Source organism: Vitis riparia, chromosome 13, assembly GCF_004353265.1.
Source record: "Vitis riparia cultivar Riparia Gloire de Montpellier isolate 1030 chromosome 13, EGFV_Vit.rip_1.0, whole genome shotgun sequence".
In the NCBI taxonomy this organism is placed as follows: Eukaryota; Viridiplantae; Streptophyta; class Magnoliopsida; order Vitales; family Vitaceae; genus Vitis; species Vitis riparia.
Genome location: NC_048443.1, coordinates 22,680,323 through 22,752,411, shown reverse-complemented (window position 1 = coordinate 22,752,411; position 72,089 = coordinate 22,680,323). Strand labels below are relative to the sequence as shown.

Here is a 72,089-nt window from a genome sequence, read left to right as displayed (position 1 = left end):
ATAATTTTAAGAAAAAATGGTGCTTCAAATAATAATATTTTGCATATTTCTCCTTTGGTTAAATTTTATCTTTATTTAAAACATTCAACAAATATAAGAGATAATTGTTTGGGAATAATGGTTGATCAAACGATCTATTCTCTCAATAGTTATTTTTAAAACTAGGACTTCATCATCTTACATACAAGTAGCAAAAAAAGAGGATCAAATTGACTATTTATGTTGAACCATAGGTTAAAAATAATACTAGGTTAGTTCAAAAGTCAAAAGATAATAAGAGAATGAGAGAGAAAACTTGACCATTTGTAATATATTTAAATTTATTGTCTTTTAAGGTAAAATATAGAATGAAAGTCAATATTTCTTTGTTCATTTAATTTCAAAATGACTACTTTTTTATTAACTATGTTATGTAACCTTCCTTATTATTTAATGAATAAAGTTACTGTCAACCTAAAAAAGGAGAAATATGTATTAGTTTCTTAACATGAATAAGTTTTCATGTAAAAATATAGTTACGAATAATTTTACTTCATTCAAATGTTAAACTTGAAAATAATATTAGGTTAATTGAAAAGTCAAAGATAACAAAGAGAGAGAATGAGAAAATAAGATTGCATGTAAATTATTTCCTTTTTGTTTACTTAATAAGGTTACAACCAACCTAAAAAAAAGAATGATAATGAAGCATGATTATGAATCTAGACCAACATAGATTAAGTATGATCATACTAGTACGCAAAACCTCTTCTTGAAGTTGTTATTAACTAGTTGACATGACAAAGCTAGTTACAATGTGTTACTTCATGCTCTTCTTACTTATTTCTTTCTTAGGTTTATCTTATTAACATGTGATTTAATATTCTCACTCATCAAATAATTTTAATATCTTTTAACATCAGATATTCTCATTAAAAACCTCATAAAGAAGGCGATGTGATCAAGTAGATTTTATCATTTTGTTTTTCCGGAAGGTTTGTACTTATTTTCAACAACAAATAAAAATGACATTCTAAAAATTATTCATTGCCTTGAGTGGAGTGAAAATCAATAAGTACCTAAAGAATATTCATTGTATACACACACACACACACACACATATTTTAAGTTTTTTTCAAATTAATATTTTTTATTCTTTTCAATTTTATTTCTTCATTTTCACAATAGATATTATCCTCAAGTTTGGATCCACACAACTCGTACATTATTTTCCAATTATGTATTTCCTTGCATTAATGGTATTGGTAAACGCAACAAATGACCACAAAGTGAAACATTCTACCTAATTGAATTTAGCTTGCATTGAGTTATTGTCACATAACCCTACAAGTGTACAATGTCTTTTCTATTATAATTTCTAGTAATATTGGTCACCCACCTACTATATCATTCATTATCCTACATCTAAGTGACTTTATTATTTACCAACCATATTGAACATGGTTAATTTTTATTCACATAAATAAATTATTTGGACTTTGCAATTAAGTATATGTAGACCCTTCTTTTCGACCAAGGGGCATTTGTTTTTTATTTACTTTTATTGATTGAATTTTATGGGATTTTTGTCACCACTTTCTTGCCACTCGGAAGCTTAGTTCTTTTTGGGGCAAGATGGTGAAATACCATCTCTATAGAGGGGAGTGGGGGACGACTTCCACAGGTGAGCGGGCTGCATGGAACGTGTGGCCAAGAACACTGCTACCTCAGCATGGCCAAGAAAACATGATCACCTCCTTCTTCATTGTGAAAAAACAAGAGAAGTGTGGATGTTGCTCATTTCTTTGTTTGGAGTGTCTTGGGTGTTTTCCTTTTCGATAAAGGAAACCCTCTTAGGGTGGAAGGGTTCTTTTGTGGGTAAAAATAGGAAGACGGTGTGACAAGTGAGACCATTATGTTTGTTTTGGGCCATTTGAAAGGCAAAGAATAAAATTGCCTTTGAAGATAGTGTGTTGTCCATCCAAACGTTGAAAGCTTCTTTTACGTATTTACTATGCTCGAAGACCAAATTGTGGATAAAAGGTGGTCCTTCAACCTTAATAGATTTTATAGATTGGGTGGGTTCGCAGTGAGGGAGAAGGTTTTGCCTTTTCCTTGTTGTTTTTGGGTTCAACTGTAAAGGGGTGAGTGTCTCTATATTGTACTTCTTTGGGTCACTATTTTAGCGCCTCTTCGTAATGCAATTCTTTTGCTTATTTATCAAAAAAAAAAAAAAAATAAAGGCCTTAATGAACATTAAAATGGTTGGGGAAACTCTAATTCAAGAGCATATGATGAAAGTCCTAACATACCCAAATTAGGCGAGTATATGCTAGGAGATGAAATTTAACCAAACAAATATCCAGAATTTTTAAAATCTAACTAACATGAGAATTTAACCAAACATAACATCCAATGAATTTTTGAAAGGCAATTAACATGAAAATTTAACCAAACAAATATCTACAATTTTTAAAATCTAGCTAACATGAGAATTTTAACCAAATATAACATCCAATAAATTTTTCAAAACCTAGCTAACATTTAAATTTAATCAAACATGCATTCAATGAATTTTTAAAATCTAACTCACATGTGAATTTAACCAAATATAACATCCAATGAATTTTAAAAATATATTAACATGAAAATTTAACCAAACAAATATCCAGAAAATTTAAAATCTAACTAAGAGACTAATGAATGCAAGTATGAGATAGCATTATACAAGGGGATTGAGTTATATAATATTAGATTGAAAAAAACTATTTCCATCATTACTTGCATGGGAGCTTTAACTTTAGGAGGAACGATGCCATATGATGCCTATGTGACATCTACCCACCCCTTCCCCTACCGATATAGACTTCTTACAATTTGGCTAGCTTCGTGGAAAAGTTTTCTTACTTTTTTTCACATTGACAAAATTGAAGGCTACAATCAATCAAAAAATCAAAAAATAAAACCCCCTTAATAATAGAATTAAAATTTTAATTAATACGATGAAGAAGCTTCCGTAGTCTCCCATCTTACAAAAAGTTAAAATAGAAGGACATTTACACTCATCTAACTAGAAAAACATAGTATTAATTATATCCCACCAACAACAATTTTCACCAACACAAAAATTGAAAAGCTCAAATTCTAGGATCTCATGTAATTGCCATTGTCACCACCAAAAGCCTTTGACAATCCTTGACTATCTTCGACAAAGGAAGGTTATGAGTATTTGGCATCATACCATGAAGTAGTTTTGTTGTCCCTTGCAATGTGTTTTTTATGAATGTTAGCACCTAAAAACCATAGTCTTTACCATAATTGAATCAAAATCAACCATAGATTTAGGGTTTTTGTGGTATGGAAAGAAAAAGATGGTTCATCTCAACAACTAGGTATTGGTAGTAGCCAAGTATATGGAAGCTTCGATGCTAACAAGCTCGGTGTATTTATCGTCTTTTAGAAAACAAGTAATAAAGCCTAGAGGGGATTGGAGGTTAGTCTTAGAAGTCAGTGATATGGTATTAGTGGATGAAAAAATGGGGACAAAAAAAAATGGAGAAAAGGAATAAGACCATGAACCCAAAAAAAAAAAACAAAAAAACAAAAATATGAACAATAAAAAGGAAAAACAAGATGAACAAAAGAATGATGAGTTTGACTCTTCAAAAAGGAAAAAGAAAAAAAAAACTGATTGAGAATGAAAAGAAAAAAAAAAGTGAGGATGATGGCAAAGAAAGGAAATGAAAAACAAAAAAAGAAACCCATAAATATGATATAAAAAAAATGAGATTATCATAAAAAAAAGGAAAGCAAAAGGTAAAACAAAGGGAATTATTGTTGATGGATTATTATTATTTAAAAAAAAGAAAAAGAAAATACATGGTTTTGTGTTCAAGGACATAAGGACATTTTTTATATTTTAACTTTCTGTTAATGATAAATAAGAGTTTGCAAATAGTTATTGGGAGTGGGAGATGTCCTATAATTTCCTAATATAATATTTCTAGTATTATTTTAATTTATATTGTATCCTATTTTGAATTCTAGATGATGTTTAAAAAAAGAGTGATAAAAAAAAAAGAAGGGAAATAAAAAAAATGTGAAGACGACGATAAAAAAGGAAAACAAAAACAAAAAAGAAACCCATAAAATATGGGAAAAAGAAAAAAAAATGGATTATCATAAAATAAAAAAGAAAAAAGAAAAGAAAAAAGGCAACAGGTAAAACAGAGGGAATTATTGTTGATTAATTATTTAGAAAAAAAAAAAGACATGGTTTTGTGTTTAATAATATAAGGACATTTTTTATATTATAACTTTCTGTTCATGATAAATAAGAGTTTGCAAATAGCGGTTAGGAGTGGGAGATGTCCTATAATTTACCTAATATTATATTTCTAGTATTATTTTCATTTATATCAAATCCTATTTTGAAATCTAGATGATGCATATGAGAAAATTTATAAAAGAATCAAGAAAATTAGCTATCTTTAGATCCTTGAATTTTTAAACTATCATTCTTTTTTTTTTCTTTTTTACTTTTTTAATAAATCCAAATCATAAGAAATATTTAAAAAATAACTATATTATGAACATTTAAAATGCAATACGTTATAAAATTTTAAATAAATAAATTTTAAATAAGTAATTAAATATAGGGAGATTGTATTCTAACCTATGAAATGTAAAAACCAGAAATAGTGTTTTGAGATTCTTATAAATAGGCTAACCTAGGAGCTTTGGTGTATAACATTTATCATTGAAGTTGTTACTAAGTGATAGAGATGGCAAAACCATTTGCAATATGCTTCTTCTTGCTTTTCTTGCTTGCTTTTGTCTCAAGTCGATCTATCTCATCATTTAGAGTAATATTTTACAAACTTTTTTTAGATTATTTGTGTTGCTAATATAGATGGAGATATAACTAATATGTCCTTGATTTTATAAAAAAAAATTATATCATATGTCATTTTATTTTTTATATAATTTTTCTTTAGTTTGGTTGAAAAACTCATCAGCTTGCATAAATAGTGCAAATGATTATTTAGATGTTGCTTCATATTATTATTTTCTCCTATTTATTCAAGGATGCTTATTTGTTGAATGTTTCAAAATAATATATTTTTTATTTTTATTGGTGATTGAAATTGAACAACAAAGTTAATTGACATAATAATATTTGTTAATCGCAATTTTTTATCTTCTCATTTCACATTAATGAACAAAGTTAATATCATAACAAAATAATTTTGTCATTTATTTTGAAATAATAACTATAAATAATTTTATTCAACTTTGTGTGAAATTTTAAGTCAAAATTAGGAGTATAATTCAATGATTAGAGATATCAAAGAGTAATTGAGCAAAAGAAAATTAAACAAGTTCTAAGATATTGATTTATAGTAGTGTGAAATGTAGTTTCCTATTATTTGAAATCACATAGAGTTACAATAAACCAAAAAAGAGAAACAATAATGGAACCTTTGACGGTATCATACCAACATGCTTTCCTAGAAATAGACTTATAAATATAGATTAATTTGGACAATTCTAGAATACAAAAATTGTTATTGACTTCTTTAGATGACAATCATAGTTATTTACCATGTGCCACTTTATACTCTTCTCACTTGCTTCCTCCTAATGTTTGCCTTTCTTTTAAAAAGTTAGTTTTGAATGAAATTAAGCTCATAATATAATTTTAATCTCTTACAACATATGATTCTTATATCTTAACCTTTGAAATTTGTATGAGAGAATAATTTTATCATGTTATTTTGTAGTAGGTTCAAGTATTTTTTTCTTCAACAATAAATAGAAAAATATAAAATTCTCATAATCAAAATTATTAACCATTGATTATAGCCTACATTCTTCATATTGAGATTTGGATTCCCACAGCTTGCTTATTCTCTTCTAATTTGGTAAAGAGTAATAATTGTGTCCATAATTTTTTATTTTTTATTTTTATCTTAAGTTTTAATCCTTCATTATATGTTGTTTATGAATAAAATTTGCAGTTGAAGCAAAGGTGTGCACAAATACAATTCCCTGTGTTACCTTTGAACAATACACCAGTGATTGCAAAGCAAGACATTCCACCTTGCTGAATTCTGCATGTCTTAAGAGTACTACTACCAGATGATCCTATAACTGTACAATGTCTTTGCTATTACAATTTTTAATATGCTAGTCATCCACCTACTAGTTCTTCCATTATCCTACATCTAAATAAGTACTTTTACTACTATGTCCAACCATGTTAAACATGGTTAGTTCTTCTATTAGTATGAATAAATTATTTGGACATTGTAATTAAGTATCTAAATAAGTACTTTTACATATTTAAGGTAAGATTAATTCAACTCATAATGTCTTAAATTTTACAAAATTTAGAACATTTTCTACTAAAAAAAAATGTTACTTTTGCATTCATTTCAATTGTAAACACCAAAAATATGTATAATGCTTTTTAATTTCTTAAACAACTATACATTCTTTTCTAATTTATTATTAATAATAGTCAATTGTATATATCCTATATCTATGTGGTTTCTTCATAATTTATCATTTGTGATTGACATTTGCAATTAAGGCAAAGGTGTATATAAATGCATTTCCTTGTATTAACTTAGGCAAATGTTATAGCGATTGTAAAGAAAAATATCCTACTTGGTTAAATTCAACTTGCTTAGGATACCACAACATAATCCTACAAATGTACAATGTCTTTGCTATTATAATTGCTAGTAATACCAGTCACCACACTCTATATCAAGCATTATCCTACATCTAAGTGGCTCTATATTATATATGTCCAACCATGTTAAAAAAGGTTAATTTTCATTCACACAAATAAATTATTTGGACATTGCAATTAAGTACCATATTTATTTTCTATAACTATTTTGTTGTATTTTAATATAAGATTGAGCCAATTTAACCCATAAAGTAGTTGCATATAAGAGAACTAACCATACTCACAACTATGTGAGTTGGTCCATAGGATATGGTATAAGCTCTTCAGATCGTCAATTAATTCATAAGCAAAACTAAAAGAAAAAAACACTAAAAGTTAGATCATTTTCTATCTTGTAATCTTATTATTAGTTTATGAAAAATTATTATATTTTACAATTTTCATACTATTATGTATGAATCATTATTTTACTCAAAAGTTGAAGAATACATAACAAACATAAGTTATGTAATGAGTTCTTCTATACATTATGAAGAATTTAATTAATACCTCTCTTTAGTTCAACATGGTTTTAGGGTAGTTTTTGAGTCCAATAAAGTTGTAATTACCAAGAATGAGAATTTTATTGGTAAAGGTTATTTAAGTGATTTTAATTTGAATGTAATGAATACTCCTTTAGTTAAATATGAATTCCCTTCTTTTTCAATTGCAAATACAAACTCTCTCATATGTGGCATGGTAGATTAGGAGATGTTAATTTGAAAACAATTAAATGAATGGTGAATTTAGATCTTATTCCAAAGTTTAAAATTAATGCTAAGATAAGGTGTTGCATACATGACTTCTATTATCACTTCAAACTTTGTTGATATGGCGCGAAGGGTGGAAGAAGTGAGAAAGAGACTAGTGAATACAAGTATGAGGGAGGTAATGCAAAACATAGCATTATACAAGGGAGTTGAGTTATACAATATTAGATCGAAAAAGACTATTTTCATTGTTACTAGTATGAAAGCTTTAATTTTGTTAATTAGGAGGAACGGTACCATATGATTCCTAGGTGTCATCTACCCACCCTCTCCTCTACCGAAATAGATTTCGTATACTTTAGCCTTGTGAAAAAGGTTTCTTACTCTTTTCATATTGACAAAAAGTGATGACCGGTGAACATGGTAATTATAATAAAATGAATCAATTTATTCTCATAATCTTTTTTACCAATCGCCATATATAGAAGTGCTTCTAGGGCTGATAGTTCAAATAATATCATCTTATTAGATGAATGGCCACATGGCCTCTACATTGTAGATTGCTTTTAGGATCTTATGCACATCGGGGCAATATGTATGTATATTGTGTGTGTGTGTATATATAGAAAGAGAGAGATAGAGTTACATATGCATACACAAACATAAATGCATGTTTTACTTATTTAAAGAATTAAGCGTTATATAAATTTTAGGTATTTATAAATAGTATATGAGAATTATACGAACACCCTCTAACGTAAAACATCATTACACTACTAGTACCTCAATTTAATGAAATCATACTAATACTCTTTTAACCAATATTCTCCATGTAAGATGACCATGTCATTGACTAATGTTGATCAAAGTTAAGAATTGGTTGTTAGATGCTTATCAACATTAAATATTGATCATTGATTGAATTTACTTGACTCATAATGTCGTGGCTGGAAAATTCATTAGAAAACCTAAAATGCCCTCAAATATTATCTTACGCCATCTTGCCATAACATATGACTAACCCTAATTATTATTATTTTTTAAATTTCATTTATATGAAAAATGAATTTGTGATTTTGTTAAATAAATTAGTCCTAGATATCACTAAATTATTATTAATCAAATTATGAAAATAATATTAATATATAACATGGAAAAAAATAAATTCCTATTAAATTTTAATTAAATATATAAAAATTAGTTAACCTCAAATTATAAATAACTAGAATTACTTAATAATAATGAGTGATAAAATGATTTTCTAATTGAAATTTGTTATTCATTATTGATTAATCTCACATTATAAGTAACTCAAATTAGCATACAATATTAAATAATAAAATTTTCAATTATGGAAAAAAAATATAATTTTTAATCAATTTTTATAAATAAAAAACTAATTAAATTATCTTATAATATTAAATAATAAAATTCCCAAATATGGAAAAATTATAATTTTTTATAAATTTTTTAAAAATAGAAATATCCATAATTATACTTGGATTATCATAATTATATTCAAATCACCACAATTATTCTCAAATGATCATTATCTAAAAATATAAAATAATATTAAGTAATCAAAATATTTTGTTGTAATTAATTAAATTAAATCTAGGATCTTGTGTAATTGTATGTTGTGACCACCAAAGGCCATTGATGATCCTTGACTATCTTTGACAAAGGAAGGTTAAGAGTATTTGACTTCACATCACGAGGTATTTTTGTTGTCTCTTGCAATGTTTTTCAACCAATTTTAGCACTTTAAATACCAAACCTGCCACAAATCAATGAAAACCATAGCCTTTATCATAATTGAACCAAACTCAACCCTAGATTTAGGGCTTCTGTAAAATGGAAGGAAAATGATGGGTCACATCAACAACTAGGCATTGACAATAGCTAAGTACATGGGAGCTTCGATGCTAACAAGGTTGGTGTAGTTACCGTCTTTTAGAAAATGGGCAACAAAGCCTAGAAGGAACTGGAGGCTACTCTTATAAGTCAATGTATAGCCTTAATGGATGAAAAAAATGGGAAAAAAAAATTAAAAAGAAAAAAAAAGGAAGAAGAAGATGAATAGTACAAAGGAATAAAAACATGAAATCAAAAAACATAAAGACAAGAAAAAAATGAATAATGAGAAAGAAAAACAAGATGAACAAAAAAATGATGACCTTTGACAATTAAAAAAAAAAACAAGCAAACAACTTGTAGGAAAGGAACACGAGTCCTCATAACTATAGCTTTGATTCATGCCATAGTGTCCACCTTCACACCATCGCATTGTTAGGCTTCATAGGCTACTTTTACTACCATCCAGAGAGATAACTCGTCGACCATAGATCATCAGAAAGGAACACCACCATGCTTGACCTTCTACCCTACTCTAATACCACTTGTCACGAGCCTAGAGTTCCAATGCAGTGGCATAGCCCATGCAACAACCCCATGGACAAGAATCAAAGAGACTTAGCCTGCATGTCATGCATTTCAAAACATGGAAAAATAAAATAAAATAGAGAAGATAAAAGATTTATGTGGTTTAGGGTAATTATTTACATCCATGAGAAATAGAGACTAAATTTATTAATAAACTTCAAAAATACACAATTCAAACTTTCTCAGCATTTCTCTACCAAAATCTAATATATCTTTTTCCTGTCTTTCTTTACTCTTTGCTTACCTTTTTCTCTCTCATAAAGTCCTATTTAAAACCATATATTTATAGAATTTTGTGAGCTAACCCTAAACCAATAGTTTCTTAATCTTAATCAAACTTAAAAAGGTAATTTACCAACACACAAACTTTATAAATTTAAAGTCTCCTAAAAATAAAATACAAATAATTAGAGTCAAATACAAACAACACAACAATGTATGGTAAACGCACCATTTATTTCTTAATATTTAAGATTCTAAAGAAATATCATATGATTACAAATGGCTAGGACTTTAATAACAAAACATTTTCCCATTCCCTTAACCTTTGCTTCATTTCCTATACTCATCCTTTTGTTTTCTTCTTTTCATATTTGTTACAATCTCTCACTCTTCATTTTTTCCTCAATCCCTATGCACTACTCTTTTTAATCTATAAAATTTGTAATGGATATGCAATACAACCATATCAAGAACTCAAATCTAACTTCATTTTTTTTCTATGGAATTTATTTTCTAAAAAACGGTTTTCATGTTATTTGGCAATGGTAGGAAGTTTTAGGCCTTGTTGTGATCCATGCAACGATTTAATGGCGAAAAATAAGAAAAGTGAGAAAGAAGAACACGCAGATTTAACGTGGTTCGGCTAATTGCCTACGTCCACAGGAATAGGGAAAGAGAATTTTCACTATGTATCAAATTAGGGTTACATAAAAGGGTATTTATACTAACCCTTAGGAATGAAATTCCAAAAATACCCCTGAATCATAACACCCCCCACACCCCCCCAACCTTTCGTTCACCCACAACAATCTCCAATATGAGCCACATACTACAACAATCTCCACCTTGGCGAATATTCACTCCCCCCTTAGGAGACAAGAAACATAGTTTATAACTCCACCTAGGACAATAGGTTGGGGTATCTCCCATCTAGCAACTGAAGACATTAATCAAGTTTAAGCAATGCTTGAACTTTTCTGTGGTAACAGGCTTTGTCAACATGTCTGCTACGTTCTCAGAGGTGTGAACCTTCTCAAGTAATAGTTCACCAGAAGAAACCAATTCCCTGATCTTGTGAAACCTCACATCTATGTGTTTGGTCCTTGCATGATACACCTAGTTCTTTCCCATATAAATGGCACTCTGACTGTCACAATATAATTGAACTCCACTTTGTTGAATACCCAACTCCTTAACCAAACCTATAAGCCATAATGATTCCTTTGCAGTCTCAGCTATTGCCATATATTCTAACTCAGTAGTAGATAGTGCAACTAAAGACTGTATCATAGACTTCCAACAAATAGGTCTCCCACCAAGAGTGAATATATAACCTATGGTAAACCTCCTATCATCCAAGTCTCTTGCGTAGTTTGCATCAACATATCCTCTAACTGAAGGATCACTCTGTTGTTTGCTGAACTTGATGTCATAGTCTGTAGTACCCCTTAAGTATCTAAAAATCCACTTGACTGCATCTCAATGCATTCTTCCCTGATTTGATAGAAACTTGCTCACCCCACTAACAGTATGCGCCAAATCTGGTCTCGTACAAACCATAGCATACATCAAGCATCCCACTGCACTTGCATATGGAACCTTTGACATGTCTTTCACTTCATCATCTGTCTTTGGACATTGATTAGTAGACAACCTAAAATGATTTGCCAATGGTGTACTTACTGGTTTTGCATCATCCATGTTGAACCTCTCCAATATTCTCTTAACATAGCTATACTGAGATAACCATAATCTCCTTGAAGTTTTATCCCTGTGAATCTCCATTCCAAGAATCTTCTTGGCTGCACCTAAGTCCTTCATGTCAACTCCTTACTCAACAAGGACTTTAGCTTATTAACCTCAACCATTCTATTTGCAGCAATTAACATGTCATCCACATAGAGTAATAGAAAAATAAATGATGAATCATCATCTAGGCTCTTTACATAAACACAGCAATCATACTTACATCTCTTGTAGCCAATCCTGATCATGTAGGAGTCAAAACGCTTGTACCACTGCCTTGGAGACTGCTTCAACCCATAAAGTGATTTCCTCAATTTATAAACCAAGTGTTCTTGTCTAGGTTGAATAAACCCTTCTAGTTGTACCATATAGACCAACTCCTCCAAATCACCATGAAGAAAAGCTGTCTTTACATCCATTTGCTCCAATTGCATGTCAAAATGTGCTACCAAACCCAACACTGACAGATGCAAGTGTGTTTAACCATGGAAGAGAAGATATCATCATAGTCAACTCATTTCCTCTGTGAGTAACCTTTTTCTACTAAACGAGTTTTGAACTTTTCACCATCTTTTTCTGAAATTGCTTATTTCTTCTTGTACACCCATTTGCATCCTATTGCTCTCTTTCCATCTAGAAGCTCCACCAAATCCCATGTTTGGTTCTTATGCACAAATTGAATCTTCTCCACCATAGTACCCATCCATCTACTTTTCTATTGACTGTGTATTGCCTTTTGAAAAGTAGTAGGATCCTCGCTACTAGTAATCAATGCATAAGAAACCAAATCTTCAAAACCATACCTGATAGGTGACTTAATAGTGCGTCTAGGTCTATCCATGGCTATACTGTGATGCTGCTGATCTTCTAAACTAGACTTCCCTGCATTCCGAGCATGATCCTCTATATCATGAGTCTCTAATTCCACATGTATTAGCTGCTCATTACTACTGCAACTTTCTAGTTCCTGTTTCTCTCCTTTCTAAGTACACTGTAACATGGGTTTCTCATCAAAAACCACATCTCTACTGATCACCACCTTGTGTGCCTTTGGATCCCAGAGCTTGAAGCACTTCACCCTTTTTTGATACCCTAGAAAGATACACTGTCTAGACTTCGCATCAAGCTTTGATCTCTCCTCATTAGGAATGTGCACATAGGCTAGGCACCTAAATACTCTCAAACTAGAGTAATCTACCGGACTGCCTGTCCATACCTCCTTTGCTACTTTCCCATCTAATGCTACTCTGGGTGACCTGTTGATCAAGTAAAATGCCATGTTGACTGCTTCTGCCCAAAATTTCTTTTCAAGGCTTACATTCAATCTGAGACATCGAGCTCTTTTAGCTATTGTTATGTTCATCATTTCTGCTACACCATTCTGTTGTTGTGTCTTGCGTACTGTGAAGTGTCTCTTAATCTCATGTTACTCACACAATTCCGTGAACTTTGAATCTGTATACTCAATACCATTTTCTGACCTGAGACATTTTATCTTTCTCTTTGTCTGGTTTTCTACTTCAGCTTTCCACAACTTAAATTTGGCAAATGTTTCTGCCTTGTGCCGCATGAAGTATACCCAAACCTTTCATGAGTAATCGTCAATAAAACTCACAAAATACATACTTACTCCCAAATATGCTACCCTCATTGGTCCCTAAACGTTTGTATGAACATAGTTAAGAACCTCTTATGTCTTGTGTGTGGTTGTCTTGAACTGCACTTTATTCTGTTTTCCAAAAACACAATACTTGCATAAATCAAGTTTACATGTTTTGATGCCCTTCAACAGATTTCTCTTATGAAGCTCCATCATCCCACGCTCACCCATATGCCCTAACCGCATATGCCACAAAACTGTACTATCTAACTCATACTCTGCGGTTGCAACTCCACCTACAATTGTGTCCAACAGTTTATAAATATTTCCTGCTAGTTTCTGCCCTTTCATCACTATCATAGCACATTTGCTCACCTTCATTACTCCACTTATAGACTTGTAACTAAACCCGTTATAGTCTAAAGTCCCCAAAAAAATCAAATTCTTTTTTAAATCAGGTACATGTCTAACATCACACAACGTTCTAACAACACCATCAAACATTTTAATTCTGATATTCCCTATTCCAGCAACTTTACATGAAACGTCATTACCCATCAGAACAGAACCAGAATTTACTAACATGTATGTGTTAAACCAATTTTTATTGGGTGTCATATGATAAGAGCATGCTGAGTCCAGGATCCAAGAATCTGTAAGATGATCTAAACTGGATAAAACTGACAACATATCACCATCACCACTCTCTGAGTCTTCTTTTGCCACTATATTCGCAAACTTTGATGAACCCTATTTATTTTCTAATATTGAGCCCCATTTTTTTTTCTCTAAACAATCTCGTTTCATGTGTCCCTTTTTTCCGCACTTGTAACATTGTATGTTATTTCTCTTTCTAGATTTAGATCGAGATTTATTATTACTCGATTCACTCCGAAACTTGTTTATCTCACGTTCCCGATTACTTTTTGCCACAAGCCCTTCACCATGAGAACTCTCATCATTGGCTTCTTCCTTTGATTAAATCCTAAAAGAACACTCGTGATCTCCTCCAAATCAAGAGTTTCTTTCCCCCACATCAGAATTGTAACCAATTTTCATACCTAGAAGAAGCAGAAAGGGAATTCAGAAACATCAATGCCTTGTCTTTGTCTTCAAACTTCACATCAATTTGCTTCAAATCACTAATGATCTGATTGAACACATTGATATTTTGGCTTAGATCTGAACTCTCTACCATCTTAAGACCATACAGTTTCTGCTTAAGATACAACTTGTTCGTCAACGACTTGGACATATACTGACTTTCCAATTTCAACCAGATTGTCGTTGATGACTCCTCATCCATGACATGGTACATCACGTCATCAACCAAACAAAGCCTGATCGTTTCCACAGCCTTCGCTTCCAAATCCTTCCAATCCACGTCGTCCATTCCTTCTGGTTGTTTTCCGTATAATGCCTTCACCATACCTTGCTGCACTAATAGATCTTTAACCCTCCTTTGCCATAGGCCAAAATTCCCAGATCCATCGAACTTGACCACGTTGAACTTCGCAGAAAAAATCCCAGGCATCAATCCCAACCTGACTCTAATACCAATTGTTGTGATCCGTGCAACGATTTAATGGCGAAAAATAAGAAAAGCGAGAAAGAACAACACGCAGATTTAACGTGGTTTGGCTAATTGCCTACGTCCACAAGAACAGGGAAAGAGGATTTTCACTATGTATCAAATTAGGGTTACATAAAAGGGTATTTATACTAACCCTTAGGAATGAAATTCCAAAAATACCCTTGAACAATACCATGGGGAGCGTTGCTCCCCACACCCCCCCAACCTATCGTTCACCCACAACAATCTCCAATATGAGCCACATACTACAACATGCCTAAAGATAGTAGAGTGTTTGAGATCAAGGTTTTCATGTAACACTTCATTCTTTGTTGTGAGAGTTATGAGCAAGAAAAGCCACAATATGTATAAATTTATTAGATCACCTCAAATTTCAAATTGGCTTTCATGCTAGATCAAAAGTGAGGCTATTCACATGGTTGGTAAGAGACATCCAAGTCTTAGTAAAACCTTCCCAATGGTGCCCACAATGGTTGTTCTGCATTAGCTTATACATATGGATCTATTAATTTTTGCTAGGGTGTTGGGTATAAAAGGTTTGCATATTTTTTAGATTCCTTTTGTGTAACTTATGGGTTGGTTATTGAGCTTGGTGAGGCTTATATAAAATTAATATTAAATAATAATATATTGGGTTTGCATGGGCTTATATATAATGGCTTGCATTTGATGAGCTTATATGTAAATTGCTAGATTGGTGGATATTGATAAGGGCATTGTTAGGAAAAAAATTGACAAACAACTAGTACTTTTATTAGTATAAATAAAGAAATAAAAATTACGTATTCAAAAATAAATTGTAAAAAGTCTTTAAACATTTTTTTAATATGAGAGAGATTTCATTTTTTTTACCACACCAAACATTGATAAAAAAAAAATTCAATTTAAAAATAATTTAAATTAATATTAGGATGAAATAGGTGTTCTTCATTTAATTTGTTATTTAGCAAAACAAACATTAGCATAGTATAATATATCTATAGTATATTTCATTATCTATTGCATATAATATCAAGGATATTACATAACATAACAACAATATTTTAGAATCTTATCATAAATTTAAAAAGAGCAATTAGTGAGTTTTACCTTGAAATACTCAAACACGAAGGTCACATTTGTTTAGATTATTTTCAACTTTTATTTTCAAAGAACATAACTTGGATATAAAAACATGCTTGAACAATGTTTTTCCATTTTCATAAACTGCATTCAAAAAAAGGAAAGAAAATGAAAATAGTGATTTGAGATTTCCAAATTTTAATTAAAAAAAAAAAAAAAAGTGAAAGTTAAAACTCCAATTTCATTTATCACAATCACATTATATCATAGAAGTCTTTTTTTTTTTTTAATATTTATAGAAAGTGACTTTTAAATCTTTTTGTGGTGAAAAATGAACTTTTGCCTTCTTTTTTTTTTTTCTTTTTTTTTTGCAGAATATGATCATTGACCAAAAATACTTTTCACCATAATTTTTTTCATAGAAAAAAGTGATCTTCAACAATGATTTTTTTTTTTTTTGTCAAGGGAAAAGGCAATCTTCTGCCATGATTCTCAATTTTTTCTTAGAAAAATCAACCTTTTGTTAATAACTTATATTATAGCAAAAAGTGATATGATGCTAATTAAAATTTTATTTTATGGTCAAAAGTAACATGTAGCCACAAGTTTTATTTTGTGATAAAACTTTATCTTTTTGCTAACTTCATTTTTTATGATTAAAAATAATGATAGACTTAATGCAACCAGGTCATTACAAATAATTTTTGTAGTCAAAATTCTTTTACTATAAAATGTTTTCTTTTAGTCACAAATTAATCCATGGAAAAACACTTGGTATAAATTATAGTGTCTCCAAGTGACATAGTTAACATCAGAAGAAGGCACATTGTTGAAATCTTCAAGATTAAATTTTAAATTAACATATAATCATTCAAAAACCTACAAGGATTTCAAATTTGAATTTCAATTAGTGTGAAAGGCACAAATGTAATTATATATACAGAAGAGTTCTCTTATTATTCAGAGGATAATAGAAAACTAACAAAAAAAAGATAAAGTTTAACGTGATCTTTAACAACCTCAAACATCCTTTACAATTCTAACTTATCTTCACAACCTTATTAAAAAAAATCAAAATACAAAGCAAGTGTCTTCCTCCTACTCTCAAAGCATACAATAAAATTGAGATTAGACCTAGGTAATTGGCTCTCAACATGTACCTTGATTCAAAATAGCATGATATCAACCTTGCATCAAGGCCAAAATGTACACAATAAAGTTGAGATTAAGCTTTGTTGGTCTGGATTACACCTCTATTTAAGAATATGCATGAGATTGCCACCCTTAAATTAAGAGAAATGGGAATAATCAAAAGAAAGAACTACAATATATATATATATATATATATATATATATATATATATATATATATATATAAACTATAAGCATTAATATCAATTTTAAGTTAATATAAATTTAATTCTATCTACTATTTTATTGTTCTTTGAGTTTGTAAAACATCATATTTGCATATACAATATTATAATCATGCGTAAGATTAATCCAACATGATAATTCCATGTTATTTCTATATTGATTCTAATCCAGAAAATTGTAATGAGATCAACAACAATATGTGATTTTCTTTCAACAAAAATTTTTAATTGTGCATGGTGATAATTTGCAGATCATATGTAAAACATATATAAAACTTTAACTTCTCTACGTAAATATATATATATATATATACATATATTTAAATAAGAAATTGTAGAATAACAATTTCTCTAAATAAATATATTTTTTTATATAAATATACAATGGTTTCTTAACATGAATAAGTTTTCCTGTCAAAATATATTCCCAAATAATTTTATGTCATTCTTATATTGAACCATGGGTTAAAAATAGTACTAGGTCAATTGAAAAGTCAAAGATAATTAATACAGAGAGAGTGAGAAAACTTGACCACTTCTAACATATTCATCTATATCTTTTTAAGGTGAAATATGTAATGAAACCTACTATTTCTTTATCATTTGATTTCAAATTGACTACTTTTAATTCACTATATTACGTAACCTTTCCCATTATCTAGTGGATAAAGTTACCACCAACCTAAAAAAGGAAAAATATAGATTGATCTCTTAATATGAATAACTTTTTATGTAAAAATATAGTTACTCTTGATCTTTTATGATTGGGATGTTGAACCTGTAAATAGCATTACGTTAATTGAAAAGTCAAAAATAAGAAAATGAGAGATAATGAGAAAATTTGACCACTTGTAACAAATTCATTTATGGTTTTTTAAGGTAAAAAATGTAACTTTCCCTTTCGTTTATTAGATGAAGTTACAACCAACCTAAAGAAAAGAATTATAACAAAAGCATGCTTCTTGGAAGATAGGGTTATAAATTTAGACCAACATAAACTAAGTAGGATCATACTAGTACACAAAACCTCTTCTTGAAGTTCCTATTAACTTATTAACATGGCAAAACTATTTACAATGTGTTACTTCATGCTCTTCTTACTCATTTCTTCCTTAGGTTTATATTATTGACACATGATCATTTAATGTTCTTACTCATCAAATTAACAATTTTATTCTTTAACATAGACGTTCTCAATTAAAAACTCAATAAGAAAGGTGATGTGATCAAATATATTTTTTTAAGAGGTTTATGACTATTTACAATGACAAATAAAATGATATTTTAAAAATCATTCACCATTTTCAATGGAATGAACCAATAACTAGTTTGGAGAAAATGTTACTTTGGCATTCATTTCAATTGCTAAAATAAAAAATAATTTTTTAATTTCTTAAATTAATATTTTTTAAATCTTTTAATTTTATTTTTCCTTTTCAAAATAAATATTGTTCTCAAATTTGAATCGGCATATACTCAAACATTCTATCTAGTTTTGTTAATAACAATAGTTATTTGTCTATATTTTATATCTATGTGGTTTATGTATAATATATTCTTTCTAATTGACATTTGCAGCTGATGCAAAGGTGTGCACAGATACATTTCCTTGCACTACCTTGGGCAAATGCATGAATGATTGCAAAGGGAAACATTCTACTTGGTTAAATTCAACTTGCCTTGGGATAACACCACATAATCCTACAAGTCTACAATGTCTTTGCTACTACAATTGCTAGTAATACTAGCCACAACCTACTATATAAGTCATTATCCTACATCTGAGTCGCTTTATTATTTATGTCCAACCATGTTAAAAATGGTTATTTTTAATTTATAAAAAATAAACTATTTAGACATTGCAATTCAGTACCATATTCCATTTCCATATTTAGCTATTTTGTTGTATTTCAATATATGATTAACATAATTTTAACCTATAAAGCAGTTGCTTATAAGAAATCAAATTAATCATAGTCATAATATGAGTAAGAAAATCATGAAAGAGATGGATCATTTCAATTAATCCATGCATATTATACCTTAATTAGTGACCTACAAAATGAGCATATTAATCTACCTAAAACCTTTTTTGTTGAGTATCTCATTGATACTTTACCTAAGCCTTGGAAAGAATAAAAGTAGTATTAAGTATAAAAGGCAATCCATATCTCTAGAAGACGTTATAGTTGTCTATATTAGGATTTAAAAGTAAAACAAAATTTGAGACAAGGTTGAGACCCACTACTTCTTACCTTGAACATTAATCACCCATAGAGATAGTTTGATTACAAAGAATCCAAAAGCTTGTGCAATGATCTCAAAATAGTCGACATATACCCTACCCCCTGACACCCACAAGGAAATGGATAGGAAAAGGTTCCTAACAAAGTGTTATTAATTTACATTAAGAAAAGATTGGATAAGGCAAAAGGAAACTAAGAGCAACAATTGCCAATCTCCCTTGGGCATATAAAACAACTAATGAGAAGCCACCAAAAAAACCCCATTCACCGTCAAATACCAAACCAAAGCCATTATTCCCACTAAAATCAACATGCATGCCAGCACTTAGAAAAAACATGACCTTGTAAGCATGGTATTGGAATTGGATATGCTTGAAGAAAAATGAAAGATGTTCACCATGAGAACAATTGATTATCAACAACATGTAGCATCCTCTTGCAACAAGAAAGTCTATGATGGGCATGTTAAAAAGGAGAACTAGTGTTGATAAAAGTTTTTGAAAACATCAAGAACCCATAAAACTGAAACTACAATCAAACTAGGAAAAGTAGTGCACATAGAGTATCTAGATACTCTCTAGTTTCTTGTCTTCCTCATACTCCCAAAGCATACAATAAAATTGAGATTAGACCTAGCTCATTGGCTCTAAACATGTACTTTGATTCGAAAGGGCATGATTATCAACCTTGAATCAAAGCCAAAAAGTACACAATAAAGTTGAAATCAAGCTTAATTGGTCATTGATTACACCTCAATTCAAGAAAATGTGATTGCCACCCTTGAATTAAGAGAAATGGGAATAATCGAATGAAAGAACTACAACTTCTTTAATTTAAAAAAAAAAATATCATATAAAACTATATGCATTCATATCAATTTAAGTTAATATAAATTTAATTCTATTTGCTATTTTATTATTATTATTTTTTTTTAGTTTGTAAGACATCATATTTGTATGTACAAAATTATAATCATATGTAAGATTAATCCTACATGATATTTCCATGTTATATCTATATTGTTTCTAATCTAGAAAACTATAATGAGATCAACAACAATATGTGATTTTCTTTCAACAAAAACTATTAATTATTCATGGTGGTAATTTGCAAATCATGTGTAAAACTTGCACAGAACTTTAACTTATCAACAAGTATATGTAAATAAGAAATTATAGAATGAAAATTTCTCTAAATAAATATATTTTTTTATATAAATGTAGAATGGTTTCTTAACATGAATAACTTTTGCTGTCAAAACATATTCCCAAATAAGTTTATGTCATTCTCATATTGAACCATGGATTAAAAATAGAACTAGGTTAGTTGAAAAGTCAAAGATAATTAATATAGGAAGAGTGAGAAAAGTTGACCACTTGTGACATGTTCATTTATAGCTTTTTAAGGTGAAATAAGTAATGAAACCTACTTTTCCTTTATCCATTTAATTTCAAATTGACTACTTTTTAATTTACCTTTCCTATTATCTAGTGGATGAAGTTACCACCAACCTAAAAAATGGCAAAAATATAGATTGGTTTCTTAATATGAATAAGTTTTCATGTAAAAATATAGTTACTATAGATTTTTTATGATTGGCAAGTTGAACTTGTATTAGGTTAATTGCTAAGTCAAAGATAAGAAAAAAAATAATGAGAAAATTTGACCTCTTGTAACATATTCATTTATGGCTTTTTAAGGTAAAAAATGTAACTTTCTCATTTGTTTATTGGATGAAGTTACAACCAACCTAAAAAAAAGAATTATAACGGAAGTATGCTTCTTAGAAGATAGGCTTATAAATATAGACCAATATAAACTAAGTAGGATCATACTATTACAAAAAACTTCTTGAAGTTCCATTAACTTATTAACATGGCGAAGCTATTTACAATGTGTTACTTCATGCTGTTCTTACTCATTTCTTCCTCAGGTTTGTATTATTGACACATGATTTAATGTTCCTACTCATCAAATTAATAATTTTATTCTTTAACATAGATGTTCACATTTAGAAACTCAATAAGAAAGGCGATGTGATCAAATAGATTTTACCATTTTCATTTTTGAAGAGGTTTATAATTGTTTACAATGACAAATAAAATGATATTTTGAAAATCATTCATTGTATTCAATGGAATGAAAAACCAATAACTAGTTTAGAAAAAATGTTACTTTGTCATTCATTTCGATTGCAAGCATAAATTTTTTTTTTTTTAATTTCTTAAATTAATATTTTTTTAAATCTTTTTAATTTTATTTTTTCCTTTTCAAAATAAATATTGTTCTCAAATTTGAATCGGCATATACTCAAACATTCTATCTAGTTTTGTTAATAATAATAGTTATTTGTCTATATTTTATATTTATGTGGTTTCTGTATAATATATTCTTTCTAATTGACATTTGCAGCTGATGCAAAGGTGTGCACAGATACATTTCCTTGCACTACCTTGGGCAAATGCACGAATGATTGCAAAGGGAAACATTCTACCTGGTTAAATTCAACTTGCCTTGGGATACCACCACACAATCCTACAAGTCTACAATGTCTTTGCTACTACAATTGCTAGTAACACTAGCCACAACCTATTATATAAGTCATTATCCTACATCTGAGTCGCTTTATTATTTATGTCCAACCATGTTAAAAATAGTTATTTTAATTTATAAAAAATAAATTATTTAGACATTGCAATTCATACCATATTCCATTTCCATATCTACCTATTTTGTTGTATTTCAATATATGATTAACATAATTTTAACCTATAAAGCAGTTGCTTATAAGAAATCAAATTAATCATACTCATAATATGAGTAAGACATTCATGATAGAGATGTATCATTTTAATTAATCCATGCATATTATACCTTAATTAGTGACCTACAAAATGAGCATATTAAGCTACCTAAAACCTTTATTGTTGAGTATCTCATTGATACTTTACCTAAGCCTTGGAAAGAACAAAAATAGTTTTAAGTATAAAATGCAGTCCATATCTCTAGAAGACGTGATAGTCGTCTATATTTGGATTGAAAAGTAAAACAAAATTTGAGACAAGGTTGAGACCCACTACTCCTTACCTTGAACATTAATCACCGATAGAGATAGTTTGATTACAAAGAATTCAAAAGCTTGTGCAATGATCTCAAAATAGTCGACATATACTCTACCTCATGACACCCACAAGGAAATGGATAGGAAAAGGTTCCTAACAAAGTGTTATTAATTTACATTAAGAAAAGATTGGATAAGGCAAAAGAAAACTAAGAGCAACAATTGCCAATCTCCCTTGGGCATATAAAACAACTAATTAGAAGCCACCAAAAAAACCCCATTCATCGTCAAATACCAAACCAAAGCCATTATTCCCACTAAAATCAACATGCATGACAGAAACATGACCTTGTAAGAATGGTATTGGAATTGGATATGCTTGAAGAAAAATGAAAGGTGTTCGCCATGAGAACAATTGATTATCAACAACATGTAGCATCCTTTTGCAATAAGAAAGTCTATGATGGGCACTTTAAAAAAGGAGAACTGGTATTGATAAAGTTTATGAAAATATCAAGAACCCATAAAAATGAAACTACAATCAAACAAGGAAAAGTTTTACACATAGAGTATCTAGATACTCTCTAGTTTCTAGTCTTCCTCGTACTCTCAAAGCATACAATAACATTGAGATTAGACCTAGCTAATTGGCTCTCAACATGTACATTGATTCAAAAGGGCATGATTATCAACCTTGAATCAAGGCCAAAATGTACACAATAAAGTTGAAATCAAGCTTAGTTGGTCATTGATTACACCTTAATTCAAGAAAATGTGATTGCCACCCTTGAATTAAGATAAATGGGAATAATTGAATGAAAGAACTACAACTTCTTTAATTTAAAAAAAAAATATCATATAAAACTATATGCATTCATATCAATTTAAGTTAATATAAACTTAATTCTATTTGCTATTTTATTATTTTTTGAGTTTGTAAGACATCATATTTGTATGTACAAAATTATAATCATACGTAAGATTAATCCTACATGATATTTCCATGTTATATCTATATTGTTTCTAATCTAGAAAACTATAATGAGATCAACAACAATATGTGATTTTCTTTCAACAAAAACTATTAATTATTCATGGTGGTAATTTGCAAATCATGTGTAAAACTTATATAAAACTTTAACTTCTCAACAAGTATATGTAAATAAGAAATTATAGAATGAAAATTTCTCTAAATAAATATATTTTTTATATAAATATAGAATGGTTTCTTAACATGAATAACTTTTTCTGTCAAAACATATTCCCAAATAAGTTTATGTCATTCTCATATTGAACCATGGGTTAAAAATAGAACTAGGTTAGTTGAAAAGTCAAAGATAATTAATATAGGGAGAGTGAGAAAAGTTGACCACTTGTGACATGTTCATTTATAGCTTTTTAAGGTGAAATAAGTAATGAAACCTACTATTCCTTTATCCATTTAATTTCAAATTGACTACTTTTTAATTTACATTTCCTATTATCTAGTGGATAAAGTTACCATCAACCTAAAAAATGGCAAAAATATAGATTGGTTTCTTAATATGAATAAGTTTTCATGTAAAAATATAGTTACTATAGATTTCTTATGATTGGGATGTTGAACTTGTATTAGGTTAATTGCCAAGTCAAAGAGAAGAAAAAAAAATTAATGAGAAAATTTGACCTCTTGTAACATATTTATTTATGGTTTTTTAAGGTAAAAAATGTAACTTTCTCATTTGTTTATTGGATGAAGTTACAACCAACCTAAAGAAAAGAATTATAACGGAAGTGTGCTTCTTGGAAGATAGGCTTATAAATATAGACCAACATAGACTAAGTAGGATCATACTAGTACACAAAACTTCTTCTTGAAGTTCCATTAACTTATTAACATGGCGAAGCTATTTACAATGTGTTACTTCATGTTGTTCTTACTCATTTCTTCCTCAGGTTTGTATTATTGACACATGATTTAATGTTCCTACTCATCAAATTAATAATTTTATTCTTTAACATAGATGTTCTCATTTAGAAACTCAATAAGAAAGGCGATGTGATCAAATAGATTTTACCATTTTCATTTTTGAAGAGGTTTATGATTGTTTACAATGACAAATAAAATTATATTTTGAAAATCATTCATTGTTTTAAATGGAATGAAAAACCAATAACTAGTTTAGAAAAAATGTTACTTTGTCATTCATTTTGATTGCAAGCATAAAAAATATTTTTTTTAATTTCTTAAATTATTTTTTTAATATTTTTAATTTTATTTTTTCCTTTTCAAAATAAATATTGTTCTCAAATTTGAATCGGCATATACTCAAACATTCTATCTAGTTTTATTAATAATAATAGTTATTTGTCTAAATTTTATATCTATGTGGTTACTTTATAATATATTCTTTCTAATTGACATTTGCAGCTGATGCAAAGGTGTGCACAGATACATTTCCTTGCACTACCTTGGGCAAATGCACGAATGATTGCAAAGGGAAACATTCTACCTGGTTAAATTCAACTTGCCTTGGGATACCACCACATAATCCTACAAGTCTACAATGTCTTTGCTACTACAATTGCTAGTAACACTAGCCACAACCTATTATATAAGTCATTATCCTACATCTGAGTCGCTTTATTATTTATGTCCAACTATGTTAAAAATGGTTATTTTTAATTTATAAAAAATAAATTATTTAGACATTGCAATTCAGTACCATATTCCATTTCCATATCTACCTATTTTGTTGTATTTCAATATATGATTAACATAATTTTAACCTATAAAGCAGTTGCTTATAAGAAATCAAATTAATCATACTCATAATATGAGTAAGACATTCATGATAGAGATGTATCATTTCAATTAATCCATGCATATTATACCTTAATTAGTGACCTACAAAATGAGCATATTAAGCTACCTAAAATCTTTGTTGTTGAGTATCTCATTGATACTTTACCTAAGCCTTGGAAAGAATAAAAATAGTATTAAGTATAAAAGGCAATCCATATCTCTAGAAGATGTGATAGTCGTCTATATTAGGATTGAAAAGTAAAACAAAATTTGAGACAAGGTTGAGACCCACTACTCCTTACCTTGAACATTAATAACTGATAAAGATAGTTTGATTACAAAGAATTCAAAAGCTTGTGCAATGATCTCAAAATAGTCGACATATACTCTACCCCATGACACCCACAAGGAAATGGATAGGAAAAGGTTCCTAACAAAGTGTTGTTAATTTACATTAAGAAAAGATTGGATAAGGCAAAAGGAAACTAAAAGCAACAATTGCCAATCTCCCTTGGGCATATAAAACAACTAATGAGAAGCCACCAAAAAAACCCCATTCATCGTCAAGTACCAAACCAAAGCCATTATTCCCACTAAAATCAACATGCATGCCAGCACTTAGAAAAAAACATGACCTTGTAAGCATGGTATTGGAATTGGATATGCTTGAAGAAAAATGAAAGGTGTTCACCATGAGAACAATTGATTATCAACAACATGTAGCATCCTCTTGCAACAAGAAAGTCTATGATGGGCACTTTAAAAAATGAGAACTGGTATTGATAACAGTTTTTGAAAACATCAAGAACCCATAAAAATGAAACTACAATCAAACTAGGAAGAGTCATAGCACATTTTAATTGTGTAAATACAAAGAGCATATCACGTAAAGCATCTAGATGGAACAAAAATACCTCAACCTTGGCATGCAACTTACACAAGTGTTATTAATAAAGTATCAAAATTAGGAATGCTATATCGACACCCTCAAGGGTCTTCACCTAAGTGTGAAATATATTATTAATAAAGTATCACAATTGGGATGGCTATATTTACACCCTCAAGGGTTTTCACCTAAGTGTGAAATAGTATCTAGTCAAGTCTCTCCTTGAACAACCTAATCTAAATAACTTGTAGTAGCCCACACCCTCAAACCAAGTCACCTAAAGGTAAAATATTATCTATATTGAATCTTTCTCTAGTTTAATCCAAATAGCCCCTATTGGCTCAAACCTTCAAAGGCATTCACCTAGGTCAAGCCTCTCCTTAAATGACCTAATCCAAGTGGCCCCTAGTGGCCTTAAAAATTCAAGGGAATTTGTTTAAGTGTCAAATACCCTCCACATTAAGCCTCTTCATAGATAACCTAATCCAAAAAATCCCTAGTGTCTTTAACCCTTGATGATATTCCCCTAAAATCAAAATATCATCTAAATCAAGTCTTTTTCCTAAGATGGCCTAATCCAAGCTGCTCTTAGTAGCTTTAACCTTGAAGGTCACATCCTTAAACCCTTAGGAACATGCTTAGTATTAGTCAATGTCCTCACAACACCATCAAGCATCTTCACCATTATGGTACCAATCCTATTGATTTCAGAGCTTGAATTGTTGCCAATCAAACGGTACTAGCATCATATTCCTTATAGGTATCCAACCACTTCTTATATGGATCCAGATGAAAGGAACACCTAAAATCTAAGAGTTAGTGAAATTTTGATAAACTATAATAGAAAGAACATCACCCTTCTTATCAAACTCTTTATCAACAATATTAGTAAAAGTTGAAGTCTCTTAAGATTCTAGATTTTTCCTTGCATCTAGCTGGTTTGTCAATTCTTCATAGTATCATATGCTATATCCCTTTTTTGTGGTAGCAATAACACTTCATATTCCTCCAAAAGTGTGATTGGGAATGATCATCTCTCCTATCACAATACCTCCCTCACAATTGTTTTAACCATGACCTGATTCAAATTCCATCACAAGAGTTTGTCAAGTATTAGATTAACAACTTAGTTACTTAATATTTTTTTTGTATATAAAAAACCAATTGACATCTCATCCACTGTTAACATTGTCTTTCCAACTAAAAGCATAGTCATCACTATTTCATATGATTTTGGTAGGGATGCCAATAAAATAATGGTTCGATCTTCCTCATTAATCTTAACCTCTACACTTAATAATTAAGTGATGCACTTACAAAATTTATTTATATGATCACTAACATCTATTCTTTCATCCATCTTCAATTCAAAAGTTGTTTCTTCAAATATGATCTATTTGTTAAGGATTTTGACATATAAATTTTTTCTATCTCTTCCCATAAATCAAAAGAATATTTCTCATTCAAAACACTATACTTTATTTCAAGAGCTAGACTTAATAAAATAGTACTTATGTTCTTGCTTCTAATTTTTCTCATTCCTTATTTGGCATATCCCTAGTTTCTTGCCTTGTAACGCTTTGAGAAGTCCTAGTTGCACTTCTATCAAAGAGCTCAATATCATATATTATATTTGACATCATCTTCAAAATTATTTTTCTTATAGCCTTAATACCTTGACTCTAATACCACTTGCAAGGAAAATCACAATACTTAAACACAATAAGAAAACCAAAATAAAATAGAGAAGACAAAAGATTTATGTGGTTAAGGGTAATTATTTACTTCCATTATTAATAAACTTCAAAAATACACAATTCAAACTTTCTCAGCCTTTCTCTAACAAAATCCAATGTACATTTTGCCTATCTCCCTTCACTCTTTGCTAACCTTTTTTTTCTCTCACAAAGTCCTATTTAAAACCACATATTTATAGAATTTTATGGCTAACCCTAAACCAATAGTTTCCTAATCTTAATCAAACGTAAAAAGGTAATTTACCAACACAAAAACTTTATAAATATAGTCTCCTAAAACTAAAATGTAAATAATTTAAGTCAAATGCCAAAAACATAATAATTTATGGTAAGCACACCATTTATTTCTTAATATTTAATATTCTAAAAAAATATTGTATGATTACAAATGGCTAGGACTTTAATAGCGAAACATTTTCAGTTCCCTCAACCATTTCTTCATTTCCTATACTCATCCCTTTATTTTTCTTCTTTTCATATTTGTTGCAATCTCTCCCTCTTCATTTGTTACATAATTTTAAGAAAAAGTGGTGCTTCAAATAATAATATTTTGCATATTTCTACTTTGGTTAAATTTTATCTTTATTTAAAACATTCGACAAATATAAGAAATAATTGTTTGGGAATAATGGTTGATGAAACGATCTATTCTCTCAATAGTTATTTTTAAAACTAGGACTTCATCATCTTACATACAAGTAGCAAAAAAAGAGGATCAAATTGACTACTTATGTTGAACCATAGGTTAAAAATAATACTAGATTAATTCAAAAGTCAAAAGATAATAAGAAAATGAAAGAGAAAACTTGACCATTTGTAATATATTCATTTATTGTCTTTTAAGGTAAAATATAGAATGAAAGTCAATATTTCTTTGTTCATTTAATTTCAAAATGACTACTTTTTTATTAACTATGTTATGTAACCTTCCTTATTATTTAATGAATAAAGTTACTGTCAACCTAAAAAATGAGAAATATGGATTAGTTTCTTAACATGAATAAGTTTTCATGTAAAAATATAGTTATGAATAATTTTACTTCATTCAAATGTTAAACTTGAAAATAATATTAGGTTAATTGAAAAGTCAAAGATAACAAAGAGAGAGAATGAGAAATAAGATTACATGTAAATTATTTCCCTTTTCTTTACTTAATAAGGTTACATCTAGTTTTTCAAATAATTTTAATCTCACTATGGTTTTCGAATAATTTTAAGTCTTTTTTTTTCTTTCCTTCTTTCCTTAGGGTTTAAGGTCACCAAAAATCCATTTTTTTCGATTTTCTCAATTTTTAATAAATATTAATGAATTTTCATAATTCTGAAACAATGGACTTTGTGGGATTAATTCATACAAAATCAATTGGGCTTTGGTGGGGGCCCAACATCCATGATATTTTCTTTAAAAATGATTTGAGTGAAGTGCATAATTGACATTGATAGTATCTTGTTCTGTTTTGTGACACATGTGATATATTTTGTATTCATTATTATGCACTAACCCCGTTTCATGATAGCGCATTATTACATGTTACTAAGGTACGATCTCACTCCCACTTTGCTTATTCACATGCATGATTCGTTTTATTATTTGATCATTTCATCGGTATCCATTAATTTCCTTATCAATTGTCACACTTGTCTCACCTTATTTGGTTGAGACCCATTTTTAAGGACTTAGAGAGTTGTTACGATTTTTCACCGTACCTTCCCAATAAGTAACCTAACCCCTAGACCCGACTTTGATTTTCCATATACTGTCTTTTCCAAGTGAAGAGTCATATTTAAGATTTTCTTTCTTATTTTGTTTTCCCTTTTAAAATAAAACAAAAATAAATGGAACTCCAAGTCTTTTTCAAAAAATCATATTTTTCAATAATTAAAAAACGAGTTTTGTCGTCGAGTGAGAATGCACATGAAAAACACAGGTCCATAGTATCACATTCTTTTACTATGACTATTTTTTTTGTATTTCAATATTTGAGCTAATTTTACTTATAAAGCAATTGCAAATAAATGAGCTAACCATGCATACCCACAACATGAATAAGATATTCACGAATCACGACTACATGGAATGGTCCATAGATATGGTATAAGGGTTTAGGATCATTAATTTCATACACAAATCTTGATATTTAAAAAAAATAAAAATAAAATAAAAAGTTAGATCATTTTCAATCTAACAATCTTGTTAGTTTATGAAAAAAATAATTATCTGTAATAATTTTCATACGATTAAGTATGAATCATTATTTTACCCACAAACTAAAGAATTGAATAATGTGTAACATTAGTTGTGTGTTCTCAAAGAAGTTAAATTTATTCATTTCATACCATTGCATATGAATGAAAGATTTTCCCATAAGATGAAAATTTCAATATTTATTTTAGAAAAATACTCAAAAATAATGAATGAATCCCTACTATGTCTAATAAAAAATAGTTTTTTATATTTTTAAAGAAATTTTCAATATTTATTTTAGAAAAATACTCAAAAATAATAAATGAATCCCTACTACGTCTAATAAAAAATAGTTTTTTATATTTTTAAAGTATCATATTGTGGACCCTCTATTTTATCCTTTTTGAATACATGATACTAGGTGTTTTCATGTGCTTCTTGCTTGACTCATAGTCATCTCTTAGTGGCCCATTGACACTCATATGGCCTAATTTTTTGAGATACTTTCAGGACCCTTCATTGAGAGGCTCATCTAGACCCTCATTGTGACCTTGGCCACCCTTCGAGCTTACATGAGTTTCCACTTAGTTCACTTAGACACTTTCTTAGATTTGGATCACTTAGACACCTTTTCCACTTAGTTCACTTAGGCATCATTTTTAGGATAAGTTCATTTAGAGGTTTTCTAGACTTAGGTGGTGTTTGTTTTTTTACTTAATTCTAAATAGAACCTTAATACTTAATAGTATTAAATATTAGGCTGTTTGTTTTTGTAGTATTTTATTTCTATTAAGTATTAAAAAGTAAAAAAAATCATTGTGTTATTTTTTCTATTTAGAAAAAGCCACATATTTTGGCTTTTTCTATTTAGTAAAAAGTTTATAATAAGTTATGAAAAAGTAAAAAAAAACAAACAACCTAAATTCTAAAACTAAATGATTTTCAGCAAAAAGCCAAAAAAACAAACACCACCTTAGTTTACTTATGCTTGTTTTTGAGTTCAACTGCTTAATTTTGAGTTTAAGTAAGCTTTGGTTGATTTTGATTCTAATAGCTTGAGGTGAATTTCGATATTTAATTGTGTGAGTTCAATATTTTGCTTTTCGATTTTATCTATTGCCTTAGTTTAATATTTTAATTCTTCATATTGCATGTGTTTGATTTTTTTTTAAATTTATTTATTAGAAAATTGCATGGGATTGAAGACTATTTTTTTTTTTAAGTTCTTCATAAATTGCAATTCAATCATAGTCAAGTTCAATAAATATTATAACTAAGAACTTAACCCAATTAAGTTCTTCGTAAATGAAACTCAATCACAATTAAATTCAATTAAATATTATAAATAAGAACTTAATTACGTTCTTCATAAATGAAACTTAACCATAATTAAGTTCAGGTGAATATTTTAATTAAGAACTCAACCTTAGTTACAAACTCACAGTTAAGTTTAGGCATGATTGAGAATTTACCAACAATACTAAAACTACTATGGTTTTTCACACATAGGATTTATTGATTACCATCATTTAATATTCTCATATAAATAAAGTTTTCCATTTCCTTTTAGACTAACTATTTATCTCTCTTTAACTCTTTATTCATATCTAATAGTCTAATAGTGGATGAGTGAGGTTTTATAATTTTTTCCATGAAGGAAAAATGAAAAATGAAAAAGAAAAGAGTATATAAATAAAAGATAATATCCATTGTTTACATCTTTTAATGTCTTTCCATGGCCATCAATGAAGAGTAGGGAGGAGTAGTGAGAACTCAACTTTCTTAGGTGCAAGGTAATAAGAAGAGAAAAAGGAGAGGTAGCCAGAGATGAAAATAAAGGGAATTCATGTGTTGGAGAGGGAAAACTAAAGAAGGTATTTTTGTCCAAGATAGGTTATCTTTTAAGTTTTGTAAGGTGGGGATTATTTGCACAAATATGAGTGTCTTCGAGATCCTTTTATCCCGATAATCTTTAATAAAATTTAATTATTTTATTATTAAACATATATTTAGAGTTCGTTTGATAATGATTTTATAAATTTTTATAAAAAAAATTAGGTATTTAACAAAATTTAAGAAACACTTTTAAAAATCTAAAAAATCATTTATAATATTGAAAAATCACTTATAATATTTTCTGGATAAACAAATAATAGGCAATTCTTTTAAAAATACTTTTAAAGAAAACACTTTCACTGAATACACTCCGAGTAAAAACACAGTAAGACGTACTCCTAATAATAGATGAGGGGTTTTCTAATGAAATGGGCTTGGGCTTAGAAATGATTGGACTTTAGCCCGAAAATCAAATTTCAAGTTCTACACTCTTAATCATAGGCAAAACGTAAATCGGAGAAAAAACGGTATTTTCTACCTTTTTATTTCCAAAATTTAAAGACTCATATTAGTATTTGATGTTTCTTAAAACCATTGTAGGGAATCAACTATTATTGCAAAAAAAAAAATCACCCTGGCCCTTCCCAGCATGCTCGAAACGAATACCATCATTGAGAGCTTTAATACGGTGTCCTTTGGACCCCAGAAACCAAAAGACTAAGACTAAGACTAAGACAAAGACAAAGTGAGCGACGGTTCAGATGGAAGGATGGGGGATGGGGATGGGACCCAGGAATATTCAATTAGATGACATGATGCGTTGCTGGCCTTCTGTTTTTCTGCCAACAGACCATATGATTAAAGCAGGGCACATCTCTTTCTTTTGATTTTTTTTTCCCACTCTAATAACTGAAATCCAAGTTTCACCTACAAAGGAAGCGAGTGGGGCCAGTTAGCCTCACTTGCCGGCCACGTTACTTCCAGCCATTGGCAGGTTTGCCCCGGCAGCAAGAAAGCGACTCCCAGGGTTTGGTACGCGCCAGCCCCCAACAACCTCTTCGGTCTCCGCTAATATCACGCGCTATTTGACCAGACACGGTTTGACACGTCATGCCATGTCAATGATTGTTCTTGGTATAATTATTTAATTTCTAAAATTAATTAATTCCTCGATCATTGAATTTATTTTTAAAAAAATATTGTATAATGCATTTGTTGGGTCGAATATTTTAAAAAGAAAAAATTAGAACTATTTTCTTTGGACGCCATTGGTAACCCTGATTTTATATGTCAACCCACTACAAAATCCAAATCCATCACCGTAAGTACAAATTTCTAATGATGTTACTTTATAAGAAAAGTTGAAATCATATTGTTAATAATGAAATAGGTATTTTTGTACACATTTCGCTCTTAATATGACAATTTTCAAATTTAAATAAACAAATTTAGAATTATTTTAAAAAATCGAGATGGATGGGTTCGAAGCCGATTTAGGTATTGCTTTATCCGTCCTCTCTTTGATTATTTATAAAATTAATTTATTTTATTTTTTATTTTCCTATTTTTGATATATATATAAAATAAAAAATATAATATAATAAATTATAAAAAAATATAATATTTTAATTATTTATAAAATACATTTATTTTAATATAATTAAAAAAATATAATCGAGACAGATTGACCTAGTCCCATTAAATTTTTAAAATGGGGTGGGGATGAGATGAAAATTAAAATTATTTTAAATAAATAGGACATGATTGGAATATGGATGACTCATTCCAAACCCATCCCTTTCTCATCCTTATTCTCAATTCATACAAAAATATATAGGTCATATTTATAAACGTTTTTAAAAACAATTTTGAAAAAACAACTTTAAAGAAATTATTTTAAAAACAAAATCTTAAAAGTCTGATTTTAGGAGAAGCTTCCAAATAAAATCTTAAATACTAGACTCAATAAAAGTATTGGTCTTATCACAAGTGATCGTCGGTGTTAACGGCCAAATTAATAAATTAATATTATATAAAAATGACCATAAGATTAGTTTAGGTTGGGGTAGCCCTCCATTGTCAAAGATTCTCGATTTGATTGTTTCAATAACAAGTTTGTTTTACCTAATCATGAATGGAATTACAAATACAAAAACTATTCCCTCCATTTTTAAAATACCGTGTTGGCTTGAGTCAATCCACTTAGATCCAAACCAATTTCCAACAATATTAATTTTTGTCTCATATATTTTTTAAATATTTTTATTTTTAAACTTTTTAAATTACACTCAAAATAGATATAATTTATAAATAAAAAATGAATATTATAATTTTTTATTTTATGTGTTAAATAGGAAAATAATAAAAATAAATTAAATTAATTTTTATTTAATTATATAAAATCAAGGAACGGCCAGAGGTTAAGACTTGAGAAATAAAGGTGAAGGTGTAAAGGGAGAAATCGGGGAGCATTCCATGTAAGTTGTAACCAAACACGTTTCGTCCGACATCGCCCATTAAGTTGATAGTGAGAATTGAGAAAGCGTGAGCCATCAAAACAATGCTGACCATTCAAGCTTTTGATTTTGGTTGACCTTTCAGGTATTAGGACTGTGGTGGCGGTGGCGAGGGTGAGGCTCTTAAGTTTCCGGACGCGCCTCAATTCAAACTGAGTTTAGCTGTTCAATTCCTGATCATACGTTACATTGACACCACCACGACTGCCCTCTCCTTTCTTTTTCTTCTCCTACTTTTTTCATTCCCTGTTTACTTGATTAATTCATTTTCAACAATTTTTTTTTAATTCACAAATATTTATTTTCAAAGAAGTATAGGACTTGTTTGAAAAGTATTTTGGAAAACAGTTTTAAAAAATAATTTTTAATTGTAGTGTTTGTAAATTATTTTATTATAATTTATAAAATAAAATTTTGTTTGAGAATTTGAACTATTTTTAACTTATTTTTTATATTTTAAAAATGATTTTTATATGCAATGCTTCATTTTTAATCATTATTTATGTTTGTATAATTATTTTTTAAAATAACTTTCAAAAAACAAATGAAAGCAATTAAAAATTATTATTTGAAAATACTATTTTTTTATATAAAAAAAAAAAGGAAAATTTTTTTTTATGTTCTTTTTTTTTATTGTGTCACCTATTTTAAAAACACATTAAAGACCTATGTTTAGAGTATGATTGAAGAGAATGATACAAGTAAGTGTAAAAAAATACGAGAAAGGCAAATTGGTGTTTGCGAAGACATGATGTGGACCAAAGTGTTTAAAACTGAGCTAAAAACATTTTTTAAATGATTTCAAAATTTTCCTTGAGCATTCAAATACTAAGGAGAACACTCAAGTATGATATTGAGTGTTCTACCGGATTAAGAAGAAAATTGACGTCCCCTCAAGCAATAAGATGAGATCCATTTGGAGCATGTGCGATATTAAGTCGCAAGTGTGAAGTACAACATAGATATTGGGGAATAAGACTTTGGGATAACTTCCATCAAGTAAAACTATATATTATACTTTCATATCGTGGATCAATAATTTAGGATCTCTGACGCATGGTTTTTACATTCACATAAATCATCTTTTAGGCTAAAAATGGTTCAAACATTTGTTCACTCCCACTAGGTGTTACCCAAATTAGATCATATCACTTTCAATGGTGATCATATTTTTTATATTCTTAGTCATGTTCTTCGTATTATAGTCATATTGTTTGCCTCTAGTAAGAAAAATCAAACTAAAAAACACATAAGGGGTATAAAGATTTACGTGACTCGATCCAGAAAAACTTTGGTCAAAGATTACAAAATAGAAACTTAAGTTTATAAAATTCAAATTTCAAGTTGTTATCTAAAAATAATTAGCATTTTATATACTTTTTGGTCAAAGATGATCATCCTAGATATAACTGGATATAACTTTAACCAATGAGCTTATAAAACTTAAATTATTTTTAAAAAAATTAATTTCTATTTTATAAAAAAAAAAAATGGCTTTGTCAAATTTATTCTTATGTTTTTTCTCATTACTTTCAAATACCCTTATTTTATTTTATTTTTAGAAAATTTCATTATATGATATGCCCCTTCTATGATATCCTATTTTATAAAATCTATATAGGCCAATTATACAATGCCACGTGGCTAACAACATCATCTCAGCTCCATGCTAGGTCATTAGGCAACTTGGGTGGAAGGACAAGAATATCTCAACGCAAAGATAACACGTTTTAGGTGAACCACTTTTAGAAGTTGATGAACACAACCATTGGAAATATCCTCTCCAAGTTGCAAAAAGAAAGTCCGGAAAGCGAACTCTCATATTTAACTCTAACCTACTAATACAACTCCTATTTCTAAGTTAGATTTAATATGACAAGAATCCTATGCTCTACCAAAGCATTACTAAAATAATTGTAGCAATAGGGACATGTATTATTAGTAGACATGTAACACTTAGATAAGAATTGACATCTTATTAATATCACATTTACATGTAACTAATCGTGGATGAATCAATGTCGATTCAGGTATTAATACAGAAGTTAAACATTGGAAGTGATTTGTTTTTATCATCGTTTTTAGGTGATAAATAATAATTAGATACAAATGCATATATTTGGTCGGGAATTGTGTTTTGATGTACAAATTTGAAGGAAAAAATAAATAGAATAGGAATGAAGAGTAATTTAGGATCTGTTTGATAACTATTTTTTAAAATGATTTTAAAAATTAAAAATAGTTTTTGATATTTTGTAGAACTAACACTTGATTAAGAACTTGAAATGTTTTTAATCTATATTTAATATTTAAAATATATTTTAAGAATAATTTTTATATCAAGTATTTTATTTTTAATTATTATACATGTTTATATCTTTAAAAAAACAATTAAAAAACATTCTTCAAAAATATCTTATTTTTTAATTTTAAGAACAAAAAATAGAAAACTATTTTTTAACTATTAAATATGTTTTCTTATTTTGAAAAATAAAAAACTATTCTTGAAAGTGATAATTAAAAAGATTGTTAAGTTTCATGTATTTAAATCATCAAAAGATCATATAAGTGTTACTTGTATCTTAAAATTATATAAAATAATCGATATCTTTTAATCATATGATATAAATTAAAATATTAAAAATTGGATTTTCATTTTGCATTTATTTTTAACACCATATGTGAGGGAAAAAAAATAAATTATAAAAATGGATGAGAAATTAGTTATAAATTGAAGAGAATCCAAGGTGGCGATCATATGTTTATTTTTAGTTCAATATAATTTAATAAAAGAAATTGTGAGAGAGAAGGGCAATGTTGGGTTATGGGAAAATAAATTTTGGTCATAAATGAAATCACACCTGTCTCTCCAAACGCCTCAACAACTTTATAATCATTTTGAGAATTATTTTTCGTAACGTCATCATGACAGTTCAAGAAAAACCCTCTCCCATATCCTCCGCCTACGTGGAATTAAGGTAACTAAATTTTCACATTCTTCTCATTGTTTTTCCTTTTTCCTGCATTTTCTTTTGGTCGTGTCTTTCCATTTGGAACTTGGAAGGGCAGGAATTTGATGGGAAATATATATGGGAATGACGGCGAACTTGGAAATATTAGCCACATGGCAAAAGCCGAGCCAAAATGGAGTCTAGTCATCACCAAAGTTGACTGCTCCACCAATTACCATTGCTTAATCAATTTAAACACTCTTTGCAGGCGAATAATTCTGCTTCCGACTTCTGAGAAGGGAGGCTGCTTCTTCTTCTTCTTCTTCTTTTTTCTTTGTTCGTACATCCATGGCCGATTGAGAATTTTCATTTCCTACGCTTCCCATCCTTAATCCTAGTACCGAAAACCCCATAAAAATTCAATCGTTTCCCTTATCTGGGTCTCTTCGATTCCTCCCGAATTCTCAATTTTCCTTGTCAAGGTTTTTGTTTTTCCCCCAATTCGAGGGCTCAATTTGGGGGTTTCCAACATGAGTCCGACGAAGGATTCGAATAAAATATCAGTACTGAATCAACTACTTGCGATCGTGAAGGAGATTTCTGGATTACCCGAGTGTAGAAACACCACCAAGAAGATGTATTATAATTTGGTGAGGAGGGTCAAGCTTTTGAGTCCTCTGTTTGAGGAATTGAAGGACAGCGAAGAGGAGCTCGAGGACAGCGAGATTCGAGCCTTTGTGTTGCTGAGAGTTGCTCTCGATTCCGCTATGGACCTTCTCAAATTGGTCAACGAAGGGAGTAAGCTTTATCAGGTATTTATTTGCTCCGCACTGTGTTTGGTTGCCGAGAAAATCGTTGGAAACGAAAAACAATTTTGAGTTTTATGATTTTATGTTGTTTTGGTTCATAACAAATGAGAATTCTAAATTGAGGTGCCCAAAAGGTCGTATCGGGTAATATTCGTATAGCCCCTGTTTGGTTGCCAAGAAAATGGAGAAAAAGAAAAGAAACAGAGAAAAATTTGAGTTTTGATGTTTCATGTTGGTTTGGGTTTTTAAGAAACGAACCCCTAAATTCAGTCTATCAGATGATTGTATCAGGTACTGTTTAACTTTTTTCTGCTTGGTTTTCAAGAAATTTTTTTGCTTTTAAGTAAGCCAAATGCGTTTCTCAGAAAGGTTTAAAAGGAAAGAATTGTTTAGTCTCATTACATTCTGTCTGGATCCTGAGAGGAGAATGGCAGAAAGTTTTAAAAGGAAAGAATATTTGAGTTTCATGTTTTATGTTGGTTTTTGTTTTTTCCCGGGAAAAGAACCGAAAAAAAATCCTTAGATTAAGCAACCCATCTCTTTGTATAGATGAAGCTTTAGTTTACTGGGTTTCAATGAAAGAGAATTTAGGATTCTGAATGTGAATTTATTTTCTTTTGCTACATTTTCTTAGCAACCAAAAGGCAGTTAGGTTATTTAGATGTGTTCGTGCAGGCGGCATCCTAAGATCTAGGGATTAGACATACCAGCACCCTGTAATAAAACACTTGAGGTTCTGCAGACACACCTAAGTTTTTTGTTATGTAGGAGGGATGATTTAGCGTACAGCTGTTTTAGATTCCTTTTCATGGGCAAAGTCAATGCATCATGCTTAAGATATGAAATCCAAGTCAAAGGAGAGTTGGATGAGCATGTGAAGAAATGATACCCGAGACGCTAACTATATATTTATTTGAACTGGAAAGAACATCGAGTTTTTGATGAATAAGTCCTCCTTAAATGTTGCAAGAGTTGAAGATGTGGACAGATACAAGAGTGTAGTTCTAATAGCAAAGGTCTATTCTACATTTTTCTCTTCTGTAAATTTGACATGTGAGATTGATTGCTTGTATGCTCGAACACTGTCACTTAAAACTGAGATGTTTTATATTTTCATGAATACGTCAACATCAAATAACAATGGATGTGAACATCAGTGCTCCTAGCAGATATATCTGTGATCACCTTGATTTCCTAGTCACTTTCACTTTTTGCTTAAGTTAATTCATGGTCTTCAAAACAAAGCACTTTGTTTATTGATCCATTGGTAGTAAGGTAAGCAATGTTTTCCATGTCACAGGCTCTGCAAAGGGACAAAATTGCAGATAAGTTTTGCCAAATGACAGATCAAATTGAAGCATCGTTGAGCAGTATTCCTTATGATAAACTCAATGTATCAGAGGAAGTTCAAGAACAGGTGCTTTTATAAATCATTTTGTTTTTTATGTATATCATGTATTAATAAATTGCGAAGGGCTGAGATCAGACTTTTTTTTTTTGCAGATTGAGCTTGTTCATGCTCAATTCAAAAGAGCGAAAGGAAGAACGGACTCACCCGATTTACAACTAGATAGGGATTTAGAAATAGCACAGAAAGAAAAAGACCCTGATCCTGAAGTTCTAAGAAGACTATCCGAAAACCTGCAACTCAGGACTATCAATGATTTGAAGAAAGAATCTCTGGCTTTGCATGAAATGGTTATCTCAAGTTCTGTAGATCCAGGGGACTGCTTTGCAAAGATGTCATCTCTGCTTAGAAAGCTCAAGGATTATGTATTAACAATAAACCCTGAAGCAGACACATCAGAGGGTGAAAAGGGCTTGATCAAGCACAGATCTCCTGTTATCCCAGATGATTTCCGGTGCCCAATCTCTCTTGAACTGATGAGAGATCCTGTTATAGTCTCTACTGGACAGGTTTTTTTCTGGCAATTGCCCTGACAGTTTACAGCTTTGTATGCGTGTTGGTGCCCATGATTAACTGACTGTTTTAATTTCTTTTGCAGACATATGAAAGATCCTGCATTCAAAAATGGTTGGATGCAGGGCACAAGACCTGTCCTAAGACGCAGCAGACTCTGTTGCACACTGCCTTAACACCCAACTATGTTTTGAAGAGTTTAATTGCTTTATGGTGTGAGAGCAATGGCATTGAGCTCCCAAAAAATCAAGATAATTGTAGAAACAAGAAGACCGGAAAATTTGTTTCAGACTGTGATCGACCCGCTATTCATGCCTTATTGCAGAAACTACTTGACGGGAATCCAGAAATACAAAGAGCAGCAGCTGGTGAGCTCCGGTTGCTGGCAAAGAGGAATGCAGATAACAGAGTATGCATTGCTGAGGCAGGAGCCATTCCTCGGCTTGTAGAACTACTATCCTCCACAGATCCCCGGACCCAAGAGCATGCTGTTACAGCACTTCTCAACCTCTCCATAAATGAGGCTAACAAGGGAAGTATTGTAAATTCAGGAGCTATTCCAGATATAGTGGACGTTCTAAAAACTGGCAGCATGGAGGCAAGAGAAAATGCTGCTGCAACCCTTTTCAGTTTATCAGTCATAGATGAGAACAAGGTGATAATAGGAGCGGCTGGGGCTATCCCAGCTCTTATTGATCTGCTTTGTCAGGGAACCCCAAGAGGAAAGAAGGATGCTGCCACTGCTATTTTTAACCTTGCTATCTATCAGGGAAACAAGGTGAGGGCTGTAAGGGCAGGGATTGTGGTGCCACTGATGAGATTCCTGAAGGATGCTGGGGGTGGAATGGTGGATGAAGCACTGGCAATACTGGCTATTCTTGCCAGCCATCAAGAGGGAAAATTGGCTATTGGCCAGGCTGAGCCCTTCCCTGTTTTGGTGGAAGTGATAAAGACAGGTTCGCCTCGTAATAGGGAGAATGCTGCAGCCGTTTTGTGGTCGTTGTGTACAGGTGATGCACAGCATTTGAAAATAGCAAGAGAGCTTGGGGCAGAAGAAGCATTGAAGGAGCTTTCAGAGAATGGCACTGATAGGGCCAAGAGAAAAGCTGGGAATATTTTAGAGCTCCTTCAACGAGTTGAAGTCGTGGTCGACCCCTAAGATCCAAGCCTCATGCTTCCAAGAGTTTTTGTTATGTTGTGCTGCTGTTACAACAACGACAGTGTAATTTATAAATAGATACTAAGATATATGTGTACATACATATATAAACATATCGGTGTTTTGAATGAGAAGGTATGTCATTAAATCAATTTGGATGTTGAGATGTAGCATTGTCGCCAGAAGATGAGAACTCCAACCATTGAATAGCAAGAAAGACCAGTGATCTGTTCTACTCCAGAATCATCCAGTATTCAGATGATTTGATCTTCTGCAAGACTGCAACAGGGGTTATCATCATGCCAATATTGTCAATACACTCCTACATCCAATACAGATGCCAAGAGAAACAATTCAGAAAAAGGTCTGTTAAATAAATTACTCGTTTCCATGTCTTCATGCCATCCAACATTGTTCATGAATAACCAACTGCATATTTCCCTTTTTATACGATATCAAGTCCTTTATGTATTAGAGATCTTGTGCATGAAGTTTATGTTCTGGTCAAAGACATGGTAAAGTATTGAAGAATACTATAAATTTTCATGATATATCTCCTAGCTTGCTGAGGTTGGAGGGCGTCTCATCATTATGTTATAGACATTTTCCAGGAAAATTTTCGTGTAACTTTGTTGAAAATAATTAGGAATCTGAGGTGCAGACAGAAGAAATGTAGAATGATTTCCATTTGGTACTGAGGTTGGTTTTCTCTTGTGTGTGTGTGTGTGGTGGGGTGGGGAAGTGGGTGTGTGGGGTGGGCGTGGAAGGGTTTACTGTGAAAATGAAGTTGATGGGCAATGGCCTAATTCCACTTTTCGTTTTCTTAATCAATTGAGTACAGGGAAAAGAGGGTGAGTGGAAAGCGTGAAGAACTTGATGATTGCAGAGGGTTAAAAGAGGAGTAGCATGGTGCAAGTTGACAGGGACTAAGGAGATTCATGGGAATGTGTTTTGAGGTTGTGAAGAAAAAGGCACATGATTAATTTTTCAAAGATTGTTTTCTTATCTTTTGACTCAAATCATTTGAATATTCAAATCTACCGTCTTGAATCTTTCATGAATTCAGTTATTTATCTATATAATATTTCCCGCTTTTTCAAAATTCACAAATTTGTGGATTGAGTCTCGTACAAATATCTATTAAGAAGATATTTGAAAGGAAATACATAACCGTTATAACAAAAATGTTCCTTTGCAAATTATAATATATCATGAAAAAAAAATGTTTAATATTTTTAACAATTTGGTTATTAGAAAGTTTGAAGGAAAATGGATGAAAAAGAAAATTGAGAGGAAAATTAAAAAAAAAAATGAATAGGGAAATAGAAATAAATAAATTTAAAGTCAATAAATTATTTTTATATACTACTTCAATTTTATTTTTTATTTTTTACTTATTTAACTCTTTTATATAAGAATATTTGGTTAAAAAAGATGAAATAATCCTTAAATCGAAAATCTAACTTTTTCCATGTTTTTTTTATAAAAATAACCCATTTTTGACATAAATACCATTTTTTATTTTAAGTATTTACATGTAGATTTTAAAAAAAATATGGTTATTTTTACAAGAAAATGACGAAGACATTTTTGTCCAAATGATGTCAAAAAAGGGTGAAAGATTAAATTTCAAAAATTAGGTTTTGAGACTCTTTTAATCAAATAACCTTTTATATAAATATTAAATAACTTAAAAATATTTAAATATCTTAATAATTTTACTTATATTTGATTTTCTTTTATATTTTTTATCATAAAACTAAATATGATAAAATCATTTTTCTTAATATTTTTTTTCTTTTCTTAGAACTTTATGGAAAATTTATTTTTTGGTTTCCAAAAAATGAAAGAAAAATAAAATAAAGAGGAAAAGTTTGAGAAAAAATTGAAGAGAAATTAAAAAAAAAAATCTAAAATTTATAAATTAGTCTTTTTCATCTACTTCAAGCTCATTCCACTTATTTTAGTTCTTTTTATATAAAAAATTAAATAATTTAAATATACATAAGTTTCTAATTATAATATAAGGTAATGATAAGTAAGATCCCTCTTGTTCTCAAAAATAATAAATATTGCAGTCTTATGGGCATGTTAAAAAGATAAATATATAAATAAAATTTATTCTATTCAGTTGAAAAGGCAAGAACATTGTTAAATAGGAACATATTTTCGGTAAAAAGTGGATTATTTGGACCAACCCTTGCAAAGATACAAAAACATGACCCAATCCCCAACGTAACCACAAGTAGCCAAGAAAGATTTGAAGACTAATTGACATTTCTCACATCATCACATGCTTCTCAAAATTGCCAATTTTTTCTTCTTTTTTAAAATCATAAACTGTTGAATAAAAATTAACCAAATAAACATTCAAACTTATATCAAATTTAAAAAAAAGTTTTGACTTCTTCAAAGAATCCAAACAAGACCTTAACAACGTTACTAGAAGATAAAACACAGGATAGAGCTCAAGCTATAAAGTTACTGTGTTACATACGAAAAATTCTTTGGGTGATATTTCAACGAAACAACAGAGAACTCAAAAGTGGAAACCAGTACCTGAAAACCATGTGAAAAGGAGAGTCCATTTTCCACGAATCAACATCAGTCAGGCCATGGTGCTGAACCCAAATGGCTATTCCACAGGCTGCACTTCAAATGTTAAGGCTAGACTGGGCTATGGGCCTTGGCCCAGGGCCTCCAGTCATTCCAAAGTTAAACAACTCAGTTTCCACATCTGAAAAGATGGCTAGTTGGAAACTAAAGATTTGAAAACCAAATAACCTTCTGAAAAAAGTAAGTGGTGAAATCTGATTTTATTTTATTTTATTTTTACAGAATTAATTATATAAAACACAATCTAGAGATAAATAGTATATAAACACATTGATTCAAATAACAGTTCAAGATAGCTTAAACCTAAACCACCATTTGGGTAATTTGAAACATGCCTCACCCTCGAGCTCTATAAATATCAGAAAACAAAATCTCAAAAAATAAAATAAAATAAAATAAAATAAAAAGAAACAAACATCAATGTATGCAAGTCAACCCAAGCTCTCGATGAATGTTTCAGTCAATGAATGACCACCCACAATTTTTGTTGTCCCAACAATCAAGTCGTAAGCCATTCCTTCCTGCAAGATGTAGATCAGATAAGAAATTGGGGTGGTGAGTATGAACAAGGAGAAAATGCAACCTTATTTTAGCTTTTTTTTTTTACAAGATTAACAGTGCTATGTAACTGTTAGCATTCTTGCAACAAATTCAACTCAGATCAAACCCCACCCTCAACAACCACACCAACCCTCCCCACCTCACCCTTTTCTGGAAGAAATAATGGTAGTCTAAAGCTAAAATGGTATTTAAACCTTTAAGAGAGTCCAGAGTCAGGACAGTGGAGAACGACAACTTTACCGACAAAAATGGCATCTTTGGAATAATAAAAAATTCAAGAGAGGTGCCTTGCTATGTCAATGCAATGAAAAGATACAAAGATAACGGGTCCCATGCTAACTAAGCCGGCCTGAGAGTCAAATTCCATGTCGTATTAACTAATACCTATCTTTAGAAAATTCTTAATTTGTTGGAATGCCAGTATTTCAATATAGATATACACCCAAGAAGAGTCTAGCCTGTAAAAAACCTTGACATACCTGAGCACTGAGAAAACGAAGTGCTGATATCTCTGCAAATGTTACCCCCCCAATGAAAACTACCAGCACGAGGGAGCGCCTTCCATCAGTTACTCTGAAACATTCATTTAGAAAAACAAACCAATGAAAAAAATGGTGTCACGTGAAGCTAAGTAAAAGTGGAAAAACACACATACGTGCAGGACACCACCTGGGTTAAAAAAGAATGCTAGAATTTGACTAAAAAACATAATTATTAGAGGCAACTGTTTCAATTAGTAAAAAAATTGTTGTACAGATGCATTTTCCATGTAAAAATATTTAAAGAAAACCAACAGAAGAATGAACAAGCCATACACATCACAAATTCTATCCTCCGAAATCATAACAATCACTTTTGGTGCCCTCCCCTTATTTTGGCTCGCCAATTGTATGACCATATTACCACAGGAACAAAATGACCCAAAAAACCAAGAATATCAAGAAATAAGAACAATATGGTAGTTTGTAAGGCAGCCTAGCAATTAGAAACACTTGATACGTACTTGTCTATACTAGCTGGAGCTCCTGCCAAATTATCAATTGATTGACTGCTTGCGAATCCACTCTGTTGAAATGCCATATAAACAACTTTATCTAGTAAATATAGTGCAAAATGATCTAGAGGAACATACATCTAGAAATAATACATTATATCAAGAAATGACAAATTTAGCATCCACAAAATAATTTTCCTGAAAAAAAGAAGTGTACTGACTCTCTTTGTTTCTGAATGTGGTCCAGGCAACAGCTTCAAAATTTCTTCAATGGGGCGCCTGAAGGGTCAAATTACAGTTATAAACATTAAAGAAGGAAAATGCTGCCTATAAAGTCAATATTTCCATTACATTCATAACATGAAATTCAGTTTAAGCTACTGTAATCAGTGAACTAAGAAAACGCACAGGACTAGATGATACTTAATTTTGAATGTTTTTGTATTTCTTAATTTAGATGCATAACCGTGGGAGATCTCTCTCTCTCTCCTCCCTCCCTCGGTCTGGAATCTGGTATCAACTTAACCTTAATTAAAAGTAATGTACAATAACTACCCAAAAAAGTATAATTTTTTGGTGCTGCCTCTGTTCATATCTTGTTTATATTAATATCTGTTATTATTTTAATAAAAGTAATTGTTCCTAATAACATCCTTCATTTGATATTGAGAAAGCACATTCTTTTCATTTGAAGATTTTTTTAATCAATGGAAGTGGCAAAAAATATAATTATATATATTGAATAGAAACAAACACATTCATTCATTAAATGATAAATACATGAAGGATGAGCAATCCTTCGAAATAATTAAAAATATCAAAAGGACGCCTCTACTCTAGGACTAATTTCTAAGGAACTCCTTATGGTTTAATCTGGCTTCTGAAACCAGATTTAACTTAGCCTGGTCTTTTGCACTTTCCAATACTTCAGGTTTTTATTTATTTATTTTGAAGAAGAAGAAGAAAATTATACCTACATAATGCATATTATTCATGGTTGGAAAAAAGGAACAAACTAAAAAATCATTCCAGCCTGTTTGCCACAACAATGAGTTTGAAACTTTGCACTTAAGGAAATTAGCCTCACCATCCAGATCGAACTGCTTGCTGAACAAGGCGGATACTAAGAGGAGCATATCCAGAGAAGACATAGGCAATATCATTGGGGCTAAAATACAAGAAAACGACTTCAAATTAGCAAAGGACAACAATGGATATATTGAAAAGTAAAATTGACCTAACTGGTATAACAAAAACCTATAGCAAAAGTTATTCAGTTAAAATAGTTTTCTTATGAATTGGATGTGTATCATAGTTTACTATGTAAGAAACAGCTTGAAGGTAATACACTTGCATGCTCATGCAGAGGCAATTCTAGGTCCAGCATATTAGTTCCAATGACTTTAATGAAGCAATAAGCTTCTTGGAAAGAGTCCATAATTGTCATATCTTTAGAATATGAAAATGCAATAACTAAAATCCAGAATCCAACATTGACAGGTTCCATGTGGAAACAAAAGAGCAAGCCAAATGGATAATGTAATGATCAGACCATCTGATGCTTCTCTTATCTTTTATTTCTGGCCACCAAAAATATTATTACAGAATTAGCACAACATGAAGTTAAATGAGGTCTCTTGTTTGATAAACCACTAATATTAAGATCAGTTTTAATGCAGGGTCTCACTAATTGCATAATATACTCATGTATCGGGTAAAAAAAGGCACAGATATCTATGGTAAATTTTCCGTAACAAAAATTTTTTAGAGAATGTATGACACAAAAATCCATTAGACTACAACATGGAAGAAATGAAATGAAACAAAAGGAAAAAATCAGTTGTGTGACCAAAATCCCACATGTTTCAGCACGGGGTACCTTATCAGTTCATTTTGCTGATAATCATGCACCAGAAAGAATTCCCATGCTGACAAATTGATGAATGTAATACCATTTGAATTGGTGAATTATTCTCTATTATAAATCAGATGTTAAAAGGAGTAAAAGATCAAGTAATTCTTATATTGTTTTCAATCTTACACCATACAACTTTCACACAACTTAAAATGTGAGACACATCAACAATGAGATTGGTCACACCAATTTGCAAGCTAGCTAGGTGCCAAAAGACTTTGTTACTGAAAAACATCTTAAACATTCTAAATTATCAGAAGCCAATCAAATGATCAAAAAGAATGTACTTGGTTGTGTCAGTATCCTCAACCACAAGTTGCAGAGCACGTTTGATAGTCAACCAATTGCTTTTGGTCTCCTGCAAGACTCAACATGGAGCACAATAAATTCATAATCACTTAGTTAATAAAAATCTGTTTTAACTTCATTATTAAACTTTGCAGGTAAATAGAAGTGCTTAATTATTAAGGGCAAACCTGTTTTTTAAGCAATCCAGCCTTTTCTAAATTGTTCAGCGTAGCCATGTGCTCAAATCCATAGCTGTGGAGTAACTCTCTCCTAAACCATGGAAAAAAATTAAAAGAAGATTTAGGAAGATGCAGAAGTAAAAAATTTCTCTAAAATGCAATTCTCAATATCCTGCTGTAACAAAAAGTGACATCTAAATTATTAGAAAAATGATTTGGCATCTACATCCTTGCCTCAAATAATCAAAATTTCTCTTTGGTAACCCTGAATTTGTAATTGAAAATAAAATGAGAAGGCGCAGGACGTTGACAAGAGGCTCCTGCTTATGGATCATTTCTTCAATGTACTCAAAGCATCTGCATTCATAAACCAGATTAGTTCCCCATAAAAAAAAATGTAAGAATACATTGCGAGTGGAAAGCAAGAAATCAGGAAATGAATCATGTCACACTTGGAGATTCATGAAAAGTAATTTAATATTGTAGCAAATTAGAATGTCTAGAATAAAAACACCTATGCAAAAATTTATATGAAAACCACAAAGCATCATTGGATAAAAGCACTACATGACATCTGATACCAGTACCACAAAAGACATCAATTTGTGTTGTAGTTGCAAATCATTGGCTTCATCAGAGCTAAGCTATGTTACCTAGGTTTGGGAATGGGTGTTGTGTACAAGTGGGTGTCTAAGTGTTTTATCTTTCACATATCAAATTTTAGGCTACAGAAACTCAGTTGAAAAAGGATCCTGAATGTACTTGGATATGACATAATAAAGGGGGAAAAAATTCAATTGGAAGTCCATTGAAAAAAATAAAATAAAAATTTAACACGTCCTTGACTATAAAAAATAAATAATAACACTAACTCTTCTTTTCTCTTTCATCCGTATTGTCCAAAAAAATAAAATCAAAATAGTAAATATCCAAAGCAAAATAAGAGTATCCACAAAGATCCCGCACCCACACCTCTGTCATATTGTGTCAACACATAGACATTGAGTGAAGTTGAACAGTTCAGGTATTGCAGGTCCTCAGATATGCTTAAAACTTTATAATGTACAGGAAATACATAAATCATGCTTTTGTGATCCAAAACTACTCCTCTATGTGTATTTGAACAAGCAATTTGCTTATATAAGTTGTTGTAGTTGATAGGGAACTAAAACATTGCTTTTGATGGATGGCAAGAATGAAAATAGAGCATAAGAAGATTGATGAAGCCAGTATTTTACAACGAACCTCAACCAATAGACCATCCATTAATGGCTATTCAAATCTATAGATCATCTGTATTAACATGAAAAAAAAAAAAAATTATCTCAAAGAATAAACTAAATCTTATTTTCCATAAAGAATCAATAGAATCATTTGAATGTTGTTTTATGTATTATTGATGGAGGGAAGAGGGAGAAGAAAGTCCTAACATTCATGCCATGTTTCACTTTTTCTTTATTGTGCATAACAGGTGTGTGCCATTTGACAAACAACAAGGTTTAAGAAAATGGAAGATCAGAATTATATGCTTCACATGGCTATTGTCAGATGTGTGCCCTGAGTGTCGACATTCAAGTTTTATCAGTCATAAACTAGTCATGACTCAATAATAGGAAGCCATACTTTTGTAATCTCTGAGCCCATTACATATATTAGGAGAATTCATCGAGTATGGGAAGCATAAAATTGTCTCTTAGATTAAATACTCCAAAAGGGAGAGAGATTATCAGTCATAATAATAGAAAGCATACTTCTGTAATCTCTGAGCCTATTTGCATATATTAGGAGACTTCGTTGAGTATGAGAAACATATAATCATCTCACATATTAAATTCTCCAAGTGACAGAGAAAGAGAGAGAGAGAGAGAATGAGAGAGAGAAGTATAAATTTAACTTACATATCATAACTCTGAGCCTCTACAATTGTGTGTTCCATGTCAAGTCGTCCAAGAAAGGATGGCTTTGATGTAAAGGCAGACAGATGCTGAGCAAGATTTATGTGCCTCTACAGCAACAATCAGCAGCAAATTATAGTTGGTAACTCCATTCAGTACCACTTAGACAAAGTTTATTGTAAATATAAAGAACATACTTACAGTAATTTCTGGCAATGAATTGAGCTTTTTGACAAAGTCCTTCAATTCAGACACTGTCTGAGTCTGCATTATAGGGAACTTCATAAGAAATTGTTGGTCAAATTAACTGTCTCCAAAAGACAAATAACCGAGATGCAGTTTCTAAGCAAAACATAACAGGGCATGCACTTAATCTAAAATTTTGATAGAACATCATTTTAAACATTACAAATCGTTGATCTGCTCTTAACAGGTTGCATTCTAGGTTTTACATGCAACTACATGCAACATTGGAACTACAAATTATAGTTTTTTTCCTTAAAAAGAAATGGGTAAACCCCACATGTCCACCTGAAACTAGGTAGTTAAAACAGAAAAAAAGAATAAATGGGTTTCAGCACTGAGATCAGTTTCATTAACAGATACTCAGGTTCTGTGGCATTAATCAAGTTATTAAGTATGAAAGATAAAGCAAAGATGAATGATCAGGTGTTAAACAAATGACGTACAGTAGTTGTCATCTCTGTATAATCCTGTTTCATGGATGTTGCTTTTTGACGTAGAACCTGCAATCATACTGCAAATGGCAACTGAGGAAATGGAACTTCAACAGAATAATCTTAAATTTAGAGTTGACTGAGAATCAGAAAGGCTCTAAGCCTCCAATAAAGAATAAATAACTATAGGAAACTGGTAAAAATGGATCAACCTGGACAACAACTTCAAAGTTGAGATCCCGAATCTCCTTGAACAGCTTGTCACTAGATTAAAATAAGGGCCACACCCAATAAATTAGTGTGCCAAGAAAAGACAAGGAAAACACATGTCAACAAATAGTTAATACAAATCATAAGATATCCAGACCTCTTAAAAGTCTGAGGAAAGAAGATAAAGATCAACAAATTTGTTACTCATGTCATAGAGAAGAAAAAATTCAACACCCAAGTAAGAAAATTTTCATTTAGAGAAATTATTCTAGAAACAAATATATCCAACAGAACTAAAGCTTATCCATTTGGAACAATCTACATGAGTAATATCCCATGGCATATTTCAAGAAGACTATCAAGAGTAAACATTTGTCTTAATCCAGTAATAGCCATAGTCACATTTTCTATTTGTATCTCTAGGAGAAGCTAAATTACAGTTAGAAAGATATGAACAATGTTACATGGGAGAGAGAATGGCCATTAGGTGCAGGATATCCAGGCATCAGATCCATCAAACCCTAAAGTCTTTGATGTGATCATGGCAGATGTAGACCTGCAATCTAGGTACAGCTACACTGAACATTAACTGTAGAACTCCGACTCTCATTCCAGCGCTCAATATGGTTTCTATACCCACAATTATGTTTATTAGGACCTCCAGTTAGATTGATCATTACATTCTCTTTCCTCTTTGGATCATGATTCATTCAAAATTTGTAAAATTATCCCAATCTATAGGAGGATAAAGAGTAGTGTTTCATTGCTCAGCTCGTTGCTACAAGTAAGAGTCTCAGTTGAAGCAACTGAGCAATTTTCATTGCTTAACTGTCTGGATGCCTTGATAGCGGAAGCATCTAAATTTTTCTATTCTTTTCTTTTCTTTTCTTTTTTCCGTTCTCTGATAGTCAATGGATGCAGCTAGGTTATTTAGAGGCAGCACTAGATTTAAGATGAATTGAGGAAGAATCATTTAAAATGATTGTGCAATGTAAACCAGATAATTCCCGGTAAGGATGAGTGATTTGATTCAAGTTGAAAGGTGCTCACAAGACCAAGGAAAATTTAAAAAAATAAAAATAAAAAAACTTGAACAGAAGCAGTGAGAAAAAGGCATGATAAACTTAAATAAAAAAAAAAAGTAGAGACTAAATAGGAGAAAGTTGGATTGCATGAAGTTCACTGCACTCAAGAAAGTAGAGACTAATAGGAGAATCTAGATTAAGGCAACAAGAAATTTCATGACACAACCCCTCTCTCTCTCCCTCACAAAGAGATGACATGCAACCTCCCATCAAGATGAATAAAGAAGAGATGCACAAAGTTCACCAAAAAGAAATAAAAAAACCTCATCTACACAGAGAGAGAAACACACACAGAGACAGAGAAAGATTGTGTCATGAAATATTTTGTAGTTGGGAACCCTATAAAGTCTTTTACCATTGAAGGCCATGAAACAGTATTGGGGACAATCCGCTATGCCACTACAACTACTGAGGGCTTTAAGTCATCAAAAGTTCTTCAAGTTGTTTCCAAATGCCATCAAAAGAACCATGAATCACTCACACAACTCCTCTCTTCCTAAAATACTAACTGACAACAAAGGAAATTCCTTAACAACAGAAACAACCTGTGCAGTGCCTACTGAGACAAACAGATACCCCAACCAACAGGTGTAAAAGAATAATGAGACACTACATGATCCACCAATTTATGGCTCCCAATAAATATAACATAGTGATTAGGAATAGTCCAACTCCTCAAAATAAGATGACAAATGGTGAAATTTTCTCAATGATCACCCATTCAAATAAAGAATACCACCTTGTTAGGAATGGCTAGAATCCAAGCAACCACTACCAGGGGAGTCACAAAGATCGTTAACACTATACTGATCACTTTCAATACGGTTTTATATGCCTAAGAAGAGCCTTCAACCTCACAGATAGAGGCCATTACCAAAGCAATGTACGCCATGAAGCCGACAATGGAACCAATCATCTGCTTACATATCATGTGTTGCTTCAAGGTACATAACATTAATGCAACAGGAGATGATCCACCAAAGCATGGCTCCCATATGTACAACATAATGGCTAGGGATTGTTCACCTCCACAAACTAAGATGGTCAATGGTAAAGGTTTTTCCATCTTCACCATCCAAATAAAGAACACCACCTTAATAGGAATGAGGAGGTTCCAGGTTCCCTTTCACCAAAAATATATAAATCGAAATAAGGTCTAGACAGAAACCGGTTTTTCAATAGGAAAAATAACAATTTATTAAAAGCACCAATAAAAAAAGGGGCAGACCCAAAGTACACAAGAAGTATACAAAGATTGCCAAAGGGTGAGAAACAACAAAAGAAAACACAAGCAACACCAGTTAGCTATAGGCCTACCTCTCCTCAATTGGTTCAGTGTCATAATTTTTCCCCAAACCACATCCCAAGCAAAGAAATCCATCTTTAGATTAGCATAGGAACTCCAAAATTCTTTGACTAAGAAAGGATCTACTAAAACTATCACCAAAGAGCCATAGTAGAATCTCACAGAGAACTTCTCGTCCTTATTCAATTTTAAAACCAACTTTTCCTCATGCTCTCTTCTGGCAATCATTTCCTGAATCTTCTTAAGGAGGGCTTCAACCATTTCTACCTCCCAATCTTGAGCATTTTTGAAAAAACAAGGGCTCTAATGCCCAACACGTCCCACCTCCTCCCAAACTTTTCTACAACCCAAGCATCCTTAGAATTGGCAATGAGTACAAAGTAAGATAAAAGGCTCTCAAAGAAGAATCAACACCGTTGGGAACCCTAAATTACCCTGTTCACTAGCCCTGGATCTTATAAGGTGCATGCAAGGCTCTCTAGATCTAATGCAATAGAAAACAATGGCTACAAAAACCATTATAAAATATAAATCTAGATATTAGAACTTTATACCTACAATTTAGATGTTCCCAAATTGAATCCTAATGGATGAAGATGTAAAAAACGCCGTAGAACTCGTCTACCCAGTGTTCCTCCACCCGATCTCCCCTTACATGGGTCTAAGCACAAGAGAAGGGTGGGCGTCTCTCTCTCCCATGAGGATGGCTGGGGATTCTCTCTAGAGGCTCTCTGGAAGATAGAAAATGGCAAAAGTGTCAACTCTAAACCCCTAAGGGGGTTTATATGGGGCTCCCTATGTGCTTAAGTGACAAGCCCAAATTGGCTTGTCAATTCATAAGATATAGTGCAACCTTGTGTTTTTACCAAAATGCTCTTATGCATACTTAAGAACCAAAAACCTAAATCCTTCAAATAAAATGTGTCTCTATAAATTAGAAGCTCAAGTAGGGACCACTAGGACTCATATGAAAATATCAATTCCCTTAAAATCCAATTCTAATGTTGACTCAATACTCCACTAAAGAGAATCAATTGCACCTCAGTGTCCTATGAAGTTACAACGAGTTAAAGCTCGATTTGTGACCTATTATTCATTACATACAGACTTCTCATGAACTGGTATTCATAATCTAACAAGGTAGAGTTATCAACCTATCAAGATTACCTTTTCAATCCTTAAGTTACAGATCCTTCTATTATATGATCAACATACTCTAGCTTTTTTTTTTTTTTTTTTTATAAGTAAACAAAGCAAATACATTAAAAGCGCTTGGAAAATGTGCACAAAGTACACACGAAATATACAAGTAGCAGCCAAATACAAGCAAAGGAAAGACAGACAACAAATCAACACCCAAAACAAAAGACATCACCCTAAAGCCTAGAAAAATAAGAATCCAGACTTAACCAACATTGAGGTGAGAGCAACTTGAAACTCCACTATTTTTCCTTATCAAACAGACTAATGCCAAGAAGCTAGGCCAACCAATCACAACCTTAAAAACTTAACTTATAAGGTCACTTACAAACCAACTCCAACCCACTGCTTCGATTCTTCTCTTTTTTCTTTTTTTTTTTGTTTAAACTACAATAATAATCCAAACACTCCAAATTTTGAAGCTCCCTAACTAGATGGGGTGTGAAGGGAGGTCTCCTCTTCGCAACCGAAACTCTACGCCATTTTCTGGATTCCAACTTTCTCAACAAGGACATGATTCAACAAGGACATGATTTCCTTTTCATTCCCATAAACTTGCTAAACGAGATGAATTTTTTATAAGAGAGATCAAAGAGCCTCTCTCATTTTGACGAGCCCCTACTAGGGCTCTCAAAACCCAACACCCCCTCTTCACCACTCTCCTCTAAGATCGCAATCTTGGTAACCTTAGGCTGGTTCTTTGGGGCTTCCACAACCACATCCTTGCCAGATAACATACACAAAGGCTTGCAAACATCTTTTGAAATACCCTCGTCCTGCTCTCTCCAAGAAACCCCAAGGAACAAACCTCACCATTGGACAAAGAGAAAGTTGAAGAAAAAGACCCTTCCTCCATCGAACCATTTGGAATTGAAGACTTACCAGTGAGGCGTTCCACTAAAAATCTCGTTGCTTTCTCCACGAGGGCCCTATCAGTTAGAAGGAGGCAAAGAGACAAGGACGAAGGCAACAAAACCTTGTTGCCATCAATAAGGTCATCGTCTGCAACAATTGGAAACTTTGAAGCTTCATCGAGAAGGGCTCCATCGACAAGCAAGGCACGATAAAATGTCACCACAACTTCTCCAGTAAAGCATAAGCCTAAGTTATCATCTCTAAGCCCTAAAGAGACCCACTCCAAAGTGGGCTTTACTAGAGAGCCCTCATTCTGCTCCAAAATAGACCAAAAAAGAAAGCTCTTTAAAGGCCCACTAAACTAGGATTTTGAAGGCCCATAAGAAAAGTGGCCTAAAACCTCTAAAACCCATAGCCCACATCCACAAGCCCACTAACACTCCTCCCCTTCCTAGGTCTCACCCCACAAACTTCGACAATAGTCAAACCCCCCTCCCCTTTGCTCAGTCCTCTACTACAACCCCTATCACCTTCTCAGGGACTGACTCCCTTTCCTCACTCAACCCTCCACCACTCAACACTAGCCCTACACCATTTGCTTTACCTCTTTGACCATGCAACATAACATGCCCACTTTAGTCACCAGCACATCTTCCCACCCTCTTCATCCCTAACCTCTCGACTAAAACATCTCTCACCTTGGACCACCTTCAAAAGCCATGTAGAGACCTCCCACCAAAGTTGGACTACAAAGCATGAAAAGCTCACTGTGATTTGAACTGAATCCACATACTCTAACTTATAAAGAACATATGTCAAATTCTACTTAAGTTATTACTACAGTCATAGAGTTCATTATTACATGTCCTTTGAATCATCTAAGGGGACACGTTGTCTCAATCCCATGAGATATCATGGTGCCTCTATTGAAAATACTTGTTGTCAAGACAAGTCATCCCTCTAATTAGGAGGATAGTGCACTACAGTCTCTACTAGATTGCTCAAATCCATTATTCAACTGTGAACAATTTATCATCTTATAAGGAACTCATGACTCGTATCCTTTGTGTAACTCCTAATACACTCAAATCATGTACAATGCAAGTGACATGGCTTGAAGGCTTAAATCAAAATCAATGTGTACAAAGGATAGATAAGTGGAAACTCAAGTCCAACTTTATTACATCATGTCTTGCTTTTAAGGGCCCTATCAAAACAAACACATCATAGCTCATGGAAAAAGCTAACTCTCCTACCATTGCCTACTTCAAATCTGATCCTAGCCTGAAACTCTATCTACCTCTCCTCATAGATTTCCACAACCCCACCCTATATCCTTCCTCCCCTTAACTAAGAACACTGACCCATCCTTTAACCAAACTTAGTTGAGATCATCCATCCCCACAACCTATCCCTCTCCATAGCAAACCACCAACACTATTTTCCAAGAAGGGCTTTGTTGAACCAAGACAATTTCCAAATATAAGTCCCTTTGAATCTTTAGATAGAAACTCGTTTTTAGCACTAATGATTCATTGGGATACTATTTTGAAAGACTATATTACACTCCGTATTAAGCCTTATGAGCATGTAAGTCAGCCTCATTGATATCCCATTGCACTAATATCGGATCCCCTAAGAAGTTCCAACCCCCTTACTTCATTTGTATGGATATCGAGTACACTTTTCTTTTTTTTTCTTTTTTTGATAAGCAAGATATCGAGTACACACTACATGTAGTATTCTAATAAAATTTCATCACTTGCTAATGGAAGACATAGATAAGGAAATATTTTGCAATGATATCAACATTGAGACCATGAAGTTTTCATGATACCTTGTGTCTACTAAAAATTGAATAATTGTCCAATGAAGAAATGAGAATATGATAACAATGGTGTGCATCAATGCATCTATGGATAATAATAATGGTGAGGAAGGTAAACTAATAAAAAGGCTAGCTTCTCGTAAATTTACACACCAATGAAGTAAGAGCATCGACAATAAACTATCTAGCAAGCAAAAAAGAGACTTGTAACAATACAAGAAAAACATCCTTAACTCACATAGTAAAATCCTTGAAGCAGAGGCTACCATTTACCTAGAATTAAGAGGAACTTTTATCTTTTTCCCCTCTTGTTGTTGGACTCCCATGATAGATGCATCAAGCTCCACAGAACCATTATTGACATGCAAAAACTGCACTCAACATATTTGAGATAGCTTACAACAAAAGTAAGATAAAATTGAAAGATTTCACATTATGATCCTTTGCTCCATTCCAATTCAAGAAAGTATTGAAAAGGTTTGTCGTTCTTTTTTCTTTCTTTATTTTTTTTTATTAAGCAAGAGAAAAAATATATTAATGAAAGGGGACTATACACCAAGGTACACATTTGTATACAAGGGAAAGCAAAAGGCATAACCAAAATGAGGGAAAATACAAAAATACTGCTCCCTCCCTCAATTAAACCCCACCCAATCAACAAACTCAAATAAAGACAAAGTTCCTTCTACAATGTACATCCTAACCCAAGACAACAGATTAATCACAAATGAACTCTTCAAATAATGAACTGATTCTTTTGTTTTTTCAAACACTCTTCAATTTCTCTCTTTCCACAAAGTCTAAAAAATCACAAAGCAGGACAGCTCTCCAAACCTTCTTTCAAAGAAACATTAAAGGCTCCTGGTGGGGGTAAGCGGTCCTACACGAGTGTCATGGCCTACCTTTTCACATTATTCTCTTAAGAAGATGGTCACCAGAAGAAAACATTGAGATATATGGGAAGTTCAAACAGGGTTGGATTGAACTGAGGGGCCTACCTTTCCATCTTTGGTCAGAGATCCACTTCCAACAAGTGTTGAAACAGCAGGGATGGGTTGCAGAGATAGACAAGCGTACTTTAAAGCTAGCAGATTTATCAAAAGCTTTGTTGAGAGTGGAGATGAATCTATACGTTGTGCTTCCTTCATTGTTGGAAGTCAAAGATGGAAATTGGATTTTCACGGTGGTAGTTTCAGTTGTCGAAAGGGAAGAAGGTGGTATACAAGGGAGACTTGAGTCAACTCACAGCAGAGATGAGTTGGACACAGCGGGAGGTTGCTTGCAACATGGTTTTTCCTCAAGCTTTGAGGATACATGGCTAGGTTAAGGAGAGGTTGGGTTACAACTATCATCTACCTTCTCTTGGTTCAAACTCCTTTTCAAATTTAAAATTAAAGAAAGTCGATGACTTATTGGGGAAGGAAGGTTGAGCGGGGGAGCATTTAAGCCCTTTTGAGAAAGGAGGCCCAAGTTTCTCCAACGCCTTTTTTGTTAAAGACGGGGTGGTAAATGAAGCAAGCCCAACTTACTTCAATGCCCATTCAAACGAAGGTAGGCCCACAATTAGGGCTCGCTCTCATGGAAACCCTTTTCTTGGAAAGGCTTTGGACCCCATTCCTCACCTTCAAGAAGACGAGCCCTTTTTGTTGGCTCTATAGAAAGGAGCCTTGCTGCAACTTCAGCAAGACGCGGGTACATCCAAAGTTTGACTAGTCTAAGAAGGTTCCCACCGTTACGGTAGCACTACAATTCCCAAGCCAGCGAAGGAGTTTTGTTAGCCATTGAGTGAGAAGTACGCCTCCACATTTCTTTTCTCCTCCAACGTTAAATCTTAAGGCTAGTAATGAGGTTGAGGCCAAAGAAAGGCTACTCTATGAGAGAGGTTTTTTTATGGAGGGGGAGAATTCTTTAGGGAAAGTGAATCAAGGCTTCAACCCCTCGAAGACAGCAAGTTTGTCAAAGGAACAAGGTGCGATTAAGATGGAAAAGGGAATTTAGAACCTCAATTCAGTGAGATTGGGGGGAGCGTTAGGAGGGACTGAGGGTGGAGATAGTGTTCCCCTTTGTGGTAGTCAATCTCAGGTACACACTTCTTTACCACTTTTCACTATTAAAGGCCAAACATTAGATGGGGCTACTAATGTGCCTTCTCCTCCTTCATCCCTTGTTATTTCTTCTCACTCCTTTGTTCAATCCTTGCTTTCCTTATCTCTTCCTTTGAGATCAAATTGTTGCTCCCCTTTCTCCTCATCTAAACAACTAGTGAGTAACAATTTTCCTTCTGGCTTAATTGTTGGTTGTCTCATTTCAAAAGGCGTGGCATCCCCTTTAGTCAAAGCAAACCAAGAGTTAAAGGTAACTCTTTAGATAGGCCACCACAACACGACCATAGTGAGCTTTTTTCTCCAGAAAGTTGTCTACCTATGGAGTTTGAACCTGCTCAATTGGAAGATTTCCATATAGAAGGCATATCTCCTTCAAAAATGGCTTCTATTCACTCAGGTCTTGGGAGCAATGAATGGTAAGATAGTCAAATACAGTGAAAATGGCATCCTTCCGGGTAATAGCACTGCTCATTCTATGGATAAGGTCCTCTCCAAGAGGAAGAACAAACACTTTTTTTGTTGTCCCTTAGGCTTTTTTTTTTTTTTTTTTTTTTTTTTTTTTTATCAGAAACGAAGAGAAATATATTAATAGAAGGAAAGATACAGGAGAAAGAAAAGAAAAAAGAAACAAAAGAAACCACTAGAAGGATGAGAGGTCCTTCCTACACAATCTGAACAACAGAAAAAACACCCAACATTAGCTAGAAACAAAGAGAAACCCCCACAAACTCAAACTTTTGAAGCGCAAACCTCACTCCAGTTGAGTTGTAACACATTTAAAGGAACTCCTCTAAAAGCTGCAGAACAAGAAGCCCAAAGAGAGGAATAGAACAAAATCAAATCCCATAACGTCTCTTCCGATCTCCCCTTATCCTCAAAAATCCTATTGTTTCGCTCTTGCCACACTATCCAAACCAAAGTAAGGCAAGAAACTTGCCAAAGAGTCTTGTCCCTTAGGCTTCTTTGGATCTAGTCTCTTTGGTTTTAACTGGGTCTTCTCTATTTTTATGAAAATCATTAGTTGGAATGCTAGAAGTCATGAGTCCAAAAAGAAATGAAGGGTAGTGAAGGATTTTCTTGGTCAAGAAAATCGAGATGCAATTATGTTGCAAGAAACAAAGAGGGAGTCTTGGGATAGGCAATTTATGAGTAGTGTGTGGAAAGTCATAAATAAAGAATGGGTTGCTCTCCCAGCTAGTGGGACTTCGGGAGGAGAGGCAATTGTTTGGGATGCTCTGAAATGTAGGTGTTTAGAGGTTGTCTTAGGGTCTTTCACAATAATTGTAAAGCTGGAATAAGAAGAAGAAGGGTGTTTTTGGCTCACTTCAGTTTATGGTCCTGATAATTCCCTTCTCATAAAGGATTTTTGGGCAAAGCTGCAAAATCTTTCAGGTTTAACTTTCCCGAAATGTGTGTTGGTGGGGATTTTAATGTTATAAGAACTTCAAAAAAGTTAGAAGGATCCAAGTTAACTCCAAGTATGAGGGATTTTGATGAATTCATAAGAGAAAGTGAGTTAAGCGACCCTCCTCTTAGGAATGCATCCTTCACATGCACAAATTTGCAACAATCTCCTGTTTGCAATATGTTGGGTAGATTTTTACTACCAAGTGAGTGGGAGTAAGGATTCCCTCATAGCATCCAAGAGGCGCTTCCCAAAATGACATCAAACCATTGTCCCATTGCGTTAGACGCCAATCCTTTTCAATGAGGTCCAACACCTTTTAGTTTTGAAAACAAGTGGTTTCCAGATTTCAAGGAAAAGTTTTGTTGGTGCTGGAATGAGAGTAGGCTTGAAGGTTGGGAAGGTTATAAATTCATGAAAAAGCTACCGTTTGTCAAGTCAAAGTTAATAAAGTGGAATAAGGTGTCATTGAAGATTTAAAGGAGAAAAACAAAAGTATTCTCACTGACATTGTTGACTTAGATGCAAAGGAGCAAAAAAGGAATTTGACTCCTGAACTTATAGCAAGGGGGACCTTAAGGAAAGGGGAATGGGATGAGGTGTTGTTAAATGAAGAGGTGTTTTAGAGGAAAAAAATCAAGAGTTAAATGTATAAGAAAAGGGGATTGCAACACTACTTTTTAGAAAATCAAGCGTCGATTAGCTTGATCATCCTTTTTTAGAAAATGAGATTCACAATGTTATGTTGCACTTAAACAAGGAAAAGGCACCTGGGTCAGATGGTTTCACCTTTGCTCTATATCAAGAGTGTTGGGAGACAATTAAGGATGATCTTTTAAGAGTGTTCTTAGGGTTTCACAATAATGGGATGATCAATCAAAGCACCAACTCTACCTTCATTGTTTTAGTACAAAAAAAAAAGTCAAACTAGTAGAATCTCAGATTTTCAACCTATCAATCAAGTTACTAGCTTGTGCAAAATCATAACTAAGGTACTTTCAGGGCAATTACATAAAGTCCTCCAAGACACCATTTTCATGCCCCAAGGAGCCTTTGTGGAGGAGAGACAAATTTTGGATGTCATCTTGATTGCTAATGAGTTGGTGGATGAGAAGAGGAGATTAGGAGAGGAAAGGGTAGTTTTCAAAATTGATTTTGAGAAGGCCTATAAACCATGTTGATTGGGATTTTTTGAACCATGTACTTAAACAAAAAGGGTTTAGTTCAAAATGGAGGTCTTGGATGAGGGAATGTTTGTCTTCTGCAACTTTTGCAATCTCAGTAAATGGAAATGCTAAGGGTTGGGTGAAGGCTTCTAGAAGCTTAAGACAAGGAGATCCTCTTTCTCCTTTTCTTTTCACCATTGTGGCTGATGTTTTAAGTAGATTGTTGGTGAGAATGGAGGAAAGAGGTTTGCTTGAGGGGTTTTAAGTGGGCAGAAACAGGACTAAAGTCTCTTATTTACAATTTGTTAATGACACTATCTTTTTTTCTAGAGCTTCCTTGGAAGAATTGCAAACCCTTAAGCTCATTTTATTGGTTTTTGGAAGGGTGTCTGGGCTTAGGATCAATCTTAATAAGAGCACTCTTTCTAGAATCAAAATTAATCAAGATCAAATCTTCAAGATGGCTTTGATGCTTAATTGTTCAGTCTCGGATTGGCCTTTAACATAGTTGGGTCTTCCTTTTGGGGGAATCCAAAATCAAGTTCATTTTGGGATCCGGTGATTGATAGAGTCTCTAGGAGGTTGGATGGATGGAAAAAAATCTTTTTTGTCCCTAGGAGATAAAATCACTCTAATCTAGTCTTGTTTGTCGCACATCCTAAGCTACTTTTTATCCCTTTTCAAAATTCTAGTATATATAGCATCAAGGATTGAAAAATGTAAAGAGATTTTTTGTGGTAGGGTTTTGGGGAGGGTAAAAAGGACCACTTGGTCAGTTAGGATCTAGTGTGTAAGCCTAAGGAGTTAGGTGGTTTACGGTTGGGGAAACTTACTTTGAGAAATCAAGTTTTATTAGGGAAGTGGCTTTAGAGGTATGCTAAGGAAAGTTTCACCCTTTGGCATCAAGTTATTTTAAGTATCCATGAGACACATCCTAATGGATGGGATGCCAACAATTTAGTTAAATGATCACATCATTGCCCTTGGAAAGCCATTGTGTTTATTTTCCCTATTTTTTCTACACTCGCTTTGTGGTGGGTGATGAGACAAAAATTCATTTTTAGGGAGATCTATGGTGGGGGGATCAACCTTTTTTTTTTTTTTGATCAATTTTCCACCAACTAAGAACGGCCATGCACCACCACCCATAGAATGGGGGATCAACCTTTATGTTCACAATTTCCAAGACCTTTCAGAGTCGCCACAACTAAAAACGTATTTGTTTCAGCTATTTTGGGAAGTGATACCCCTCCTTGAAATTATTTTTTCCCGTCATAATCCAACTGATTTGGAAATTAAGGATCTTAAAAGATTAATGACATCTCTTTCCCGTGTACATTTATCTCCTTTTGTTTTAGATGAAAAAGCTTGGATGCCTTCTTCTTCAGGAGTATTCTTAGTGAAATCGTTCTTCTTAGCCTTGACCAATTTATCAGATTCAATTCCATTCCATCTAGCTAAATTTTTATGGAAATCAAGAGCCCCCTCTAAGGTCATGGCCTTTGCTTGGTTAGTGGCATTTAAGAAGGTAAATACCAATGACATGCTACAATTGAGAAGGTCTTTCAAAGCCCATAGTCTTGATTAGTGTTGCTTGTGTAAGGGGAGTGGAGAGATGATCGATCATCTTTCCTTACATTGTCCAATTAGTTTGGGATTATGGCACAAGCTATTTTCACAAGCAGGGATGGAGTGGGTTCAACCAAATAATATTTGCGATTTGATGGTTATTTCCTTTATGTGTTTTGAGAACTCTGCTAAAGGCAAGATTCTTTGGAAGATCACCTCTCACTTTGATGTGGATTGTGTGGAGAGAGAGGAATGCTAGGATTTTCCAGGATACTTGCAAGACGCATGAGATGATGTGGGATTTGATTCATTTCTTTGCATTTTTTTTAGCCTATTGTACTAACGTTTTCAAACCTTTCTCTTTGAGTGCCAATCAATTTAGTTGGCTCTCAGTTTGTACTCCTTAAGGTTGGGTCTACATGGTAAGGACTTGAGTTATGCTTTCGAGTGTATTTTTGTATGGTCTTTTTATTCTTTTTGTACATATCTCCTTGTAAAGCAGGAGGTATCAATGGGTTTTCTTTTTCTTAGGTTTGTATTTTATGAAGATGATTTCTCATCCTTCTTATGTTGTATTTATCTTTAATTAATACGTCTTTGGTTTCTGATCAAAAATTAAAAAAAAAAATGAGCATCTCAAATTTTCTACATGCATTACCTATTAACAATTGATTGCACTAATTCCAATCTCAATCTTTTTGTCCAATGATAAATTATTTATTGAAGATTTCACACACAACAATGGAAACCATCATATTTTTAAGTTATCTTACCTCATCCAGTAGTCCTTCATATGTCAGTTGAGTACACATAGGAGTAATCATGTCTACCTACATTGATCCACAATAGTAATATCTATGAGGTGTAGGAATATATAAGTAATAACTTAACATCGTAAATTTACTTATACAAGTTAAAAAGAAACTGTACGAACTCCATAAAGTCTTTGATCAAAGAGTAAAGTAATATTTTCCAATTTAGTAATATGGCATGTCACTAATATTAAAAAGAGTTTGTGTTGATGTATGTATTGACTTCTTGATATGGGATCTTAAAATTTCAAGCACCATATGATTTTCTTGCATTATAGAATAAGGAGAAAAGAATAAGAGATGGCTGAAAAAGAAAAGAAAAAGAACTAAATATTTTCAAGAAAAATAAAAATTAAAAAAAAAATGGAACTTTTCTAATATAATAAGAACACTAGAAGAAATAGAAACTTGACAAAAAGTCAATCACTAACCAAAATAAAAACTTAACAAACTAACACTAGCAAATCATAAGAAGAATTTAAATGAGCTGAGATGTTAGGGTTTTACCCGAACTAATAACATGCATTGTTGGCCAACTACCTAATAGCTTGCTTGAGCTTTTAGATTAATTGGTAAGTTAACAATTACAATTAGATTTCACCACTAACTATTGGCAAACTTTTTTCAACATTTCTCCCCTATCTCTTCAAGCTCAGTATCCAATGTATGAAATAAGATTCTCCGTAAATTATAAACCTATTATTTTTTTAATGTGCCTCCTCTTATTCACATAAAATAATCAAATCAAAAGAAATTCTATACAAGGTATACAAGCATATAAAAACAAATGCAACTTTATAACATGGTTTCATATTAACTATCACACCAGTTGCTAACCAAATGTGCAAGGAAAGGAAACAAGAACTACCTCTCTATCTATAAGAATGAGTGTATTGATCTCCGGCATGCCCATCTGAAGTAAAAAAACAATTTATTAATGGATGCTACAAAGTGTGTTATCAAATAAAGCATGAGATTTCCAAGGTCAATTTGCTTTAAAATAGGCTTAAACTGATGCAAAATTACATCGGATGTGTTGACTGGCTCTTCTGCTTGCATGCGATTGAGAATATCAGCAACACGAACTGATGCTTTGCCTTTGGCCCTCACATTTGGTATCAGTCCAAAGGAGAACTACACAGCATGAATGATTGATAAGCACAAGATATACAATTAAGCTTAAAAATGTGTTATTTTTAAGATATACAATTAAGTTTAAAATGTGTTATTTGAAAGACTAATTCTACTAAGTTATCCAAAAAAAAAATTTTTTTTTTTTTGATAGATAATAAAAGGGCTTGCATTAGAAATGCCTAAAAGTGGCAAAAACAACACCTAAAAAAAGCTAGGCAATAAGGAGACAAAAAAAGGTCTTCGATCTTCCCCTTACCTGACAAACAACCAATCTACAAAATCAATCACAGGTGATCCTCTATATACACCCTAACCCAATTCACAATAAGTTATCCAAAAAATAAATAAACAAATATATAGTTTGTACAATTGTAGCTTCAGTTTGCCATCCTAAGCTAAAATCCTATGTCAAAACACTTCATCCTTGGGTAACTCAACTATTTTAATTAAAAAACATTTACAAACCTCAAGTTTGTGAATGGCTTTTGCGATATGCCAAAGCGAGCTTGTATCCCCATCAACTTGGCATTCCTATCAAGCAAAAAGAATCCTTCTTAGGAATTAAGAGACCAAGGGAAAATCTTTAAATGAAAATTGAAATGTGTCAGATGCAGCAAAGTGTCTCATACTTTATAAGCAAGGTCAAGTTCAAAAGATAATACATCCTCATCCACTGGAAGTATGTATAATGGGTACTCCCCTATAGTCAGCAAGTGATGAAAATTATCCTCTTCAAGTACCTGTACCATGAATTTTTATGTATTAGAGCAACCAAAAGCTACCCAAAGTCTCTATACAGAAAATATATCACGTATGTATGTAAAGATCATCAACCAAAGCAATTAGTAGAACAAAGGCTAAGAAAGGCTCACCTTCTCACAAGCAACAGCACGGCGAGGGACAAAATAAACAAAATACTCTCTTTGAAGTCCTTTTGAAATATCATTACGAATATGCGAGCATATAAATTTCATCAAATTAAGCTGTGGCCGAACAAGATAAACCACTTTGGTGGACTCTGTTTGAATTGGATCAGCAGAAAGATACCGTAGTTCCACCCCATGTTCCTGTTAAAGCAATAACCTCTTTGAATTAGCTAAATAGAAAAGGAAAACAATTTTAAATTCATAGCAGAAAATCTCATTACCACCACTTCAATAACTGAGACACGCAATAAAAGAAAATAAAATAAAATCTGAATTTTATTTGTACCATTGATTTTGTTTTCATTAAAAAAAATAAAAAGAAAAGAAAAGAAATCTCAAATCTGTAGCCAAATAGTTGTATTAAGCTCAGGTGGGTGACTTTTTGTTTTCTAATGCACCGGCTAACGAAAATTTAAGTTACACTATATATTCTTCTCCTATTTTTCTCAGCAACCAAGCAAAGGGTAATGTTCAGAGCTTAGGTTACTTCCTTCTACATTTTTTCAGCAACCAAACAAAACTCGGAGTCAAAATCTTACAGAAGTAACAACTGTGATTCACCTTAAGGAGTGACGTCTGGATAATCAATGAAAGAGAGCCACCAAGCTTAGGATCGATCACCAAACACTTCCTTCCTCGAATCTATCATATCCAAAACATAAAAATTCAGGTTTAAAAAAAAATCAAATCAAATCAAATCAATTGGATCATTCATTCTCGTTTAATTTCCGAGACAAAAAGCTGAAAGAAAAAAATAAAATTTTGCGTCGAAAAAAAAAGGCTCCACTCAAAACGTGGCCACCATTTGCCTCCGTTGAATTGAGCCTTTCAAAACATTTGATCCAAAATTTTCAGCTTTCTCGGTAACCAAACAGAGGGTTTAACAAAAAATAAATGAGAGTGGACACTTACGTTCTTAAGGATGTTTAAGAGCTCCTTCTGAGACTGATCTCTGATTTTGGAAGAAAAAATTGAAAATTAAAATTCGTGTAAAAAGGAAAATCAAGGAGAGGTCTGCGAATGTGATACCTGAGAGAAGTGAGGTTGAAAGGAGCGTTGTCTAGGTTCGGAATCTGCGCCATGGCAATGTGGAGATACCGTGGAGAATCCGGAACTCTATTACCGGCGATGAGACGTGGCGACTGATTCACTCTCTGTGTACGGAGGATATATTCAGCGGCAGGGTTTGGGCGGATGATCCGATCCGGTTAAAGCCAGTTGCGTCTGCTGGGGTTCTGTAACTGAAACTTCTAAAAGTTTTTATTTTATTATTAAAATTACGTGGCAAATAATAGTATATTAATTATTAAAAAACTAAATCCCAATAAATTTAAAATTAATTGATTAGAAGGGATTAAAAAATCTCATTTTTATAAATCTAACCTCCGTTTTTTATCTTGAAAAATAACATGTTTTTAATATAAACACCCCTCAACATATTTATTATTTATATATGTTTAAAAGAAAATGTTATTTTTACGATAAAAAAGTGAGGGTATTTTTATTTAAAATCGGTACTTTTTAGGGTTAAAAAAAGTTGAGGGTTAAATTTACAAAATGAAGATGTCTCCCTCATGCCTATAGTAATAATTCATCTAACAGCAAACGATGTTGTTCCTAAATCAAATTATTTCATTGATTGGATTTCACTTGACTGTCTTCGAGTTTATTATGTGTGCTCAAGATAGAAGTTTTGTATAAATGTATCATCATGCTATTAAGTACTTTGATTTAAGTACCTTTCTTTTTAAGAGGTGGAATAGAATAATAAGCATATTTTAATCAAATAACCCATAAATTTATTACACTCTGGGATTTTGAAAAAAAAAATTGTAAACCCCTATTTGGAAGACATTTTTTTTGCTCCCATTTTCTTTTGCTAAATGGTGGAGTTTTAGGGAGTACGTGATACATTTAGAGAAGAGTTTAGCAAATGGCAGCAGGTTGGTTAGTGGAGGACGACCTCTACAAGTGAATGGGTTGCATGGGACACATAGCCACGACACTGCTACCTTGGCACGATGATGTTTAGGATGGAGACATCTCTGAGCGGGGAACAGTAGAGTTGATGGAGGCTTGGAGGAGAAAAAAATGAGCTCAGAAAGTTTTTAGGGAGGAATGAGAGCTAGAAGAAAGAGAAAAATGAGGTTCACAAAAAGTAAAAAGAGTGAGTTGTTTGGGGGGAAAGCAGAGCAGGGAATAAGAGGAATTCGTGAGTTTTCTTGCTAACTTTTGCTAGAGAGGAGCTCTCCCAGGTGCAAACATTGTGAATTTTCTATTCATATTTCTCATTACATCGTTCTTCATGCATTTTTCTTGTGGTTTTTTTTAGCTTCCATTCACTACTTTGAAGGTGATTGCTCGGCTATTCTCTCATTTTCTTTTATTTCGTTTGAGGCTATCATGTGTATGGGTTCATCTGAATCATGCTAATGTTCTGTAACATTCCCCTGTTCATAGCCCATGGATTAACACCTGAAATGGGGCTCAATATGTTTGTTATTTGGCCTTTCTAATTTGTTCATTCATTGGGATTTACTTTGTTTTTTACCATTTCTCTTTCTTCTTCCATATACATTATTTTAAACTTGCGAGTCGCCTGTTGGGTTGTGTGAGGCTAAAGAAAAAGGGGAAGTCGCTACACTGAAATCATGTTTTGGAGTCATCAATGTTTCTTTAAGGGATTGCAATCAGCTTCAAGGTACTCTGTTCAAGAAAGTCCGATTGTTGAAGTTGGATGGATTAGTGAGATGTATGAGCATTCATCTTATGCAACATAATTAACTCTAAGTAGGAACATTAATTCACATAATCTTAAAATCAACTGGACCTAAGTCTAATGATTTTGCCATGCTTGAGATAATTTATAGTGTTAACAACACACATCAAACTGACCCATTTCCTCCATAGTCATTGGTTTGGTTGATTATGTAAATAATTTTACTACTTGTAGTGAATTAAATCATATCAAATCCAATAGAAGTGATGTTGAGACACCATGTAGACCAAGTAGTTCTTCTCATTTGAGTGCTAAAGCTGCAATGAATGTTTAGTTGCCCAACCGTCTACTGCCTATTCTGTATTCTGGGAAGGAACTCTTGATTTGAATAATTCCGAAAATCATACCTGGATATTCCAAGTTCGTGAGATAGTGGCCATGTAGCCATGATGCTCTTGGTCAGCATATATCTGAATTGAAGAGAACCATAGAGCGAACGAAAATGGAAATAGGTGATTCTAAAGATGTAGAGGATTAGAATTCTTGGAGCACGGAAAGCCATGGCCAATTTAATCAAATTTCAGAGGGTAAGGATAAATCTTCATTCATGGATTCAGATGCTAATAATGATGAAGACCAACCATAATTTGCTTTAGTCGGGTTGTGAGTCACATTTGGCATTTCGTGAAGGTTAGCTAATCGAACTTTTCTATTGTACCAAAGTACTTAGTTTTTTTTCATGTAGCAACTCTAGTTAAGAAAAACTAGAGAAGGAGTCACTACGGCTTTTGTAATACTTCGGGTATCATCCTCAAGGATTGGCTTATGAAAATTGTCGATACTATAATAAATGAATTACTTTTGTTTAAAACCTAAAGTGAAAAACAATATGTGAATAATGTGAAACTAAGTAAAAGAAATTAAATTAATAACAAAATGAATATTGATTTTAAATTTGATTGATTCAAGTTTGGGGCTTTCCACAATCCAACCTAGGGTACAAAAATTAAAGAAAACAAGGGTCTTTTAAATAATATGATATTAGGGTTTTAGGATCCTTGGCCGCTCACGATCAAGTTGAGTTCTATAACTCAAAATTGCATCCGAAACCTAATTTTTCCTTTTTAAAACAAATTCCTAAAATTATTAAATGAATGAGATTGATTACTAGTTTAAGATTTGGCTTTTTAATACTTCCTACTCCTTTTAGCTTTGTTTTGGGGCAAATAACGATAGAGAAAATGAGGATAATTAATGATCAAGAATTACTAAGAATCACTGGTATATGGTAATAACCTACTGTATTATTCCCTAAACTAACTCATAAGGATATGATAAAAAAAAATGATAAATTGTCACCTAACCAATAATTAATCTCATTGTTATAATAATTTACCCATTGTCCCTATAGGTTTTCTAGCCCTTAGGTTTTCATGCTTCAAACCCCAAGTTAGCTCTTAACCTCTTATGGGGGTGATGACACATTCACAATCCAAAATAGGGTAAAAATTCATAATTTAAATATAAAAAAACCTAAAACAATATATTTAATAAAGAATAAAAAAGAAAACAAACCAAATTTTTCGTTTTCTTTCACCTTCAATATCAAACTCTTTGGAAAAAGATCCAAGATCCCTAAAACCTAGAACTAAGAGAGTTTATAGAATATCATCAATTACCTAACATGTGGCACACTCTCATTAGCCACTTATTACAAAATAATTACCTAAAAATGATTAAAAAATAATAAAATGGTGATTTCTAGTCGTGTGGGATCCACTTAAGGCAAATGGAGTGCCCTAGATGCAATCCCCAAGGTAGAGAAGGCGAAACATCAAAGTAGTAGTGGGTGAATTCGAAATCGGTGTCATTTCGAAGTGGATTTTAAATTCATAAGTTGAATTTCAAAATCATTTCGAAATGAGCCTTCAACTTTATGCAGTTATATTTAAATGGTCATGATTTCTTCATTTCAGCTCCAATTTGCACACCATTTGGATCGTTGGACTTCTAACTTTTCGAGCTTCGAAACGATATATAGTATGCATAAAATGGACTCCAAAAAGTGCTCTAAAGTTGTCTGCAAGGTTAAAGTATATATTACCATCAGATTTTTGAGTTTTAAATTTCCATGTAGCTCAATCTTGCTTCATGCCTCATTTCCCATGTTTTCTTACCTTCTTTCTTACTCCATAATGGTCATTTCTCATCTTTCAAACTCATGATATCCTCATCTTGTCTTTCGTCATGGTCCATGAGTCTTAACTCACTTATTTCCTCATTTAACCCTTTCTTGATCTTTCAAAATCTAAAGTGATTCAACTTGTACCATTTTCTTCCCTTGAACCTGAGATAAGTCTCCAAAGTACAAATTAAACTCATGACTAGGACCTTAGCATCGATTTAGGTCAAGTTGGGTGATTTGAATGTCCTTTGGTACATAAATCATATCGAATATGTGTCATTAGAGAACATATTTTTTGCTCCAATCATTAGCTTCTGGATATGGACAGTATACCTTGTTGCTTAGCACCACCAGAAGCTCATCCCTTACTTTCACCTCATAAGCCCCGGGTTCGCGCATATGAAAATTCACCATACATGGTCACCTTTGTAAAGCCCCTCAACCTTTATCAAACACAAATATTCTCAAGCCAAACCATTTCCCTAACCTTCACACTCACTAAGCTCACCATCTCTCCATCTTTCATACCCACCAAACCCAAATCTCAAACCAATTCCCCACATAACTAACCCAACTAGCTATCAACACTTATCCACCATCATCATTCCCAACCTGTCGCAACCCACACAACCACCACACTGAGCACCACATCGAACACCACACCAAACAACTCCACCAAATTCTCATTTCCATTATTCTTTCACTTGCGCACATTTACCCATGATGACTACTACTCCCACAACCACTCTCATTTCAATCTCTCTCTTTCTATTGCTTTTAGAAATGCAACCTCAAGTCTAATTCCCAAAACCGCTAGTTGTTTTTTGGCACTGACAAATGGGTAAAGCATCCAAGTGGTTTTGTGAGCTTCTCGGCT

At 32.3% G+C, this 72,089-nt stretch overlaps 2 protein-coding genes across 2 annotated transcripts; one reads left to right on the top strand and one right to left on the bottom strand.

Annotated features, from left to right (window-relative positions):
- The first annotated feature begins 37,985 nt into the window (after window positions 1–37,985).
- On the top strand, window positions 37,986–42,133 carry LOC117928773 (U-box domain-containing protein 14). Its single transcript, XM_034848781.1, has 4 exons — window positions 37,986–38,505; window positions 39,803–39,919; window positions 40,006–40,419; window positions 40,509–42,133. Exons 1-4 carry the CDS (start codon window positions 38,224–38,226, stop codon window positions 41,580–41,582), a joined length of 1,887 nt encoding a protein of 628 aa, XP_034704672.1. The 5' UTR covers window positions 37,986–38,223; the 3' UTR covers window positions 41,583–42,133.
- A 2,250-nt stretch (window positions 42,134–44,383) lies between these two features.
- Window positions 44,384–67,535, bottom strand: LOC117928976 (vacuolar protein-sorting-associated protein 33 homolog). The gene is made up of 22 exons (XM_034849140.1): window positions 67,338–67,535; window positions 67,221–67,260; window positions 66,870–66,950; window positions 66,255–66,449; window positions 66,012–66,122; window positions 65,848–65,913; window positions 65,275–65,382; window positions 65,117–65,161; window positions 64,210–64,266; window positions 57,465–57,562; window positions 50,920–50,971; window positions 50,720–50,776; window positions 50,232–50,294; window positions 50,034–50,140; window positions 48,370–48,492; window positions 48,145–48,226; window positions 47,956–48,026; window positions 46,841–46,921; window positions 45,975–46,032; window positions 45,763–45,824; window positions 45,239–45,332; window positions 44,384–44,719 (listed from the first exon to the last, which is right to left on the bottom strand). The coding sequence occupies exons 1-22, from the start codon at window positions 67,388–67,390 to the stop codon at window positions 44,630–44,632; spliced, it is 1,794 nt and encodes a 597-aa protein (XP_034705031.1). The 5' UTR covers window positions 67,391–67,535; the 3' UTR covers window positions 44,384–44,629.
- Between the last annotated feature and the right edge of the window lie 4,554 nt (window positions 67,536–72,089).

Excerpts from the sequence above, each read along its gene's own strand:
- LOC117928976 (XM_034849140.1), bottom strand. The coding sequence starts at position 67,390 with ATGGCGCAGATTCCGAACCTAGACAACGCTCCTTTCAACCTCACTTCT. Across the intron at positions 65,162-65,274 it reads AGCCAGTCAACACATCCGAT|ATGGGCATGCCGGAGATCAA; the intron begins GTAATTTTGCAT and ends TTTTTACTTCAG. Across the intron at positions 48,493-50,033 it reads GAGGCTCAGAGTTATGATAT|ATGCTTTGAGTACATTGAAG; the intron begins GTAAGTTAAATT and ends TTATGAATGCAG.
- LOC117928773 (XM_034848781.1), top strand. The coding sequence starts at position 38,224 with ATGAGTCCGACGAAGGATTCGAATAAAATATCAGTACTGAATCAACTA. Across the intron at positions 38,506-39,802 it reads AAGGGAGTAAGCTTTATCAG|GCTCTGCAAAGGGACAAAAT; the intron begins GTATTTATTTGC and ends TCCATGTCACAG. Across the intron at positions 40,420-40,508 it reads TTATAGTCTCTACTGGACAG|ACATATGAAAGATCCTGCAT; the intron begins GTTTTTTTCTGG and ends TTTCTTTTGCAG.